The sequence below is a fragment of the Stegostoma tigrinum genome, chromosome 27 (genome assembly GCF_030684315.1).
Source record: "Stegostoma tigrinum isolate sSteTig4 chromosome 27, sSteTig4.hap1, whole genome shotgun sequence".
Classification (NCBI taxonomy): domain Eukaryota; kingdom Metazoa; phylum Chordata; class Chondrichthyes; order Orectolobiformes; family Stegostomatidae; genus Stegostoma; species Stegostoma tigrinum.
This window is the reverse complement of record NC_081380.1, coordinates 22,089,459-22,143,722: the sequence shown is the minus strand read 5'-3', so window position 1 is coordinate 22,143,722 and position 54,264 is coordinate 22,089,459. Positions and strand designations below refer to the sequence as shown.

Sequence of the window (54,264 nt, the reverse complement as noted above, 5' to 3'; positions counted from 1 at the left end):
ACTGTCTGTGTGGAGTTTGCACATTCTCCCCGTGTCTGCATGGGTTTCCTCCAGGTGCTCCGGTTTCCTCCAACAGTCCAAAGATGTGCAGGTTAGGTGGATTGGCAGTGCTAAATTGCCCATAGCAATCAGGGGTGTGTGGGCTATAGGGGAATGGGTCTGGGTGGGATGCTTCAAGGGGCGGTGTGGACTTGTGGGGCCAAAGGGCCTGTTTACACACTGTAGAGAATCTAATCTAAATCATAACATCAGTCTTCAACCTCCTATGCTCTAGTGAAAATGTCCCAGCCTATCCAGCCCCTCTTTTTAACTCAAACCCTCCATTCCCTGCAACAGCCTGGTAAATCTCTTCTGAACTTTCTCCAGCTTAACAATATCTTTTCTAAAACAGGGTGACCAGAACTGGACACAGCACTATAGAAGAGGCCTCACCAATATCCTGTAGAACTTCAACATAACGTCCCAACTCCTGTACTCAGAGGTCTGAACAATGAAAGTCAGTGTGTGAAATGTTTTCTCAACCACCCTTCAAAGCAAACTTTGAAGAATTATGTACCTGAACCTTTAGGTCTCTGTTCCACAACACTACGCAAGGCCCTACTTTTAATTGTATAAGTCCTACCCTGTTTGTTTTACCAAAGTGGAATACCGTGCATTTATCCAAACTAAACTCCATCTGTCACTCTTCTGCTTTTTGATCCAATTGATCAAGATCCCTTTGTGATCTTAATCTTCTTCACTGTCCACTATACAACTAATCTTGGTGTTATCCACAAACTTATGAACCATTGTTCTCATATTTCTTTAAAATTCACATATAATGCCACCCTGTTCTTATCATTCCAAAATTTGCTCATTTTCCTCTTGAAGAAATTGAAAAATGGCCTCACATGCCAAAACGTTAGACAAACCTGGTCCTGTGCATGGGATTTGATGCAGGGTCGTTCTCATTATTGTGAAAATAAAGTATCTTTATTTTTTAATGTTAAGCAATTAAGTTAGCAAATAAAACAAATTTTGATGTGGCATTTTGAGAATAATATTTCATGATCAAATTAAATATCTTTTTCCAACAAATACAATTTTTTTTGCCTGTTAACTGTTTTGGAGTGCAACCAAGATATCTTACAACTCTGCCTATGTTTGAGAGGTTGCTATTTGCTTTAAACAATTACTAAATATTTTAGTTCCTGTATACCAAAACTCAATTAATGTTTCTAATAATTGAAAACCACACTTAAATCTCTCTTTAGCCTATGTCCTAATGTATGAACACACTGTTTCAATCCCCTAAGTGTTGCTGAGTGCTATAAAACCAGCTCCATAAAATCTACTATGCCATCTGTGAATCTGAAATGCTTAAATTGGAGAGTATTTTCAAATGTGGGATGGTGAATGTAATTGAAAAGCAAACAGTTTTATGATGGCCCTCCTTAGTAACCCTTAATTTAATTATGCACTCAAAATAATTTGCAGTTGTCACGTTATGAAGCATTTGATAATAAGTAATTTCTGAAAAGGTAATGGCATTATGTGGTTTTATCTAAAAATGAAATAAGCTTTTAAATGTGATTTAGCTCTATAATAATGTCTGTATTTTGTTTTGCTGATTTGCCTCACTGTATTTAAGTTGCAAAAGACTATGTATAGTGTCTCTGCCTCCCTAACCTGTTCTTCCTCTCACTCATCCCTTCCTCCCACCCCAAGCCGCACCTCCATCTCCTATCTACTAATCTCATCCACCTCCTTGACCTGTCCGTCTTCCCTGGACTGACCTATCCCCTCCCTACCTCCCCACCTATACTCTCCTCTCCACCTATCTTATTTTCTCTCCATCTTCGGTCCGCCTCCCCCTGTCTCCCTATTTATTCCAGAACCCCATCCCCTTCTCTGATGAAGAATCTAGGCCTGAAACATCAGCTTTTGTGCTCCTGAGCCTGCTGTGTTCATCCAGCCTCACATTTTATTATCTAGTTTAGAATGCAGGGCCTGTTTGTGCTGCACAATCACACAAAAGGTATTTGCTTTTCTACTTTCTTTTGAGTAAAGTTGTCCTAATGTGTACTTAATTAATATTCACAAACAAAATCCACAAAGTGTATATTTATCCTCCTGTTTTCCTGGCCGAAAAGGATTAAAGAATTTTGTGTAAGTAGTGCAACATTCTTGGCTGTTAGTTAGGGACTGCAGTTCTCTTCTCAGATAAAACTCAGTTTGTATTTTGTTCAAGTAAGGACCTTTTCAAGCAAAAAGTTATTTGTCTAAGATAACAAGGTATAGAGCTGGATGAACACAGCAGGCCAAGCAGCATCAAGGGAGCAGGAAGGCTTATGTTTCAGGTCTAGACTTTTCTTCAGAAAATTTTCTGAAGGAGGGTCTAGGCCCAAAAGACTGGCATTTTGGGCCTAGACCCTCCTTCAGAAAATTTTCTGAAGAAAAGTTTAGGCCTGAAACGTAAGCCTTCCTGCTCCCCTGATGCTGCTTGGCCTGCTGTGCTCATCCAGCTCTATACCTTGTTATCTCAGATTCTCCAGCATCTGCAGTTCCTGCTATCTGAGAGTTATTTGTCTACTTTGTAAGTGTGATTATTTTAAACAAATCATTTTAAAATAAAATACCCCTCTTAAGACATTTAATTGAGACAAAATTTGGAATATAACATGGAAATTGTTTGATATATAATGTTTAGAATGAATGTGTCAGCTGTAATCTATCAACTTGTCCAGAGTTAATTAGAAATGGTTTTTGCTCTGCTATGAAAAAAGGAGTTAATTTTTAATGAGTCTCTAAGTGGTTATGCTCATTTCAATTCTTACATTTTAATATTGTATACAAATTGGTGGTAAAGGTAATGAAATATACAAACATCTGTATAATATAATTAATTACAACTTATCAACAATGCAAGACAAGTGATGCATCAAAGCTGCAGCCTCTGAACACTCCTAGATACCATTGTGATACAGTTCAGGCATGTCTGCAGTAATTGTTCAAAGCTTGAGCACCTTCAGCTCAGATGTTATGAACTGGAGGCTGAACTACAGACACTGCAAAGTATCAGGGAGGGGAGAAAGATACTTGAAATCTTTATACTGGGAGGTGCTTACCACTTAGGATACAGTTTTCTGATTTAGTCAGGGACAGAAAAATGTGACTGTGAATTAGCAGGAGTGCAAAAGGGACAGCCTCTGCAATTATCCAACAAGTTTGAGATGCACTCATCCTATTTGGATGAGAGTGAGGGCTGCAGGGTGGATGAACAAAGTATCACTTGTACAGGAAGCTACTTTCAAGTCAATGGAGGACTAAGGAAAGCAGTAGCTGTAGGGTATAATATAGGGAGGGGGGTTGACTCTGTTCTCTACAAACAAACAACCCAAACCATTGGTGTTGTATGCCCAGTGTAAGGGTTTAGGGCATCTGTTCAGGACTGGAAAGAAACTTGGAGGGCCAAGTGGTCTTGAAACATGTTAATACCAATATCATAGGTAGAACTAGGATATAGGTTCTGCATTGCGAATATGAGGAGCTAGGCACCAAGGTAAAACTTCAAAAGGTTAATAATCTCTGCATTATTACCTGAACCACATGCAATTTGCAAATGGTATGTAAAATTGGCAATGAATACATGGCTCAAAGACTAGCATGGGAGTAGCAAATGTAGTACTGGGGAAGGTGCGGGCTGAACTATTTGGGATAGTTGACATTTAAATTATACTGGGGCAAGTGTTTCTGAAAGTTACAAAACTAGGGAAGTAGAGAGAGATTTAAACAAAATGGTGGGGCAAAGGATTAGGTTCGGAAATATGGTATATCAGAGTAGAGACAGAATAATAGAGGCAAATAGTAACATGGTAAATGGGAGTCTGGAAGAGTCAGAGCCCAGGCAAACACCTGGGACTACACCAACAATTAAGACTAGATGCTACAAAGGTAACAAAAGGACAAAACTAAAGGCTGTGTATTGCTAATGGACATATCATTTATAAAAAGTAAGTGATTAGGTAGTACCCATTGATGTAAATAAATATGATCTAATAGGAATTATGAGATGTGGCTACAGGATGAGAAGGATTGGGATCTGAATATTGAGGAGTGTATAATATTCAAGAAGAATAAGAAGCTGAGTTAAGGTGGAAGAATAGCCCTGATAATTAAGAATGGCATTTCTGCAGTAGTCAGAGATGACCTTGGTTCAGGAGATAAGAATGCAGAATCAGTTTAGTTGAGGATGAAGAACAGTCCGTCAATTAAGTCACTTGCACAGACCCTTTGCAGTAACCTCAATGTGCAACAAGTTATACAGGGAAACGATATTGGGTGCTTGTGATAAAAGGACAGAAGGAAATCATGGCTTTTTTCAATCGACAGAAACTAGAAATATCATCTCGGAAATACTAGCCTGCATCTGGAGTTCATAAAATGCTTTTGAGATAGCTTCTTAGAGGAGTACTTTCTCGGACAACCAATAGAGCAGGTTGTATTAGAATTGCTATAATGTAATTAATGAATGAATTATCTTAGATGAAGGCTCCTGTATGTATCAACAACCACAACAGGATTTAATTTCCATCCAGTTTGAAAGGAGTAATGTGGGTCTAACACTTGTATTTTTGTTTTATTCACTTGCGGGAAATGAGTGTCACTGGCAGGGCCGGCATTTATTGCCTGTCTCTAATTGCCCTTGAGAAGGTAGTGTGAGATGCCTTCTTGAACCGCTGCATGACATGTGCTATAGGTTGACTCAATGTTGTTAGGGTGGGAATTTCAGGATCTTGTATCCCATGTATGTGCTGCCTTTATCTGTCTGGATGGAAGTGGTTTTGGGTTTGGAAGGTGCTAAAGTACACCTTGTAAATAGTATGCATTGCTGCTACTGAGCATTTAAACACAACTAAGGACTACAATGTAGGTGTGAAAGCTGAGCTAGTCAAAGTGAACTGCTATACTAGGCTAGAGGCTAGATTAATTGAGAGGTGGTGGCAGGTGGCTAAGGGTATATTTTAAGAATACACACTAAGTATATTCCTACTATGTTGAAAAATTCTAATGGATGGACTTATTGTTTGTAGATAACTGAAGAAGTCAGGGAAAGCATCAAACCTATAAATAAGTGTATAATTCCACAAATGGGAGTAGCAGGTCAGATGATTGGTCAGAATATAAAGAACAGTGGTGGATAAGTTGTTGGAGGAGATCCTGAGAGACAGGATCTACGTGCATTTGGTAAAGCAAGGATTGATTAGGGTAAACAGCACCACTTTGTGCGCGAGAGTCATTTCTCATAAATTTGACTAAGGTTTTTGAAGAGGTGACCAAGAAGATAGATGAAGGCAAAGCAGCAGGCATTGTCTATATGGACTTTAGCAAGACCTTTGACAACCTTTCACATGGTAGACTGGTTAGTAAGGTTAAATCACATGGGAGAGCTAGCCAACTGGATTACTGTAGAAGACAGTGGTGGTAGAGGGTTGTTGTTCAGACTGGAGGCTTGTGACTCATGGTGTGCCACAAGGATTGGTGTTGAGTCCATTGTTGTTCACCATTTGTATAAACAATTTGGTTGAGAATATAGAGGCATGGTTAGTAAGTTTGCAAATGACACAAATTGGTATAGTGGGCAGTGAAGAAAATTATCTAAGAGTACAACGGAATTTCAATCAATGAATCAGTGGACTAAGGAATGGCTGATAAAGTTTAATTCAACTATTGGTGTTGAGGTGAGGTATTGCATTTTGGTGAGATAAACTAGGCAGGTCTTAAGTTAATGGTAGGTTCCTAAGGAATGTTGTCAAACAGATATCTCAGCGTGCAGGCGCATAGTTCCTTGAAAGTATCATCACAGGTAGACAAGCTGGTGAAGAAGGCATTTAGCATGCTTGCATTCTTCTGTTAGAATATTGATTACAGGAGTTGGAAAGTCAAGTTATGGCTCTACAAGACATTGGCCAGGCCACAATTGGTATAATGAGTACAATTCTGGTCGTCCTGCTATAGGAAATGTGTTATTAAACTGGAAAGGGTGCATAAAATGTTTACAAGGATGTTACTTCCATGCTGTATGAGTCAATGACTTTGATATCAGAGAATAGCTGAAAGGGTTAAGTGTGAGGAAGAAATTATGAATGAGAGGAAGATATCTACAAATGTACAAACAGGTAACAAGTGATTCTACAGATACTTTAAAAAGGAAAAGAGTAGGTAAAGTGAATGTTTTCTAAAGAGTCAAGAAGGGGAATTAATAATGGATAATAAGGAAATAGAAGATGAAATGAATCTTATTTCTCTTGTCACTCTAGATGGTACAAATAGCATTCCTGTAATTGCTGTAAGCCAGGAAGGGGAAGAAAGAGAGGAACTTGGTGAAATTACAATCACAATCATATTACTAAGTAAACTGGTACAGCTGTAGGCTGACTAGCCTCTGCATCCAGATGGACATTATCCAAGGGTCTCCAAAGATGTGTGTGATGAGCTACTAGATATATTGATGTTAATTTTACAAACTACACTTGATTCAGGAAAGGTTCTATAATGATCCCTCTATGCAAGAATTAGAGGAGGCAGAAAACTATCGCACAATTAGGGGATATGGTGGCATAGTCATTAGACTGAAGTTATAGATTACGAGTCCAATGTTCTGGGAATATGGGTTCAAATCTCACCTAGGCAGATTGTGAAATTTGAATTCAATAAAAATCTAGCAGAAAGCTACCCTAATTGTGTCCAGATAACCAGTGTTGACTGTTGTAAAAATCCACCTGATTCACTAATATACTTCAGGAATGGGAATCTGTGATTCTTACCTGGCTACATGATCCTCCAGACCCACAGCAATGTGGTTGACTTCATAAAGGCTTGCCTAGGCAGAGGTATGAACATCCCATGAAGGAATAAAGGAAAAAAATCTAACTTGATACCTGTCATGTGGAAGGTATTAGATTTGATTATTAAAGAGACTATAGCTGTGTATTTTGGAAAACACAAAGTAATTAGGAAGAATCAGCAAGGTTTTGTCAAAAACATGTGGAATCTGTGTTTTTGGCCAAGACCAAATTGCATCAAGTTTTTTGGAGTATATCTCATCACAGGGCCTAACGCATTCTCTAACCACATCTTGTCTCATTAATTACTTATTCCACACCTACTCCTATCCCTTTTCCGATTTCTGCCCCATGTTACACTATGCCCTACCTGGAACAACTCATCAGTCTTGTCAACATCTGCTGAAATGTCAGTATGGAGCTGGAAGAACGCAGCAGGCCAGGCAACATCAGAGGTACAGGAAAGCTGATGTTTTAGGTCAGGACCCTTCTTCAGAAATGGGGGAGGGGTAGGGGGGCTCTGAAATAAATAGTGGAGGGGTGGAGCTGGGGAAGGTAAGAAGGGTGGTGATAGGTGAGCGCAGGTAGGCAATGGAGGGGTTGGTCAATGAGGTGGGATAGGTGGGAGAGAAGACAGACAGGTCAAGGAGGTGGGGATGAGAGGGAGGGTTGGTCATGGGATGAGGCCGGCGGGGGTCATTGGCACAGTACAAACCCTAACCACGTATTATGGTTGTTGTTTAACTACCACCCACACGCTGTACCCTGTCCTTAGCCACATCCTGTTTGAACACCTACTAAGTCAGCACTACCCTGTCCCCAATATGATCCTTAATTTCTTATTGTCCAGTATGGAAACATCACATGCAGGCAAATTTGCACAAAAACTGAGACGAGTGCTAGCTTTTCCTTACAGAAGGCAAAATGGCAAACAAAGAAAGCCAACACAGGCTTAATTTTGTTCCACAATCACAACTGTTTTTTGGCATCATGACTAAAGAACATTTTACAGTGAACAATTGTTTACTGTACTCTCATGTATTTGAATTAGATGCAAATCAGGTTCTTTCTAGCTTGTTTCATCTGTCACAGCTGAGCTCTGTCATGTCAGTGATAGTTTCCTCTTCCCCATTGTCTTCATCCTCCTCCTTGGAAGACTGCTTCCATTCCCCAGTTCCTCAGCATCCAGCACATCACCCTCATTGCTTGCTCTAATTGTGCAGACCATAGCTCACCAGAACAGCACACTCTGTCTGGGCTGTACTGGAGGTCCACTCCCAGACCAGTTCAAGCTGAAAAACTGCATCTACAAAATCCCTAAACTCTGCTGCACCACAGCCTCAATCAATGCATACGTGGCATTACATCTGTGCTCCACATCAGTCAGAGGGTTGTGTAAAGATGGCATTAACCATGTTCATTGTCGGTTGCCCTTGTTCCCCAGTAACCAGCCTCATAATGCCCCTGAAATTGAAATAGGGAGACGAGAATGCTGCAGCTGTACAGCTGTGCACAGCTGTTGGCAGCTGCCAGGGTAGTGGGCACACACCTCTAGGAAATAGTAACAGTGATCACATATCACCTCGATATTAATTAAATGAAAGGCCTTCCTGTTGATAAATTCTGCAGTGTTGAGACACTGCTCTCTCAGTGCCACATGTACAGTCAATAGCATCCTGCACTTGAGGGAAACCAACTATGTTTCTGAGCCCTACTGCCCGGACTATGCTACTGACGTCATCATGGGGCAAACCAACCAAACAGGTGGGGTCTTACACAGAGACATCAGTCACTGCCATGAAGCAGCTGTTGTGTGTGACTGAGAGATCCCACATACGTCACCCTTTGTTTCCTGGAGGGAGCTAGTTGCATAAAAGTTTAAAGCAGCTGACACCATCACAGTCACTGAGAGAGAGTGATCTCCCATTCCCACAGCCCTCAGGTTCCTCTCCAGCATCCAGCACAGTTCTGTCACCATGTCCTAGTAGATGTGGAGCCTGCCTTAGTACTGTGCTTCACACATTCCCAGAAGTGACCAGAAAACACTTGACCTCCTGCACACTGCATGCACCCTGAGGGGACCTGCAGCTGGAACGTCTGCTTGAACTGGTTGGTCCTTGTCCTCTACACCAGTTTCTGCTGTTCCTGGGCTTACCATCAGCCCTGTTCCTCTTGCATCCACCTTTGCCATCATGGGTAGGCAGCCACAGTGCCCAACATCCCAGGCCCCATCACCCCGTGAAAGAGTGAAAGATTTCCTTAGAGCTCAGAACAGCCATTGGTGGAGAGCTGAGCTCCATGTGAGAGCTGAGCGCACTTCACCACACTATGAGGCGCCCCACATGCAGATCACACATACACATTCAAGTTCAGCAAGTGCAACATCTTGACCACCCAAGGTCATTGACAAGGGAGCTCCTGCAGCAAGACACCAATGTTCCAACTCTGGATCCACACGAAATGCTAAATCCCATGCGACATTCAGTATTAGCCATGGTTGCCATAAGCCATGATAAGTGAGGATCTGCAGGTGTGTGGTTGACAAAGTACCTTGGAAGTTGGATGAATACTGATTTCCCTTCAGACAGCCGTGGCCTTTTATAAAATGCTTGATGATAAATTCAGTATTATTGAGATGTCCTAGGACAATTTCCAAACACTAATGGCATATAATAACTTTGGCCAGCATCTGAGCCCTAAGCACCCTCATTCTGCATGTAAATGGGCAATGGAATGATTGTATATGTAATGTGTAACTCACTTTGCAAATGGCTGTTTCATGTTTTTGTTGCTACAAAATAGTGGCATTCCACAGACATGCTTTTGTCGGTCAAACTGACACTTACTTTGTGCCCAACGTTGTCATTGTTCCAGCCATTTTCTGGTGGCACTTCACATCTAAAGATTGGAAAGTAATGGCTGAGAATGCAGCTTATGGTGGACAGCGTAAGCAATGAGCCCTGTTTAGTTACCAGGTACACCCCTACAAGCTTTCATTACCCCTAATACCTTGCTCCCGTTTCCACCATTGCTCCAATGTGGAGACCCACCACTTGAATATCTCCAACTGCCCTCTCTTCATCTAAAGCCCCAATATTACATCTTGACTGTTTTGTGTGCACACCCTGCACCTACCCTCTGAAGGTTACGGTGGTGATCACAGTCAACAATCACCTCTCCGTAATATACCGTACCCTCTGACCCTCCATTTACCTTGACCTAATTCCAGCCACTGTTCTTATCTGGATTTTTACAAATAGTCTGCTTTTTCCCCCAGCTTTGACTCCCCCACCCTTTTGTTTTGATCACCACACTACCCCATAGGAGAACCCTTTGAACCTTCTTGAAAGATTAGTGGTTGAACAGCCAGTACTGTAATTGCCCCAGACCTCTGACCAACTCGAAGAAACAGCACTTAGACATAACTGACCAGACTGCTGCCAGTCCCTTTGCAGCTCCCTCGCCGACAGCGCATGGTTTCCCTGACTGCTTGTGCTGGCACTTCAGGACGACTCCCGAACACTCCCAGGTTGGGATAGTTTTCCTGACTGCCAGCATCACATGCAGATGACTGACTGTAGGGAATTCCCTGGACCGAAAATGTCTGCTACCTGCCCCAGACAGATCCCTACTGACAAGTAAGGCAAGCAACCACTCAGCGTGTTGGCCCTAAAAAGCTCTTCAAATGGCAGTAGTGAAAGCCTTTGAATCTGTTTGAAATGCCAATATGCTAACAGGTATGGTATGGCATGACAAGGCAAAGCAAAGAATGACAGGGCAGGATGGTGTGAGCATGCAGGTAAATGCTAAGTGAGAGTGCCAAGAGAGTAAGTAAGCATCTGTGGGATGCACCTTGGCCCAGTCCATGAACTGAGTGCCCGTACCTGTCGCAAGTGTTCCTACAGTGGCCTTATCAACATTATTTGCTGGTGCACTCTGAAATGCAGGTCTGCGGTACCTAAGTGGCCTCCCAATGTATTGGACAAGTGCCATGATGGTCAGGATTGGTTGTCAGATGCTAACGTTGTGGACTAAGTGTGTGTATGGTTGGTGATTGTGGAGCCTGTCCTGAGATGTTGTTGCCCAATGTTCAACGTGGAGTTCATTTAGAACAAGCAGCAAGCTTAATGCACCAGATATCTTCCTTGGTTCCTTCTCAAATTTTTCTAATGTTGACCCTGTCTGATGAGTTTGGTAATTGGGAATTAGAATAATAAAGAAGTGAAGCATGGTGATACAAAGCATTTAACAATCAGTAATGACCATCATTTACAAGTCATTACTGCCTGGCAAGAATCTTACCACGCCACTTGTGAAAAGCATAAAAGATGGAGGAATGACATCAAGATGGGACTTGCTGCTCTTGTTGCCTGATTCTGTGACATGTCTCACCATTGACACATTGTTCAGATCCCAATAAGAATCTACCCCATATTTAACCAATGTCTTGGAGCTCTTTGAGGTAGTAAGGTGTGCTGTGGATAAAGTGGAGTCGGTAGTGGCATTTCTTCTAGAAATTTGTTAAAGTGCTACATCAAAGGTTATTGTGGAAAATAAAAGCTAATGTAATGGGAGTAACTAATGTTTTCCTTGCATGAATGATATGAATGAGGGGAGCAAAGGTATGGTAGGTAAATTCACAAATGACACCAAGATACAGAGAAAAGTATGTTATTGAGAAGACACAAGGATTTTGCAGATATGTTGAGTGGCTAAAATCTGTAAGGTTGAGTACAATGTGGGGAAATGTGAAGTTCTTCACTCTGGCAGAAAGTATGCAGAAGCAGAGTATTACTTAAACAGAGAGTAATTGCAGAATTCCAAGGTGCAGAGGAACTTAGGTGTTGTAGTACATGAGTCACAAAATGTTAATATTCAGGGACAGCACATATCAAGAAGCGCATGGGATGCTATCCTTGGATATTATGCTTCAGAGCCACAGAATATTGGGGAGACCACAACTTGAATACTGGGAATTTTTCGTCTCTTTATTTAAAGATAAATGAATTGGAGGTAGTGCAGTTCAGAATAGCTTCATAAATTGGTACTTGGAGTGAGTGAGTTGTCTTATGAAGCTAGGTTGGGCAGGCTGGGTTTGTTTGTGCTGGAATTTTGAAGAGTGATGATTGACTTGATTGTTGTGTATAAGATCCTGAGTAGTCTTAACAAGGTGGATATGGAAAGGATATTTATTTTTGTTGGTCAGTCCAGAACTAGGGGGCACTATTTTAAAATTAAGGGTCACTCTTTTTGGACAATGATGAGGAACTTATCTTTCCTCTCAGAAGCTTGTGTCACTTTGGATGTCTGCTTCTGAATGTGGTGGAGGTTGGGTAGATGTAGGTGAAGGCAGATTCTTGTTAGGCAAAGAAATGAAAAGTCATTGATTGTACATGGAATAGTAGAAACACCCTAAGAACTGCAGCAATTTAAGAAAGAAGTACACCGTCACCTTCTCCAGAGCACTTAGGGATAAAGCAATAAATGTTGGTCTAGCCAGCAGCACCTACATCCCCATTTATTCATGGAATGTGGGTGGCTTCTGCACAAAGGAAGTATCCTGTCATTATTAGACAACAACTCTTGGCTTCACAGAAAAGGACTTACATTGCAGGGGTGTCCAGGCTCTCAAACTACTGCTGATCCTCAAATAAATAGTATTTCTGCCCTCTAAATTTAAGTTGGTTTGTGTAAGCCTGTCACTCAAAGTTGACTTGTAACTCTTTAAACCACATTATATTTACTTTTCTGAGACTATTTTATGCATTATTTATTTCTTTCTCCTTGTAATGCTGAGCCACATCAGTTGAAAGCTCACTCAATGAAATCTCTGCCACTCAAATTTTAGATTAAGTCTGTAGTATTCAACATTTACTATTCATTCTCTTTTGATTTTGCACTGGTTAGTAGGAAGTGTGGGTTCTGGTATTTATCACAGCTCCACTACAACCTAAGAATGACTTCACCAATACAGCCATTTTATTGAAGCAGGATATCAAATGGCTGACGTAAATGATGTTACAAGGAAGCAAGAAATGGTGTTGAAGGATAAGACATAGAGGTTTATGTTTATTTAGATTTCAAACAACAAAGTAAAAAACCAGAAGAACTGTAGATGCTGGAAATCAGAAACAAAACGGAAATTGCTAGAAAAGCTCAGTAGGTCTGTGGATGTGGAAAGAAATCAGAGTTAACATTTTGGGTCATGTGACCATTCCTCAGAACTGTTTTTTGTTTGCTGCAGCTTGAACAAGGAAGCAGGGAAGGAAGTGAAGGTAAGAAAGGAGTAGGAACATCATGATAGGAGGTAAATTTTAAAAAAACCCTCTGGTCTTCCTGTATTCAATTAGAGAAAGTTTTAGCCCATCCACAATTCATAGTTTTAAATCAGGCAACCAGTCTGACAGCATGGAGCTGAGGGTGGAAGTGCAGACCTGTAACTGGATATTGTTAGCATTAATTGAAAATGCCACATTTACAAGTTATATATTTATTCAATATTAACTGTTCTTTCCAGAATGATATGTTTTTTACTTGTTTAATTACTTTATTTCTCAGATTATTGTATGCGCTAGCCTGTAAGACGAAGGAAAACTAGCTGAAAATAACATAACAAGATAGTTCATTGTGACTGAAATATCAACTACCTGACCAAAATCAAAGACAGAAACTGATGCAAAAACTCAGCATGTTTGGCAGGACCTGTGGAGAGAAATCAGAGTTAACGTTTCAGATTCCAGACTCTAAGGGTTTGAAGAAGGATCACTGGACCTGAAATGTCAACTCTGATTTCTCTCCACTGATGCTGCCAGACCTGCTGAGCTTTCCCAGCAATTTCTGTTTTTGGGTTTGTTTCTGATTTCCAACATCCGCAGTTGTTTCAATTTGCTGATATTTCAGTCAGTTGAACTGTACACAAACACCATTGTATCTCTTTGCCCCAAGTATTCCCAATGCACAAATATACTGTAGCCACACTGGTGTCTTTGCAACATTATTTTTGCCACGTTAGGTGTTTTACTTTGATTAGGGAAGCTATACAATGGAGTTTTGGAAATAAGCCGGGAAACTGCAGCTTGTTACAAAACGGCGTGGAACGAGAACTATTGGAAAGAGAGCAACATCAGGCAAACGTGAACATTTATTTGTATTTCATCACCACACTTCCTGTGAAAGTTATGGGAAGTTAAGAGATAACAAGGTGTAGAGCCGGATGAACACATCAGGCCAAGCAGCATCAGAGGAGCAGGAAAGCTGACGTTTCAGGCCTAGACCCTTCTTCAGAAATGAAGAAGGGCCGAGGCCCGGGTCATCAGCTTTCCTGCACCTCTGATGTTGCTTGGCCTGCTGTGTTCATCCAGCTCTACACCTTATTATCTCAGATTCTCCAGCATCTGCAGTTCCTGCTATCAAGGAAAGTTAAGGACTGGAAATTCTGGTCATCAGCTGTCCATGGGAGCAGTGCAGATTGGAATTATACATCGGGAATCCCAGATGCAGCAAACCCTGTGAGAATTGCTTGGGAAATGGAAGATACCGGTGAGAGTTCCCCTGTATCAGAGACTCTCCTCAAAACTAAACATTTAACATGGGAGAGTTCTGAGCGTTCCACTTTAGTTACACTGATAAGAACTTGAGGCTAACTCCTGGGTAACTACTTAACTGAACCCCCAATTTATCACCTACTGGCCCAACTATAGTAACCCAATTCCCTTGTACCCCTAAAAAAACTACCACCCCTGACCAGACTCATTCACAACAACACGCTTGCACCCCACCAGTACCCCCAGGATCCAATACTGCACCGGCCCCACACCACGCGAACCCCTCCCTGATATCCCGGATCCCACTGTTAACTCCAACATAACCACCTCCAATCTTACCCCAGCACTCCATTACCCACCTGGAGCCCTATTTGCCTGGCACCTTACTCACTTCACACCCTACTTAACTGACACACTATCCACGTGAAACCCTACTTATGTGTCACCTTACCCAGCTTACAACTGGCACCATGGCCACCTGGCACCCTAAACCTACACTGACCTTACACACTGATCTTTGATGTCAGTTGTCCAAGTGCCTGGTTGTGCTATTGAACATTTAAATCTGAAACTACACTGGTTACCGCACCAGCGGGCGCGGTTTGATGTCCCGACTGTCCTGCTTCAGAAATTCCCAGGGACAAATATAGAACTCGGTGAGAATGGAAAAGAGCATTACCACCCTTTCAACGTTTTTAAGCTAATGCAAATTCCCAAAGCAAGCGATAACTTTCTCATTCGCTGAAGTTAAAGGTTATTCATTCTCCACTTAATCTGAAGAGAGGTCACCCCGTAGCAATGCGCTGCTGTCCACGCCTCCCCCATAAACGCAGGAAGAGTTTGTAATGAAGCACCAGGCAGTAATTCGAGGCGCGGGGGTCGTGTTCTGAACCATTCTCACGAGGAACAGCGTGGGGTTTTCAGGAGACCCGGGTTTCAGTGAGTGAGGAGACGCGGATTGCGGGACTGGGATGTAAGTATTTAGTGCGCACATCTACCGCTTTATAACAGTTTGTTTTTACAAGTAGAATAGTCATTCCAAGTCTTGGAACACACAAAGGAAAATGAAATACTTTTCGAAATTAATATCGACAATGGCTTCATTTAACCTCTAACAGAATACAATGACACCAGAAAATTGATATGCTGTCGGAGACTGGGTATGAAACTGGAGGCTAGGAATTTGACAGTATCGCAGAAAAACAGTAGGATTGTCGTGTTGTCAAGCTTTGAATATCAAATATTTGATGGAGGGTGCAAAATATGATAACTTTACTGAAAAAGAACTCAGCAGCTCTGTGAAAGCGGTTAGCACCAGCAGGAGATGTAACAACCAATGAATATTACTTTCAACTACAGTCTGTTATTTGTGTTGCGACAGACTTTTCCCTAGGAGCCTTGACGCTTGTGAAACGTCCCTGGTTTAAGCTGCATTTAAGACTCAACGATGAAACATGACTTTCCACAATTCCCATAAACAGTCGTGAACAAAAACAAGATAACACTGCCCGAGAAAGGATTGTCGCCGATTCTGATATGATAGCTGCTTTAAACTTCAGTGACTTGAATTTCTCAACCCCGCGTGTCGCTGTCCTTGGTGCTGAAACTGAGTGACAGATTCTCAGAGTTAGTAGGAACTGCAAATACTGGAAAATCTGAGATAGCAAGGTGGAGAGCGGATGAACACAGCAGGCCAGGCAGCAACAGATTCTCAGTGATAATGGGAACTGCAGATGCTGGAGAATCCAAGATAACAAAGTGTGGAGCTGGATGAACACAGCAGGCCAAGCAGCATCTCAGGAGCACAAAAGCTGACGTTTTGGGCCTAGACCCTTCATCAGAGATCTCTGATGAAGGGTCTAGGCCCGAAGCGTCAGCTTTTGTGCTCCTGAGATGCTGCTTGGCCTGCTGTGTTCATCCAGCTCCACACTTTGTTATCTTAGCAACAGATTCTCAATTCGCTTTCGATGGGAGAATTTCTCTCCGGAGAGTCTTTCCATCTCTGAGGTCAGATAAGGAAATCCGGCTAAATGCGATAAATTCAGGAATTCCTTATTGCCTGTAGGTGGATGTCGTTATTAACCGGGAATCTGAAGGAAACGCCGTTTTTTCCCAACCTGTGTGTATAGACGATGGGATTAACTAAAGAGTTCAGCGTTATCATGATAGCGGCGAGGTTTCTGAAAACATAAACGTGGATATGAAGGTCCGCGAGGGTGGAGTGATCCAGAGCATCCCAGAGGACGCCTGAAAAGAACGGGCTGTAGGAGACCACAGTCATAATCCAAATGATCACACTCTTCCTCGCTACACGGGCTTCAGCCACTCTGTACCTGGGGCTAACGTGTCCTTGGGCTGCAATAATGCACTTCTGTCTCTTTAAAATGACAATGATGGCAACGTAGGTGATCAGTAAACAAGCGAAAGTGAGCAGGCAGTTGGGGATGGTGACAGAAACCAAGTAATCGATACAGAGGGGCCGGTACAGAGCCGACGAGGCTTCGTCTCTGTCCAAACAATTCCAGCCCATCAGAGGCAGTCCGCCAAAGAGGCCAGCGAGCAGCCAGCTGCCTGTGGCTGCCAGGCCGGTTTGCCAATGGCAGATGGAACACCTAGCTCTGAGACAGTCCGCCACTGTCAGGTATCGCTCAACACCAATAGCCATAAGGTTGTAGACAGTGGACAGGATGGAGATGCCGAGGATAGAGTAGCCATAGAGCAGCTCTTCCGAGCCGAAAATCGTCTCCTCCGGCTCCTGGATGAAGAGCAGCGCGATCCAAAAGGAAGATGAGCTTGTCAGAAGGTCGGAGAAGGCCAAGCTTCCGAACAGGGTGGAGATGGGCTTGTGCTGCTGTCTTGCAGAGATAATGGTGAGGATGACTGAACAGTTACAAGCCACAGAAACTAGATTGATGGCTAACTGCGGGATTCCTAGCGACAGGACTAACCAGTAGCTCCAAGTCACAGACGTATTGCCGTGTCCCGCCGAACTATTGAACCACCGGTTCATGTTGCTGAGTGTCCAGGGGCTGAGCCAGATATAACCAGGATCACTAAAACCCACTTGAACTTGCTTCAGTGAATGAATTGATATTTCATTGTCGAACTCGCTCTGAGGCCGTCGGAAGGAAGAGGGCAAAGAATATAATTTCCTTTCCTCGTCTCGTCCGTGGTGTGGCTAACTAAATCCTCATTACCGTTTGTCTGATCTTCATATGGACAGGGGAGTCTTCACTGTGCAACAGCTGAACATAACACCTTGAGATGAACAGCACCTGATCAGGGTCGCTCTAGGATTAGGACCAGATGATATGCTGCAGGGCAGGAAGGATATTTCAAAAACTATCCCCTCCTCCCGAGATGGTCCGTAGCATTAATGATTAACAGAAATTCGAAAACGTACTTCCTGAAAGTGCACTTTCCTCATAGGAATAAATGACGCATCTTTAAAAGAAGCTTTGAATTTGATTTATACAAATACGCATGCAAAAACAGAAATCTAAACTTAAACGTAGCCTTAGATTTTGCATCCTTCCTCTAGTTTTCAGCAGTCGCATTCCTACAGCGACAGACATACACAAACCTTCCACTACAATTTATCGACTGCGTACAAATGTAAACATATCCTATACAAACAAGCTCAGAAAATGCATTAACGTGACCAGTGCTAGCATGCCCGATTCCAAACCTCAAATTAGTTTTAAATTATAAAACAGGACACAAAGGGAACAAAAATACACTTCTTAGGGTCAGCCCTTCCCTTATTGATTAGAAGCATTCCCCTGTTTTAAGGTGTACAAAGACTTCCCACACTGTTATGAGACAATGCCATTTCTTGAAAATAATAAAAGTCAGTTCCAGATTTGCTCGCTGAGCTGGTAAATTTGTTTGCAGATGTTTTGATACATTTTGGGTAACATCATTTGTGCGCCTCTAGTGAAGCGCGGGTGTTCTGTCCTGCTTGCTATTTTTGACTCAGTTTGTTGGTATGGGTGGCATCACTTCCAGATTTGTTTCTTAGTGGTTGGTAAATAGGGTCCAGCTCTACATGTTTGTTAATGGAGTTCCAGTTTCAGTGCCAGGCTTCCTCAAATTCTTGTGCACATCTTTGCTTGAGTTGTCCTGGGATGGCTACATTGTCCCAGTCCAATTGGTGTCCCTCTTTGTCCATGTGTATTGAAATGAGTGATAGTTAGCTATGTCTCTTAGTAGTTAGTTCATGTTCGTGAATCCTGATGGCTAGTTTCCTTCCGGTTTGCCCAATGTAATTTTTTTGGCAGTCTTTGCATGGTATCTTGTAAGTAATGTTGGTTCTGTTAGTTGTGGTTGTTGGATCTTTTATTCTCATCAGTCGCTGTCATAGTATAGCTGTTGGTTTGTGGGCTACCATGATTCCTAGGGGGTGGAGTAATCTGGTGGTCATTTCAGATACATCCATAATGTATGATAGGGTGACGAGTTTCTCTGGTCGTGTTGAGTGCTGTTGTTGTGTAGGTATCGCCGGATTATGCTTTTTGGGTAACCGTTGTTTCCAAAGATGCTATGTGGGTGTTCTCCCTCGGCTTTGCGCAACTCTGGGGTGCTGCAGTGTGTTGCAGTTTGCTGGAACAATGTTTTGATGCAGCTCATTGTGGGTATTGGATGATTGCTATTGTAGTTGAGTACCTTATCCATTTGGTTGGCTTTCCTGTATATGCTAGTTTGGAGCTCACTGTTGGCCATACTTTTGAACATTACATCCAGGGAGAGAAGTCTTTTTGTTCTTCTCTTCCCTTGTGAATTTTATGCCACTGAGGATGTTGTTTATGAGTAGATGGGTTTCTTTCAGTTTAGAGCATTTGATAATCACAAAAGGTGTCATCCTCAGAGTGGATCCATAGTTTTGGTTGGATGGTGGGAAGGGCTGTGCACTCCAGTCTTTGCATTACGGCTTCCACTATTAATCCTGATATCAGTGATCCCATGAGTGTTCCATTGATTTGTCTGTATACCTAGCCATTGGAAGTGAAGTGGGTTGTGAGACACAGATCCAATAGTTTGAGGTGCAGTCTTTGCTCATGGTGTTGGTGTTGTTGGGTGTCTGTGTCCTTGGTCTGTCTAGTAGTGAGGTTAGTGTTTCCTTAGCTAAGGCAACATATACCAACCACTAAGAAACAAATCCAGAAGTGATACCACCCACCCCAGCAAACAGAGACACATAAATAGCAAGCAGGATAAAACACTGACACTTCACCAGGGGCATGAGGTGATGATAATGAAATGTTTGCAAACAAACTTACCAGCTCGGCGAGCAAGTCAACAACTGAATCAACAACCCAAACTGCAAATCCTCTCAAAAACTTTGAACATTCAAAATTGTATGTTAGATTGAGTGGGTAATTCTAAAACAATTATCTTAAATCATCAGAGTGTTAGCTCACAATTTAGGAATATGTAAAGAACAAGAACACTCCAGCTTATTTGGAAAGAAAATTTTGAAGTAAGGAAAAGTCATTTGAGGTAGCGTCATTGTCTTTATATGTTTAAAAGAACAGTTAAATGCTGTTTATTGGCAGTTCTACCAAACCCATTGAGCATATCACTCTAGCCAGTCTTTCAGCCATACTTAGAAGCAGGTTGCAAGAAAGCAGGTGGCTACCTGTGAGTCAATCTCACAAGAATTTGACTACAAGCAATCTCACAACATGCTGTAAATGCGTCACTTTACAAAATCTCCACTTTATTGCATCAGAACCTACAGGTCTGCCATGTGAGAGACTGGAAATAATAAATCAGAGACTAAAATAATTATAATCTGTACAAATGCAATACCATCACTTGTATTTACGTTTAGCGTGTGATAATGTGTGAAAAGGAATTTGTGATATACGTTACACAGAGATCTATACATCCCAAGCAAAATACATCTATGTTCATATACTTAAATAAATGTTTTAAGATTTTTAAAATGCCTCAGTCCCTGAGAAAATCTTTGTTAAAAGTACTTCATAATCCTACCTCTATCCTTACTTTTAAAAGCCTCCTAATACCTGCAACTGAGTACTTTATGTCAATCTTCTCCTCATCTCAATTTCCTTTGTGTATGTTGTGTACATTCCTCTCTTTAAAGGCCCCGAGAAAATAATTGTGATGAATGTCATACAAGTATAAACTATTGATATAAAGAAGAATTTTGAGGATTATTGTCCTGCTTTTTGTCCCTCTCCCATTCCAAGATGTTCTCCTTCCTTCTGATCATGCTTCATTTGTGGACCTTGGCATTGAGTATGCCACTGTTAAATTGCTGTCCACATTTTAGTGCGGATAAAATGGAAGACCATGAATCAGAATGCAATTTATGCTTGTGGTACAGAAGTTTTGTTTCTGGTTCAGACAGCCCAGGTGTAACATTATAAGTATTTCTCAGTTTGAAGTCAAATGGATTTATGGGCAAAGTAGAAGTAGTTACAAATGGATGAACATGTCACTGGCAAATTTAGGAAGAGGTTAACTTTTTATTAATTTTTAAAATATTCATTTACACGTAAACAGAAGTAAATTACTGCAGAAAATCTGTAAATAAAATATTTATGGAAAGGCAAAAGAGATGTCTGAAGTAAGATTTGAAGTATATTTCTGTTTCCCTCTCCATAGATGTTGTCTGACTTGCTGAGGATCTCCGGCATTTTCTGTTTGTTCACATGAAGTTTGATAAGTAATTGCTTGGTGGTACAGAATTTACATATTGCTAAAAGAAGACAAGATATCAAGATACTTTGCTCACATACATCAGGACTAAAACTCAAGAAACATTTTTGAATAAAGGGTCACCAATTTATAAAACACAGAAGAGGAAGCTGATTGGTTTGGCCATTGTTGGCTTGAAGCTGCAGCAAGAACAATTAGCTGTCAATCTTAGTTTTCAGACCATGCAGATAGATTCTGATTGGTTGTGGTGCTGCAATAGGAATGCAATTGAGACTGGCAGTCTCCACGATCCCCTTTGTTCAATGAAAAATATGCTTTGAACGTACAAATCTTTTTGCCTGCATAAAACAGTGTTCTGTGTATTACTAGCACACTGGGAGCCTGCCTGATACTTCTAAATTGGTTTCTACTGTAATTCTTAGTACAGGATTGCAAGCATGGGATGGTTGAACTTGATCAACCTGCAAAGGTTCAATGGGATGTGTTCTTTGATAGGGGCTGTCAGTCACTAGGACACACAGCTTACATATTTGTCATCACATTAACACTGAAGCTTTTACTCACATTACTCATTTCTCTATAGGTAAAACATCTTTTTGGCTTGAGGACAGCATTTTGTTAGCATCATGAAAAATACTGAGTTAACTACCATGTGAAATAGGTATAACCAGATTTTTAAAAGTTTGATGCTATCTTTCTAATGTCCCTTGAGATTGTGGGTGTTAAGTAGAAAATGTAAATTACTCTATTCTTAAACTATTCATGATTTCTTTTATATCTATGAATTAAATTTGAACCTTGATCTGATTCTATTTCATGGAGTAACCTTATCTTCAATATTGAACTAACTTTTCCACGACCATTTTTACAATGTTTTTTTTCCAAAAAGCACAAATTCAGGAATTTTTTAATGAAACATTCATTATTGTTAAAATATACGGATGCTCATTATCCACTTTTAAATGAAATCAGATGAAAGAGCCTGAGGTACAGGGGGATCTGGGGTGTTCTTGTACATAAATGTCAGTCCAAAGATGTGCAGGCTAGGCGCATTGGCCATGCTAAATTGCAAGTAGTGTTCAGGGGTATGTGGGTTACAGGGGGATGGGTCTGGGTGGGATGCTCCAAAGGGCGTTGTGGGCTTGTTGGGCCGAAGGTCCTGTTTCCACACTGTAGGGAATCTAATCCAACTTTGGGTAGGAGATGCATGCAATCTGTTAAGGCCCAATTGAATTGTTTTTCAGAAGCTGGTATTGAGATTGAGGGTGCAATTTTAATTGATTGTTTGGCGTTCTTTACTACCTGCCATGTATGGCCTGTCTGGCAAAAAAATGACATGTTTAAGTAATCCTGGCTCATAGCAATGTCATATTTTATGTTTTCTAATACTTAAGTGCCTTGCCACTAGGATATTATGAGGAGAGCAAAAATTTACTACACAAATGATAAATAAAATAACAAGCTATTTAAATATGTAACACAGTGAGAAAGCCATTAAAACATGCAGCAATTTAAGTTTACAGCCTATTCCCGATAGAATCCATTTATAGAGATTCAAAGCTGTCTTGCAAATCCTTATGGTTCTACTTCAGTGATCCCAACAGTTTCTTTGCTATGGATTATGAAGATGATTTGATAAATCATTACCAAATCTGTCAATATGTACTCTTCCACAACTCTGTCAGCCACTCTTCCTCAGTTCTAATGAACAGCAGATTTTAACTCAAACTCTCCTGGTTTGATAGTAAAACAATCTAAACTTTTTGACTGAGATAACCCATTCCCTAAACAGTCTTGAGACCCTGTAAAGAAAGCAAACTTAACTTGGTTCTAACGCCAGTAAGATCTTCTCTTGAAAATATTCAATCCTGTGGGTTTTCTAAACTGACACCAATTCTCAATTATTTTGAACCAAAAACATGCTGATAGCATTTAACAACCTGTGGTAAACCAGGAAGGGTCACTCGACCCGAAATGTTAACTCTGATTTCTCTCTACAAATGAAGCCAAACCTACTGAGCTTTTCCAGCAATTTCGATAGCCAGAAACTTTTCCCCAGGGCAGGATTGACTGCCATGAGGGGGCCATACTTTTAAGGTGTTAGGAGTAAGGTATAGAGGAGACGTCAGAGGGAGGTTCTTCACCCAGAGAGTTGTGAGCGCATGGAATAGTTTGCCAGTGGTAGTTGTGGAAGCAGAGTCATTAGTGACATTTAAGTGACTGCTGAACATGCACATGGACAGCAGTGAATTGAGGGGAATGTAGGTTACGTTATTTTACCTTTGGATTAGGATAATTCCACGGCACAATATCGTGGGCCAAAGGCCCTGTACTGTGCTGTACTTTTCTATGTTCTATGTTCTATTTTTGTTTTTGTTCCTGATTTACAGTGTCTGCCATTTTTTTTAACTGAATAAACATATTTCATTAACATCATAGGGGACCACTGTACAATACAGAATGGAGACTTTTGGAAGGACTTTTTTTTTAAAGGAAACCCCTTTGCAAATGTAATCAACACCTATATGTCACTATTTTGAATTCTAAACCTCAAATTTGAAAAAAAAAGACAAAAAACACCTTTTATCCATTATTACATGAACTCTTAATGCAGTCAGATCACATACACCCGATTCTACAAACAAATTTATCCCATTATTACAAATCAGAGCAGATAATAACGACACTAGACGAATTTGAGGTGAATAAGTTAGTGTCATGTGACAATGTCACAACAGGTAATGAGGAAGATCGCAACTCACTGCTAATTTGCATAGTATTATCTCAGACACATGATTAAATATTCAGCAGCCCTGCTTCCTGGACTGTTTGTCACAAGCTGTGCCCTAGCAATTGTCATAGAATTGGAAATTTCTAAAATATAAATAGACGCAACCATTTGGATTACAAAGGTGAAATTCTGACATGTTCTTTTAGATTTGAACACTGAACTCAGGTCTCGGGTCTACCTCCGACCACCCTCTGTTAATATCCTCTCCTCTCCCCAGTCCCAGCCCACTGGTTTGCACTTGGCAGTAAATGGCAATTTGGTACAGCGGTTACAACACAAAAGTGAGATCATTGTTTTGTTTTGGCTACGCGTTTTCATAGGTCATGGCAGTCAAGTCACTTTTAACTTTTTGTCGTTATTAAAGTTTTCTTAGCTTTAAAAAAACGACATTGCTCTTAACTGACAAGTGTTTTAGTTTAAGGAGCGCCGTTTGCAACCTCGCCACTCGAGCTCAGTCGCACTCTTGGAAACTGACGAAGGGATCGTCCTGCGGGCGGAGCTGAATCTGAAAAGCCATCAATATAACCCCAGCGCCCGGAACTCAGATCGCTAGCCCCTCCCGCACTGCGCCCTGGTGCCGGCTCCATTCTGAGGGAATTTTCTGAGAGGTGGATCCAGGGGGAGGAGCTCGGCATCTTGTGGCTGTCCCGGCCAGACATTAAAAAGCCCCCAGGCGGGAGTCAGCTCTCAGTTCCTGCAAATCCATTGCATCCCTCACTTTTGATACAGGAGGAGCTGACAAAGGAGAGTAAGGACGAGAGAATGCACTCTCTATCCTTGTTGCTTTTGAGCTTTTGTTTGCCCTTGCCGACTTTGGAAGCAAGTAAGTCTCCTGTTCGTGGTAATGTTTCAATTGGAGACAGTTTTCGTCAGAATCAGCTAGGCTTCGGATTTGGTAAGTCACCTGGTCAGAATGGTTTGCATCCCTGGTCACTGATGGATGTTAGAGTGGGGATAGATCTTCAAATCCTTAGTAAATATTGGGAGAGGTACCAAAAGTTTGGGAAGCACCAAACCTGACCCCTTGTTCATGAAAGGCTGTAAGGACATCCCTATTATAGCTGCAGGTTGGCCCGTTTATACTGTTGAGTTAAATCAAGCCAAGCCAGCGGATTTGTATTGTTGTCGACCAGTCGAATTGATATGTTTTGGTGAAGTGGTAGTACAGATGGGTGAGATTGGAGCGGATATTGTGTGAACTTTGACAAAGCTTTTCACAAAATATAACAAAAATAAGAATTGCTGGGGAAAACTGAGCAGGTTTCGTAGCATCTCTGGAGAGAAAGCAGAGTGAAAGTTTCATCAACAGTGATCCTTCTTCAGAACATTGGACCCAAAACGTTAAATCTGCTTTCTCGCCACATTTGCTGCTGGACCTGCTGAGATTCTACAACAATTTATACTTTTGTTTTAGATTTCCAGCATCACAGTTCTTTGTTTTATCACATAAAGAGGCTGGTTAATAAAATTGAGGACCATAGATTAGGATGGTCAATGTGAGTTTAGACAAAGAAAAATTTGTTTAATGGATGGAAAATAGCAGTTGTCTTACTTACTGGACGATAGTCAGTCGTGGTATTACATCTGTAGTCTGGACAGTTGGTTTGTTCATATCAACAGCATAGGTTCAATCGTCACACCAGCAGAGGATATAATGAAAGAACATCCTTCTCATCCTCTCCCCTCACCTAAGGTCTGGTGACCCTCAGATTAAACGACCATCAGTTGTCTCTTTCTAATGAGAGAGCAACTCTGTGGTCCAGAAAGTCTATGATGACTTTACCCTTGGACTATTCTTGATGTATGGCATAATAAGAACAATTCTGTATGTCATGTTTCCATTAACCACTCAAAATGATGAGCCCAGTGCATTGTGTTTTAATTATATGGGAAGGTTACATCAATATGTATCTCTGGCTCAAGAATTTGTTTGAGAATTTTTGTAAATTTGTTCAGGTTTCCAAAGTATGTCACAGTGATGGGGGAGGCGGTGCTTAGTTGAAGGTAGCTTTAAGTAAAATTAAAAAGAAATTAAGATTGTAATGTAGTAGCTTTCAGAAGTAGTACATTGCAGAATTTATTGGAGGCAATTTAACAAGGAAACTGACTTTGTTTTATTTTGTCCAGCAGATTGGTGCTATGATGTCCAGAACACCAGCTGTGGTAAGGATTAAAGTCACCGTATTTGGTGGCAGTTTGTAGAACTGATAATTCTATGTCATAAACATGTTAAAAATGTATGCACTAACACACCTATAATTTTTAAATTATCCATGTTGTTATTCATATTAAAAATGGAAAACATAGAGAAACTTCACAAAGTCAAAAAGAACAGCATTAGAACTAAAATGCTCATAATGCTAGTTAAATAACAATAATTACTCTTTAGCCTGCTATTGTTTAATTAGTAATCTAATTATTTTCAGTATCATCTAAGCTGATTAAAACTTTATGAATGAAGAAAAAGAAGTGGGTATTCTATTCATAGCAAGAATGAGGGAAGGGGTGGTATGGTGATAATGTTGCTGGATTAGTAATTGAGTCCTGGGCTAGTGTTTCAGGGGCATGGGTTGTATCTCTCAATTGCAGATGATGAATTGTGAATTCAGTAAAAATCTGAAATTAAATGCTAGCCCAAACATGACCAAGTAACCAATGCCATAAAGGTCCAACTGATTCACTAATGATTTTTACAGAAGAAAAACTGCCACCTTTACCTGGCGTGGCCTTCATGTAACTCCAGAACCACAGCAATGGAATTGACTGCTAATTGTTCTCTGACGGAGTAAGCCAATCAGTTGTATCACACAACTATGGAGTTTAAGGGAACATGATCCTAGTTGACAAGTTGGTGGAAAGTAGGATGGCTCTTTTTCTTTGGGATCACTGATGGGACCGTGGCACCAGAGCCCACCAGGCTGTTCTGATGTTGCCACTGGCTCAGTGTGGTGTCCATCGTCCGTAAGTTGTTCCCAACCTCTTCCCATCAAACTACTAACCTTTCCTGCCATCTGTGTTTCCCTGTCATTTATTTGGGACACTTCACCACCACTTCCCTCATCAGCACCAATGTGCCAGCCTAACTTTTCTCACTCAATTCCTGCCCTTGTTTCATTCCAAGATAAAATAGCCCACAGTAAGGCAGAGGATCAGGGTGGGCATTGAGATGCCTGACATTAGTTTGCTTACCTGCTATGAGAAGAGAGTGCTCACCTTTGCAGGAGAAGACAATGATCACACGTTTGATGATGTTGAGACCTCCATGTCCTGGCAACAAAATAAGATTCAATATCAAGTGCTGTGGTTTTCACTACAACTGTGAATGTATTCTTATCATGGCTAAACTCAGTCCCTATTTTGCAAATCACTCTCTCTTTTGCCTTTTGGGGCATGTGTTTCATCCACACAGTCTCTACCATGAATTCCCACCTCCAGCCAAAACCACTGCCTCCACCTCCTGAGGAAGAAATCACATGTTCTTTAGAGGATGCACTGGCAAGGCTGTCTCCAGCACCCTCCACCTGCTCTCATAGTGACACTCCACTGGGCACTTCAGCTAGATTAGAGATGAGAGGTGATGGCCTCGTGGTGCTATCACTGGACTGTTAATCCAGAGGCCCCAATCACATTCTGGGGACCTGGGTTTGAATCTTGCCATGGCAGATGGTGGAATTTGAACTCAATAAATATCTGGAATAAAGAATCTAATGATGACTGTGAATCCATTGTCGGTTGTTGGGAAAAACCCACAGCAATGTTGTTGACTCTTAACTGCCCTACGGGCAATTAGGGATGGGCAATAAATACTGCGTAGCCAGCAATGCCCTCATCCGTGAATGAATAAAGAAAAGAAAACAAAAACATTCTGGTGAACACATCTCCAGAGCTGGCTGAAGAAGAAATGCCCTGGCTCTCTGGTTGATGGAGGGCTGTCAGAGATCAGGCACTGGCATAGCCCTGTATAGAAGACCCTGTGACCTTGGCCTAGAAATGCACGGGAGCAGTAGCAAACAGGTTTGTCAGATGCTCTCAATAAACTGAATCGAAGTAAACTGGTTGGGAGAATCCATCAATGCTATTCATACCATGCTGCCTCTGGCATGTGTATATCTGGCTGTCACAATGGACGGGTTGGCAACTGCCATGGAGAGCCAGCAGAATGCTCAATTTTCTAACCCTGTCTGAAGTATAGCTTTTTTTTTCATCAAATGAGAGAGTATGGGATATTGCAAAGGCTTCCACTATTTTGTAATACTAATTTGTATCAAACAACAGGAAAAGTGATTAAAGGACAAACCATTGTGGCACATTTTCAGGATTAAACTGGGATGCCATCATCAATACATTTAAATTTAATAAGTAATTACTTCACCCAACTCCACTCCATTAAAAGTGGCTGCCAAAGGTCTCCTGTCTTGTGTTGTGACTGACACTGTCATGGTGTAGGATGTTTCTTCTGATGAACATCATTTTCCTACTCTGTAGCATGCTGTGCTCTTACAGATCATCATCATTCATCCCATACCCTTGTCATGTGTTCCAATTGACTGCAACAGTGTGCTGGGATATATGTCACACTCTCAAAGCAGCATTGTATAAAAGATAATGATGTGGACATATTGCAATCCACTAGGTACGATGAGCAGCTCCTGGACCTTCTACAGGCCATGAGATGTGTTGGAATGTGTTTGTGAATAGTGGAATGTTGGTGAAACTTTATACTGGCTGGACATAACTTCTGCTTCATAGCTATGTCTTCGACCGTTTCAAATTGATCCATAGCATGGTCAAGATTGTTGGTAGCCGTGACTTTTAGTTGATGTAGTTGGTTGCTGCATGAGGTTCATGCGCAGAATTTCGTGATTACAGGCATCTTTTTAACCTGTACTGTGTAAGTGCTTGACTAATGCATTAGCCCTTTGGAGGGCCTCACATTGCTCACACGTAGAGCCCACACCCTCAGACAAAAGCCACACTTACTCTATTTTTACCAGTGTCAGCTGTTTTTCATTTCTGTCATATATTTGCAATTGACATGGCAGGTGGATGAAGATGAAAGTTAACATGGGTAGGTTTTCATGGATTAAGTTGCGGACTTTGCTTGTCAATTCAGATGAACTTCCAAACCATCATGCTCCTTTCTGCCTTGCACTCCCTGTCAACTCCAATAAGGATTAAGGCTCCCATCTTCCCACCAAATTCTTTTATTCAACTTTATTTCCCTGCTTTGGTCTTTGAGCCCCAGCCTACAAATGAGTTCTGCCAAACATCATTATGTAATGTGCCCCCATCAAAGCCATGGTGGTGTTGACTGTCAGTTGCCCTGCACCCCTCCTGTGGTAACCTACGCTCTCCCACACTTATCTCCCATCCTCATATGTTAATATGTTAGTTGCTTCCCTTCACAATGATCATGCCCACCGCATCCCAACATGCTGCCTCCAATCCCCAACTTTCCCACTACAACAGTGCCTTCTGATAATCTGTCTTGACTTTCAAAGAACGAAGTACCAGTGGCCCACTGATTATGGTCCAACTGACCAATTTGGAAGGACAACCTTGACAGATGACTGATAGCTGTACAGCTCACTGACTGACTTTATGCTAATCCCCAGATTTGTTTGACGTAGCCTGCAGAACTAGTCATGGCCCAATTAGTGGGGGCTGTAGCTAATTCCCCAAGAAGCCAAATGACCATGTCTGAGAATGTGGACAGATATCATTCAATATCCTTCACTGTGTTATTCTCCCTTCATCGACTGCAAACTCCCTTGACAGGAACGCCTACTCCCTTTTGAGACATGGCCATTTGAATGAGGCACATTTAGTGTGTTTGCTACACGCTGCATATACATCATGTTAGTGCATAGCACCAGGCTATATCATGTCCACTCCTTTGACTGATCATTGCTGGCAAACATGACAGGCTGCTATGCTTTGTGTCTGTGCTAAAAGGCAAAGCAAGACGGAACTATTTTGAGCCTGTAAATTCTGAATGAAGTGACAATGTGTCGAAAAAGCAAGGCAGAAATGCTGTGAGCATCCAAGTAGGGCCAGTGTCAGTGCACTAAAAAAGCAAGTTAAAAGCCCTGAGCTACACCCTGTTCTGATGTATGAGATGGGTGCCTATCCCTGCATGCAAAACAACCTGGCAACAGCATTGCAAACAAATCATGTCAATGAACTTTAAAGTTCAACATTGAAGTGAACTGTATTACGAATTATTCCTCTGATGCTGCCTAACCTGCTGTGTTCATCCAGCTCCACATCTTGTTATTTCAAACTCCAGCATCAGCAGTTCCTACTGTCTCTATATTATGAATGAGTTGGAGATGTGCCATGATGATGTGGTGAGGCTGGTGCTTGGGAGATTCCAACCTTCATGGAAGTAGGGGCCATGTGGCCACTACCAAATGCTGGCCAAGATAAGTACCTGGAGAAGATCCCAGTGAGCTGAAGTCACCAAATAAGTGCTCTGAATTTCAAGTGACGAGATGTGTTGTCTAATTTCTCTCTCCTGCTTACTAGCAGGATTCTCATCTTATGGTTGAAACCTTGTGGAAATTTGAACATTTCTTGCCATCTTGAATCTCAAATTTCAATGTTTGCTGTATTTCCCTATCTGTCTCACCATTACCCACATTGTTCAGGGAAAAACTCCACCCAAAGTCTGTACACAGCCTGACCGACTGCCTCCTTCTTTGTGTCAAAATGTTAAATGGTGCACCTTCCTTTCAATAAACCTTGATGTGAGTTTCTGTTGCAATTAGAAGCAGGTCACTTGTGTTTATCTTGGATTAAATCTATAAAGATGGTAATCACTCCCAAACTTTGAATTAAAGGAGACTGTTTAAAATATAACTGTCTTTGAAAGGTAAGCATTAATAGCAAGTAGTACCTCAGTCATTTTGAAACTAAAGTCGTTCCAAGTAAAATGTAAGATCTGGTGATGCGTTAGAAGTGATGAATAAAAAGAAAATCTCCTTCGAGTACAAAGTCATGTTAAAGCAGCTGTCATAAATTTTAATGTGCTATTGAACATTTTTTTCCTATTTTGTTAAAGTGAAAACTATGGCCAGGGTCTTCTGTATGGCTGCAGTCATGGTCTGATTGCCCTTCCCCCTACTTTGTCCTCCAAGGACAAGCTTTGCATTTCTGGCTGGAAGTTTCAAACTGGCTTCTTGAGAAATGCATCAAATATCTATTGTTGGAATCTTTCTTTGTAACATTGAATTGTCAGGAGGAGCAAAACAGGACCTCATTTTTATGGCATAGTATGGTAAATGCACTCACCAACATAGCTGAAAAGCTTTGAGATGTTTAAACACCTTTTTGGTGTGTTAGTGAATCAATGAACAGATGATTGAGTGAAAGGGTTGGGTGGGTGAAGTGATGGGGTGGCAGCTGGATGGGTAGTCACTTGGTTGGGTTGTTATCGGGTCAGGTTCGGAGCCAGTTGGGGGTTGATATGAGTGGTGGGGTCTAGTCAGATTACGAGAAAGACAGTGGTTGGGGAAGTTGGCGGGGGGGGGGCATCAAAGGTGGGGTCAGGTGCTGAACTCTAGCCCAGGGAGAGAGGATGAGAGTTGGGGACAAGGGGGTTAGATGGGCCTCAAAGGGAGATTTTGAGGTGATTCAATTAAATTGTTATCCAGAAGTTAGATATGGTGATAGTCCGTTAAATATTTTTGTGGCTGAATATAATTAGGTATGAACTATCTGAATCCTCTGACTCCTGCTTGGATTCAGAAGGTCCAGGTAGCAGAGAAGTAGGTAACTGAAAGTTCAACCTTTGGCTATTCCAACCGAGAGCTGGAAAGTCCCAGTGTGCATCTCTGTTTGTTTATGTCTTCACCAACTTCTTGTAAATCAAAAGATCTTAATTGGGATATAAATTCTCCAACACTATGACTGCTGGGATGAGCAGTCCTTTTTGTACTGAACAATGGAATTACAAATAAGATGAAGACCAATTTGCCTTTTACATATGCGGAATCACTAATTCAATTGTTAGCTTCAGCTTTACAGTCAAGTCTTTTTTTGTTCTTTCCCTCAAATCCTTTTAAATTTGTTTTTAAATTTTAACACTTCTATGTTCAGCCCCATGTGAGGCTGGTCAGATATCGTCTTTGTTTTGAGGAACAACAATGACAGTCAATGTTCAAGAATTGTGTAATTTTGTGTCATTAAATTTATTTTGTTTTTGAATTTTTAATAAACAATTATTATGTGTACTGAAGCACTTTCCAGCAATTTTAAATATTTATTTGAAGGGCAATTACTGATATTCTTTTCTCTGAAGGCTGCATCGAAATTGAACAAACATCACGATAAATGACCCAAATAATTTCTCTTGGTTGAGAGATAAATGTTAACTCAGACTCCATACTCTTCCTCAAGTATTATTATGGAACCTTTAAAATCATCTGAACAGACAATAGGGACCTTTTTATTTACCTCAACAAATTGCATCACTGTGGCTATACAGAGCTAACACAGTATGGAGCTGGAGAAGCATAACAGGCCAGGCAGCATCAGAGGAGCAGGAAAGTTGACTCTTTGAGTCAAGACCCTTCTTCAGAAATGGGGAGAGGGAAGGGAGCTCAGAAATAGAGAAGAGGATGGGGGCTGGAGAAGGTAGGTGGGATGGTGAGGGCAGGTAGGGAGTGGTGGGGATTAGCCAGTGAAATGGAAAGGATCGATAGGTAGGAGAGAAGATGGACAGGTTACGTCAGGTCAAGGATGCAGGGATGAGAGGAAGAATTGGATGTGAGATGAGGCCAGGGGTGGGGAGATTTTAAACCTGCTGAAATCCATGTTTAGGCTGTTGGGCTGTAGGCTTTCGAGGCAGAATATGAGGTGCTGCTCATCCAGTTTGTGGTTGGTGTCATTGTGACACTGGAGGAGGCCCGGGATGGACATGTCACCTAGGGAGTGGGAAGGGAAGTTAAAGTGTTTTGCGACCAGAAGGTTTTGTCATTTGTCATGTTCAGAGCGCAGATGCTCTACAGAATGGTTTTTGAGTCTACACTTGGTCTCACCAATAGAAGAGGCTACGTCGGGAGCAGTGGATACAGTAGACCAAGTTGACGGATGTGCAGGTGAACCCCTGTCTAATGTGGAAGGTTTGTTTTGTGCCTTGATTGGAAGTGAGAGGGTAGGTGTAGGGACAGGGGTAGCACTTCCTGCGGTGGCAGGGAAAGTTGCCAGGGTTGGTGGAGTTAATGGGGAGTGCAGAGCAGATGAGGGAGTCCTGGAGAGAGCAGTTCCACTGAAAGGCAGATAGGGTTAGGGAGGGAAATATCTCTCTCTCTCACTATGACCATACAGCAGTCTTTCTGAACTGAGCTGCACTGTCAATCTTAGTTAGATGGTCCAATCCTGATCCAGGTCCTGCCCTGTAACTCCTTGACGGAGAGCTGATAGTGATACCCTATGTCAAATGAACATTGAATGCTATTATGTACAAATACACTGTGTACTCTGCTAACTGATTTGTAACATCCTTTCTAGGACCTAACACCTGGAGAATTGGTTATCCAACGTGTGGAATGCTGAAGCAGTCTCCCATCAATATTGTAACCGCTGATGCTAAACTTGATACAAGATTAGTTCCCATTGTATTTGAGGGCTATGATAAACCCAATACAACTGAAATGTGGATTGTTGAAAATGACGGCCACACACGTAAGTTCTAGGCATTCAACCCAAAAACTGAAATTGCTGGGAAAACTCAGGAGCTCTGGCAGCATCTGTAGTGAAGAAGCAGAGTGATGTTTCAGGTCCAGTGACCCTTCTTCAAAACTACTTGTAACTAGGAAAGGATGGTATTTATGCTGAGACCAAGGATGGGGCGGAAGGGGGAGGGGAATGGAGTGAATGATAGGTAGAGGTAGAGTCTAGAGAGACAGAACAGCAGTTGAGCAGCCAAAGAAATGGATAGTGGTAAGCCTGGAGAAAGAAAAGCTGCCCCTGGGGGCCATCAGTAGTTGAAAATGGGTTGGCTGTGCTGAAAGCAGCTATGTGATGACAGGGCCTGGGCTGTAGACCTGTATAAACAACATAGAGGAACGTGTTCAGGTTCTAAAATTATTGAATTTGATACTGAGTCCTGAAGGCTACAGAGTTCTCAAGCAGAAAATGAAATACTGTTTTTTCAGCTTGTGCTTCAGCTCGCAGTAGCACTGCAGCAAGTTCGAGGCAGAGATGTTATATTTGAGAAAGGAACAAGAAAATAAGACTCGACCATAAAGCTGAAGCTAGCAATGGAACTTGCAATTTGTTGTGTTGAGGTGGTAGGCAACTGCAAGCTCAGAGTCACCTTTTTGGAGAGAATTGAAGTGTTCCGCAAAGCAGTCGCCCTGTTAGTGTCTTGTTTCTCCAGTGCAGGGCAGACCACATTTTGGGGAGTAAATACAGGAGACTGGATTGACTGAAGTGCGGGTAAATTGCTGCTTCTTCTTGGAGGTGTGTCAGGGGCCTTGGATGGCAAAGAGGGAGTTAGTAAATGTTACACCTTTTGCAATTGCATGGGAAGATGCTGTATGAGCACAGGGAGATGTTGATAATGGAAGAGCAGTGGACCAGGGTGTCCTGGAGGTAATGGATACTACAGAAGGCTGATAAGGGAGTGGAGGAGAATATGTGTGTGGTAGTGTCATCCCTCTAGAGGTAGTTTAAATGACAGCTAATGATCCTTTGGATGTTGGTGCTGGTGGAACGGTAAGTGAAGGTTGGGGAACCCTATCACTGTTGTAAAACGAATGAGGGCAAAAGTGTGGGAAATGGGCCAGACAGCGCTGAGAACCCTGTTAACTACAGTAGTGGTGAATCCTCTATTGAAGAAATAGGTGGACATTTGAGGCCAGCCCGTAACTGCAGGCGGTAGTACCATCAGAATGGGTGTGATGGAGACAGATAAACTGCCAGAAGTTCAGATCTTTTGCTATAAGGATTTACTAGACAGTGTGGAGGATGAATTATATGACAATTAAATAAAGTGGAGATTTAAAGCTGGTTGTGCTCAAAGTGGAAAAGGCATCCAGTTCAGATGAACCCTTAGCTTTATAAATAGTGTCATTGAGTACAAAGATTGTAGGAACTGCAGATGCTGGAGAATCTGAGATAACAGGGTGCAGAACTGGATGACCCCAACAAGCCAAGCAGCATCAGAGGAGCAGGGAAGCTGACGTTTAGGGCCTAGACCCTTCTTCAGAAATGAAGATTTCTGAAGAAGGGTCGAGGCCCGAAAGGTCAACTTCCCTGATCCTCTGATGCTGCTTGGCCTGCTGCGTTCATCCTTGTTATCTATCTCGCTGAGTACAAAAACAGGTTATGTAAAATCTTTTGTGAAGGACCCGGCTGGAGTATTGTAACTATTCTGGACAACCTATCTTATGAAGGGTTTTGTGTGCTGAGGAGAGTTGTAGGGCGGTTGGGGATAAGATTAATTGGTACTGTACCAGTGATGAGGGTCTTCAGTCATGTGGTAAAACTAGAGAAAAAGTTAAAGGGAGATTTATTAGAGACTTCAAAATATTAAGGGCTTTTATGTTCATTGTGTTTTGAGAATTTTCAGCCCATGCGTACACAAAAGAACCTGAGGTCACCTTCAGAAACACATTTTATGCAATGACATACTTTGGTCTAAAATGCCCCCTCTCAAGGAGTGGTAGCAGCAAATTACAATAAAGACTGGATAAAATGAATAGAATAAAATGAAGGGTTGAAGGATAGAGCAGCTGAAGGGTATAATGGGTCAGCTATAGCTCAGTTGATTGCATTCTTGCCACTCACTATCTAGAAATGATGGAAAGTTTTGCTTTACCTTGGTAAAATCTGTTATCATTTCAGATTAATTCTATCAAGTAGGATCAAAAAGAAGAAATATCGCAAAGCCCTGTCCCGATTGGAGCCCTACTTGCAGTTTGATGGAGTTACAAACCCAGACTGTGTGGAAATCATTACCAGAGAGCACAGTCATACACAAGTTACATTATGTTTGAGGAAAAGATCAAAAGTTAGAAAATCGAAAAGCATTTCCATTCGTTTCTTGCCTTGTCATTGGTGTGGAAATTTGATCTTATTTTTATCCTAGCCTGTTTCTGTATTCTGCATTCTATTTTGCACAATAGGTCTGATACCATATAAGCCACGTGTTCATCTAATCTTTATTATGACCAAGAAAGGAGTGAGTATTGGCTTCCTTTTTCTAAGCTCCTTTTGGTCAGTCCCAATAAATATTTTTTATTTCTCTTAGCATGTCACGTGTCAATTAAAGGTGAAGTCAATTGCATTAAAATGAAGGAGCCACTTATAGGGTTTTCTTGAGTGAGGGGACATTTTATTTACTAACTCCATTAAATTATATTAAAATTGTGACGAGAACAAATACATGAGAACACAAGTAATAAATTTAAAAATTACGGTGATACCTTAAAAGATCTTAAGGTGTTAGAATGTTTAACCTGAGAGCACAGTTGTTTATTTTATTTGACTGGTATGTTTCGCAATGATAAACTTTTGTAGACATCGTTTAGTTTTCAACTCAATGGGTGAAGAGTTTATCTTGAATTCTTTATTGACTTCAATTGTAATGATCATACTTAGTGTCTAAACTCAAAAAAATGAGAACATTACACAATGTCAAAACATTTTCTGTCAATTGGGATATTGAAACAAATTGTGTGTTCTTTTGTTTTCTTTAAGTACTTTAATTTGTTAGTGACGTAAGGTTTGAAAAATGAAAAAGAAGCCCTTTGGCTGGAGCTGTTAGAGATGAGTGGCTATGTGATGGAATGTGTGCAATCAGAGTTAGAAACCCTATCGTAAAGGGAAACTTCAAAACATAGACATGCTTAGCAAAGTTAGAGGCTTATCACTTGTGAACTTTTGTTGACTTATTTTTATTGCTTTTCACTGCTGTTGTTTCTTGCTTATAGTTCGGATGGCATTAAAAGGAAACATCAGAATTAAAGGTGGAAATCTTCCTAATACATTCAAGGCAGTTGAGTTCCACTTTCATTGGGGATCAGAGTCTTCTGCTGGGTCAGAGCATTTGATAAATGGGCATCAGTATCCTATGGAGGTAAGACACATATACCTTCAACTTAACTGAATGCCATTAAATAAAACAGATCAGAATTCAGTTCAGAAAAGCTAGAATGTAGCTCTTTTATCTTTAAGGATAATATTCCCTCTCCCATTGTATATTCCGTCACATTTCCTAAAAATTTCTGATGATGTTTAGGATAAAATGATTTGCTGCTCATGTGGAAATGTTTACAATCATGATATTTAGTCAGCCATTAATATTTACTGTCTGGAATATTCCCAGTGAGAATAGCTTTGGAGACTTGATGTCAACCTGTTACCCTGAATATTTGCTTCCTATTCAGATTTTTTAAACTTGTAAAGTCATTGAAATTGTATCATCAAAAGCTGTGTTTGAGACAGAACCTCGTTTTGTGTTCTAATACATTCCTCAAGTGAAATTCATTCTAAGTGAGCCAAAATGAACTCAAATAGTATTTGCATGGGCCAAAATCCTTCCCTGATTCTGGAAGATTGAAATAATCTCTCAAATACCTATGTCTTCTATGTTAATTGCTGAATGCAAACTGTAATTCAACCTTTTTCCCATTATTTTTGCAGCATGTGATATCCCCAAATATTAGTGTTCAATTACAGCGACATGGCCCCATTCTGTTAAGTAGCATAAATATAAATACTCTTATCTTGGTGCTACCCTTGTTGTATGTTGATTAAAATTATAGTTACTAAAGAACATTCAGTGATTTGTGATCATCCTGAATCTGTCTTCTGCAGATGCATATAGTCCACCAAAATGAAAAATACAGTTCCTTGACAAATGCTCTAAAACATTCTGACGGTGTGGCAGTGCTGGGATTCCTGTTCAGTGTGAGTACTGTTCCTCAGTTCTTAGACTGCTACTACTAGGTGTTGCTTCAGCAAGTTGTAACGGAGACCACAGCTCGAACATTTTCACTGTAGAATTAGATTTAACATTCCAAGAATTGGTTCAAATACAACACTATGGATCTCTGATACTTTACTCCATCTGGTAGAACTGCATACATTAAGATGATAAGAAATAGGAACAGGGAAAGGCCATTCAGCCCCTTGGGACTGCTGTGCCATTCAGGAGGATTATGGCTGCTCTGACATTCCTTACATTCACTTTCCTGCCCTTTCCTATAACTTTTGATTCCCTAACGGATCAAGAATATATCTCAACCTTAAGTTGTGCAAGGACTCTGTCCCCACAGCCTTCTGAAGTAAAGAGTCCCAGAGACCGTCAGTCCTCTGAGAGAAGAAATTCATCCTCATCTCGGTCTAAACTGGTGCCCCTTTATTCTGAGTCTATGCTGTCTGGCCTTAGACTCTCCCACGAGGGAGACATTCTCTCAGCATTTATCCATAAAATTCCAAATGTTTCAGAGAGATCACCTCTCATCATTTAAATTCCAGTGAGTTCCATCTCAACCCGTTTAATCATAAGACAATTCCTCCATACTGAGGATCATGCTAGTGAATCTTCTCTTAACTGCCTCCAATGAAATAATATCTTTACTTATATAATGGGACCAAAACTACTGACAGTACTCCAGATGTGGTCTCACCAGCACCTTGTACAGTTGCAGTAAGACAGGTGCTATAATATTCTAACCTCCTTGAAATTAAGGCCAACGTTCCATTAGCCTTCTTGAATACTTGCTGCACCTGTGTTTTGTTCACATGTCATTTTGTGTTGCAACTTTCTGCAGTTTTTCTCCATTTAAATATCCTTTCCACAATGAACAACTTCACATTTTCCTGTATAAAACTCCATCTACCAACTTTTTGCCTACTATTTAACCTGTCACTATCTCTTAACTTTATATATCTCTCTTGTAACATGTCTTTTTATATGTTTGTGTCATCTGCAAAATAAACTACAGTACATTTGTTTCCTTCCTCTAAACCTTTAATGTATATTGTAAACAGTTGCAGTCCCACAGCTGATCCCTGCAGAACCCCACTTGTTATAGGTCTCCAATATAAAAAGAACCTCTTATCCCCGCTCACTGTTTCCTGCCTCTTAATGAATTCTCTATCCATGCAAATATGTCACCTTCAACACCGTGGACTGTTATCTCTTAATCTTTTGGCAGGTACACCTTCTGGAAGTCTAAATACAATACATCTACTGACCACCCTCTATTTGGCCTGGTTGAAACTTCGTCAAAACTTTAAGTTAGTCAGACACCATTTTCCTTTCATGAAGCCATGCTGACACTCCATGATTAGATTGTGTTTTTCCAAATGTGCCAGATTATTTCCTTAAAATTAATTGAAATACTTTTCCAAACATCAATAAGAAGGTAATTGTCCTATAATTACCCTATTTTTGTTTCCCTCACATTTTAACTAGGGATATTACCTTAGCAGTTCTCCAGTCCTCTGGTACTTCTCCAAGATCCAAGGAAGTTACAACCAGAGCATCCATAAGCTCTGAAGCTACTTTTTTAAGAATCCTAGGATGTAAGTCATCAGGGCCAGGGGATTTATCAACCTTTAATCCCCGTTAGTTTATCTAATACTAATTCTTTAGTAATGGTAATGGCACTTAATTCCTCCCTTTTGTTTTGACTTAATGGGATCTTTGAAGTATCATCCACTGTAAAGACTGATGTAAACCATCTGTTTAGCTCCCTGCCGTTTCCTTCTTCCCCATAATTATCTCCACAGATTCATTTTCTAAGAGGCCTATGTTCACTTAGACATCTTTTCCTTTTTATATATTTAAAGAAGCTCTTATTGTTAGTTTTTGTGTTCTTTTTGGTGTGCCCTTGTAGTTTATCTTTTCTCTCTTTATTATCTTTTAAATCCTGTTTTGCCAGATTCTGAATTCATCCTGGTTTTTGTCACTTCCACTATCTTCCACTTCCTTTATATGTTTTTGTTTCAACTTAGTACTCTCCTTAACTTCATTGGTTAGTCATAGCTGATTTATCACTCTTGGAATCTTTCTTCTTTACTGGGACGTATTTTGGCTGAGAGTCATGAGTTACCTGCTTAAATGTTTGTCACTGCTTGCTTCCTGTTTTACTTGCTAATCTATCCACTTTAATTAACTGTATCCATTTTCATTATAAATCCCTTCATTTAAGTTAAACAGAGTAGTTTTGACCCAGATTTTTCATTTCAAACTGATTGATCTCATAGCATGATACAATGTTTGAACAGTTGTAGTTTAGCAATGATGAGAAGTCTGCTCTCCATAATTCTGCCGTAAAAACTTTGTAACATGCCACTTAAGACATTTGCCTCTGACTTTGTGTCAGTGTAAATTGAATCTACTTTCAAGTTACAGTCTTTTCAATTGTTTGTATGAGAGATTGTTAGTTATGTCTTAACTGTCAGAAAAGAGTATCGTTACTTTCCACTTCTTATACTGCATGCAAGTGCACTTTGGCCATTTTTATTTTCGATTAAGATAATCTTAGAAATATATTTTATAGAGTCATGGCGTTATACAGCATGGAAAAAGGACCTTCAATCCAACCAGTCTGTGCCGAACATAGTCCTGAACTAAACTAGTCCTGCCTGCCTGCTCATGGCCCATATCCCTTCAAACTTTTCCTATTTGTGTATTTTCACAAATGTCTTTTAAACATTGTAATTGTGCCCACATCCATCACTTCCTCAGGAATTTCATTCCACAAGCAAAGCAGCCTCTAAAAAAATTTACCGCTCATGCTTTTTTTAAAAATTTCTTTCCTCACACCTTGAAAGTGAGCTCTCTAGTCTTGAGATCCCCCACCCTAGGGGAACGACAACTACCAGCAACCCTATCTATACCCCTCCATGATTTTATAAACTTCTATAAGGCCCCTTTCAACCTTCAATGGTCCAGTGATCTTGAAATAGCTCACATTCTCATCAAAAATAAATTAGCTGTTTTCTCTTTAGTGCCCTATCTGCAGATCATAACTGTCAGTACTCTCAAAATCTGATGCTGCTTTAAGGTGAGAAATTCTCCCTTTGTTCAAATTCTCTGCTTCCTAGCCTACTGTTTGGTTGGTCTTCAGTTAGTTTCCCACCTCCATTCCGGGCTTGGCTCCCACTCATTTTTTTCTTTTTCCTTTTATGTCCAGTAATGCTCTCACACACAACTTAACTTTATTTTCCCGACACCGAATCACCCATGGTACTTTTCTCCATCCATTAACCACCACCAGTAAATTACTCATGTTTCCAGTTGAATGGTTTAGGTGCAAAGCCTGTTAAGGGCAATGGGAACCATGAAAGGTGGGGGGCAGGGGAGGGGGCTAAATCAGGAATGGCTTAGTCATCTCTTTATATTTTTATAGGAAACACCTGCAGAGAATGTTAACATTAGGCACCTGATCAATTTTCTGAAAATGATCAAAAGTAGCGGTAAGTGCTAGTAACAGTTTATTAAAATTCCTTCCAATTATATCTTATTATTATACCTGCTATTCCCTTCAGTTATCATTTTCCTTTCTCTTCTAAATCTCTACAAAATTCCAATTATTTCTCAGTGTTTATTGCCAACTCCAATAATCGTTTTATTGCCCATTATTTTAATTTCCATTTATCTGTCCAGTCCATTTTTCTCTATTCGCTTTGAAAATCTTCTGCTTGCATTTTAGTGCAATTGTTGCTTACAGTGTTAAGATGAGGAACTTGCTCTGAAGTGATTTGGTTATAGTGCCCACTGCAATTAGCCCGGGGAGAAGAACTAATTTAAATATCATTAACCGATGATCAAACTTGTAATCTTCTGGTGCTTATCAGTTTATCAGAAACTCAATTCAGTCCTTTTTTGGGGTTTATTCAAAATTCCACATGATTTTTCATTTTATCCACATTCCAAAGCAAATGTAAAATGGTGTGATGCTTTAAATCTGAAATAAAAGTAGAAAGTGCTGGGAATAAGGATGAGAAACCTGTGGGATTCAGACAAACTGAAGTCATATGCAATTAGGCATAGAAAAACTGATTTGACTGGCATCATTTTATGGCTCTTCATTCTGATGCTGTGATCCAGTAATTCAGGAAGCTGTTGTGGAGAGAGAAACAGTAAATATTTCAAGATTTTGGACCCATAACTCGTTTTCCCTTCACATGCTGCCTGACTTGTGGAATGTTTCCACCATTCCCTCTTTTTTTTTTTTATTTTTGTTTTAGTATCTTCTAGCCTGCTTTGTTACACTGAAGACACTTTTTTCATTTATTCACATTTAATTTACATTGTTTCATTTCTTTTGTTGTCTTTTTGACTGCAAGTCCTTTATGCTCTCATTTTTCAGGGTTACTCAGCCTCTGCTGATGCTGATTGCCCATAGCACCCCCTAGAGGCCCAGTCTTGAGTTATTAGATTTGTTTGTATCCTATCTCATTTAGTACAGTGATAATATTACACAGCCCAATGGATAGGAAAAGTGGAGATATTGTCTCCACAGGGATAGTGTGATGGTCACTTTTAGTAATGTTGCTATGGACAGATGCATCTGTGTCAGGCAGATTGGTAAACATAAGGTCAAATCTGGGTTTTTCTCCCCCTTAATAGTTCCTTCACAACTTGCTGCAGCCTTGATCTAGCAACCATATCCTTTAAGACCCAAGCAACCCATTTAGTAGCGGTGCTGTCAAGCCAATCTTAGTGGTAGACATTGAAGCCCCCTCCCAGAATACATTCTGCACCCTTGTCACCCTCAGTGCTTCCTCCACATGAAGTAGTACTTGTTCATCATCCAAAAGTGATTATTGCATGGTAATCAACAAGTGACTTTCTAACCATGTTTGATGTGTGCCATGAGACTTCATGGGTGTGGAGTCAATGTTGAGGATTCGCAGGAATCCGAATCGTGTACCACTGTGCCACCAGCTCTGCGGGGTCTGCCCAGCTTATGCGTCAGGACATACCCAGGAATGACAATACTGTTATCTGGGAAGTTGTGTAAGGTATGATTTTTCAAGTTTGACTGTCAAACTATTACTTGATTAGGGTTATCATTAAAATTACTGTCCGTGTTTACATGATACTGCAATTCAAAAGTCTTACTGACATTGAAAATATGGCATTCAAAGACATTAATCAAACTCATTGTGTTTTCTTGTTCCTCTGTTGTAACGTAACAGTCAATTATAATAAGCTGTTAGTACATTTGTTAAATTAGTAATATAAATAATTGTGAGTGTTCATGCCCCGATATTTATTTGTACATTGTTATTTCAAGGATGTAGTTTGCAGAAGATATTTATCTGTTCCCTTCAGGTAATGTTGAAGCACTTTGTATTTTCTAATTACAGGTAGCAATGCATCGGTAACACCTTTCGCACTGAGTAAAATTATTCCAGACAAGACAAAGCTTACAAAATACTACCGCTATGAAGGTTCATTAACTAATCCTGGGTGCAATGAAGCAGTAATTTGGACTGTCTTTTCAGAATCCATTCCTTTCAACAAAAAACAGGTAAGGTGTTTGTGCTGAATAAACTATCTAGTAGGACCTATTCAAATAATTGATTCAACATGAGTAATAAAAATACATTCTGTTTAAAAAGAAAGGGGAACTGAAGGATAACATTAGATTAAAAACATATAAGTGACTAAAATCTTTTACAGAGTATTTTGAGGATGTAACTCGTAGGTTAGATAAAGAGATGGTAGGAGATGCATTGTGTCTGAATTTCCAAAAGGCAATTGTAATGGTACCACAGAAAAGATAAAATAGAAAATAAGATGTCTTAGGTTTAGAAGTAATAGATCAGAATAGAATTGTCATATCATAAAATAGTAACAGCACAAAGAAAGCCATTCAGCAGACAATACCATTCACTGTACAAAAGATGGCAACTTTGGTGAGACTACACCGACATTATATATATATACACTATTTGTTTTATTCTGTTGTAGGACATGGGTACCACTGGCTGGCTAGCATTTATTCCTTAGTATATTAATGTAAAATGTATATTATTAAATAATGTGTAACATTAATATATTAATAAATCCATCATTTATTCCCCAATATTTAAGGAGTTATTTACTTGTATTTGGGACATGTTAAGGTAGCAGAACAAACTACCAACTTGAATTTACAATCAGGCTAGGAACCAGTAACCTGTTCTATTAAAGTTGACAAAGTGTGAGGTCCCAGGTGTTTACTAAGTGAATATTTTGAGCAATCAAGATAAATACAGAATCTTCTCAACTGTCTGAAGCTTTTAGATCTACAGTGCAAGATTACTTGCATGCCAAGTAGTCTAAGCAGCAAGTGATATGCAGGACAATATGATTCACCAACCAGTATTGATGCAAATGAAAAGACTGAAACATTTGCAAACATCTTCAGCCAGAAGTGTCAAACGGCTGATCTATCCCAGCCTCTGTCAGAGGTTCCCAGAATCACAGAGGCCAGTGTTCACTCAATTTGATTCACTGCACATGATTTCAAGAAAACACTGCAGATGGCAAAGGCTGTGGGGCTAATGATGTTCCAGCAGTAGTATTGAAGAAGATTTATGCTCCAGAACTTGCTTCACCACTAGCCAAGCTATGCCAGCACAGCTGCAAGATTGGCATCTTCTCTGCAATGTGGATAGTTGTCCAGGTAAGCCCTGTGCAAAAACAGGGCAACTCAGCCAATGGCAACCTCATCAGTTCACTCTCGATATCAATAAAATGATGGAAGGGACCCCACCAGTGTTATCAAGCAAGATTTGTTCTGTAAATTAACCTGCTAACTGACGCTCAGTTTGGGTTCAAACAGGGCTATTTAGCCCTTAACCTCATTACAGCCTAGATTCAAACATGGGCAAAAGAGCTGAATTCTAGAAATGAAATGAGAGTGACAGCCTTGACATCAAGGCCACATTCAACTTAGTCTGGCATCAAGGAGCCCTAGCAAAACTGGAGCCAATAGGAATTGGGGAAAAGGGTTGGAGTCATCCTTTAAAGCAAAGGACGATTGTAGTTGTTGAAGGTCAATCCAGCTCCAAGACGCCTGTGCAGGAATTCCTCAGGAACTTAACCAACTTCATCTGCTTTATCAATGATTTTTCCATCCTCATAAGATCAAAAATGGGTATCGCTAATGATTGCACAATGTTCAGCTCCATTTGTGATTCCTCAGATACTGAAGCAGTCGATATCCCAATGCAGCAAGATCTGGACAATATCCAGGCTTGGACTGAAAAGTGGCAATTAACAGTTGCGCCACACAAATGCCAGTCATTGATCGTCTTCATCCAATAAGAGGCAATCTAATCGTCATCTCTTAATATTCAATGGTATTGTCAGATTTGAATTTGCCACTATCAATATTCTGGATATTACCATTAACCAGAAAATGAACTGGAATATATTCTCTGTGGCTGCAAGAGCAGGCTGGAGTCTAGGAGCCCTATGAGGAGTAACCCACTGCCTGTCTCCCCAAAGCCTGTCCACAGTCTCCAAGAATGATTCAGGAGTGTGATAGATCACTTACTACTTGCCTGGATGAGTACAGCTCCAACAACACTCTCTAGAAGCTTGACATCACCCAGACCAAAGAAGACTGCTTGATTAGCCACGAACACCCATTCCCTCCCCCATTGATGCTCGCAAGCAGCAGTGTGTACCATCTACAAGATGCGCTGCAGAAATTCTCTGAGGCGGTGCCTTCTAAACACATGACCCAGTTGTGTGTAGTCTGTTTTCCTGTTGCTAAATACTTGCATTGTTAGGGGTGGGGGCTGACAGTCCAACTAGTCTGCTCTAGCAAGACAGCCACACTGGCTGATTCCAGCAATCCTGACCAGGGTAGGCAAATAAGATTTATGGTAAAAGGGAAGTCAGTTTAAAATGGGATAGAAAGGTAGGGAATGGAACTAAAGAGTGTAGCTTTCTTGGGTATTGGAAAGATCCCAGGGAATGGAGAGAGCAAACTGGGATGTGAGAGGAGAGTGACAGTGATAGATACAAGGGAGACAATGAAGGATGGGTACTGCATGTTAAGGCTGGGGAGTACATTGGAGTACTCGGGAGGGTGAATGAGCAGTAGAACTACATTGGGGGGTAAGTGGCAGAGTAGGTTGTAAGAATGAGGCATGGAAATCTGAAAGGGAGGGAAACTTAGGAAGGGCAGCAAATGGACAATAGTCACAAGAGGAGATTGAAGAAGGAAAGAAGAGATAGCAGATGGAAGCCATTCACAGTTAAATGGGAGGACGTGTATTCTAAAGGGATAAGAATAGAAGTTGAAAGTGTTGAAGGACAGCTTAACCACCATGATCTTTATCAACTGCTTTCTGAAAAGATGGCCTTTAAGAGAATGCATGGCACGTGTGGAATGGTCTTGCATTTGCATACATTACCTCACAGTATAAAACATGCCCAACTGAACTGATAAAAACAGAACTTAAGAAAAACTTATTGTGTGAGTACTCAGTTAAGGCGTTTGCACTGAGCAGCAACATTTACTACAGAACAAAAACAAATAACGGCAGTTAACCAGGGAAACTAAGGATAGCATCACATCATTATGTTTTTTGTTCAATGTGGCCAATCAGCCAGAACTTTTGGGAAAGTTTTAAAGTCCAACAAAGGACAATCAGGAAAAAGTGAGGAGGGAGAAAATAAACTTTGAGGGCAATCTTGCATGTGATATTAAGATTGACAGCAAGACGTTTAAATATTTAAGAAGGAAGACAGATATCAAAGTGAACATAAACTCCTCAGAGAATGAAGCTGGGGAACCAGGAAATGGCAGAGGAGGTGAATAAATACACCCATCTTCACTGTAGAAGGCATTAATTGCATCTTATAATTAATATGTATTCAAGGGGAAAAGAAAGAGAGAAAATGAATATAGTACGATTCCTGATAGAAAAGGTTCTGGGGAAACTAATGGATTTAAAGACCAATAAGTCCTCTGGACCCGATGGGATCCATCCTTGGATATTAGAGCTAGTAGATGCATTTGTAGTAATCTTCCAGGAGTCCTTAGATACTAGAAAAGCCCCAGAGGTCTAGAAATCTGCCAGTATAACATGTCTATTGAAGAAAAGGAGACAAAAAGAGGGCAACTTTAGGCTAGTTAGCTTAACATCTGTTATTGGGAAAATGTTCAAGTCTATTATAAAGGATGTAATAGTAGAGCATTCAGAAACATATAGTATGTTCAAGCAGAGTCAGCGTGGCTTCATGAAAGGGAAATTATGTCTGACAAATTTAAAAGGATTCTCTGAGGAATGAACAAGCCAGATATGGGGGAATCAGTAGATGTAATATGTTTGGATTTTGAGAGGATTTGACAGGGTAGGTACAGAAAGGGTGTTTCTCCTTGTGGGAAAGTTTATGAATAAGGGTGTGTATATTTAAGACAGAGATGAGGGGGAATTTCTTCTTTCGGAGGTCATGAATCTGTGGAATTCTTCACCATGGGTGCTGTTGAGCCTGGGTCATTAAGTATATTGAAGGCTGAAAGTTATGGGAAAAGACAGGAAAGTGGATTTGAGCATTATTGGAACAGCCATGATCAAATTGAGTGGCGGAGTTGACAGGATGAGCTAAATGATCTACTTCCGCTCATACGTGTGGTCTTAAGATCTTGATGCTGCATCTAATAAACCTATCCTGTTATTCATTAACATTTGACAAGAGGCGAATCTAACAATCACCTGCACTGCTGATATTACTAAGGGTGGTTATTGAACCTTCAACCATGGAGGACTATTTGCAGCCTGTACACATGAAAGTTATGACATGGACATTAAAATGGTTATGCAGGGTATACGTTCTAAGGTTGAAGGGCTACCTTCCAGGCATTAATGCAAGGCAACAAGAATCACATTGTGGTAATTGCTACATGAATGAAAAACAATGCAAAAATAAAGGACACAAATATCATACACAGGGCAGCATCCAGAAAGAGATAACAAGGTGTAGAGTTGGATGTTTGCTGCAGGCCAAGCAGCATCAGAGGGGCAGGAAGGCTGACGTTTTGTGTTTAGACCCTTCAAAAAACCTTAGCATCCAGAAGAGGATCGCTAATCATAGGCTCGGGAGGATGCACCTTGCCATATAGAGCTGCTTGTAGAACAGGCTTTTACTCAACACCTGCGCAGCCTAATACAGGCCTCAAGGTTAAACTGAATGGATTACTTGTCAAATGGAAGGCTTACATCTCGTGCCTGATCTTTCTTAATAGATCAGCACTTCCAACGCCACATGGCTGATCAACTTTAACACAGCGGCTGTCTTTGCTCTTCTAAGTTTGAAAATGACAAGAAGGGGAGAGCAGCAGCCACTGAATCAGACCAGAAGCTCAGGGTTTGCAGTTGTGGATGAGCATGCAGTGCACAAAAAGGGAAAACAACATTGGCAGCATCATTCAATAGTCTATTGAGAGAGAGTGTGCAGGAGATATCACAGCTACCTGCAGGAGTGAAAAGCAATGCTGAGGCTTTGATCTGTGACATGTGCCTCAACCCACGTGCATGCACGAGTTCACCTGTATTGGAAAGCAGCACAGATTTTCCAGTTTACCATTGACCCAGATAGCTGAGGTCCCTGGGCCATCTGATTTGCAACCTAACTGGGTCCTCTCAGATACAAAAGGCCATAGATGCACATATCTGGTGCTCAGAGCTCCCTGACATCATCCAGCAGTATTCCTGAACAGGAAGGAACTTCACTCCCTCAATGCCCAGCTCAGTTGTGAGCTCAGGCAGTAATTCCTGCAGGTGTGATTCCAGATTCTTGAATGCTTGTCTGAATCATTATACGCGGAGGTAGTGGCATACTGGAGATTTGACTAGACCAGTAATCCAGAGGCCTAAACTAATCTTTTTTGAATTGAAATCCCACCATTGAAGCTGTGGGGATTTAAATGTAGTTAATATATCATAGAATCATACTGTACAGAAGCGGCCCCTCAGCCCATTGAGTCTGTATGACCAAAACTATGCTAAATCTATACAAATCCCACTTTCTAACACTAGGCCCATAGACTTGAATGTTATGATATTTCAAGGTTGAGATTTCCCACCTCAACTGCCCTCCCCAGGTAGCGCATTCCAGATTCCCACCTTCTTCTGGGTAAAACAGGTTTTCCTCAACTCCCCTTCAACCCTCCCGCTTTTCAGCTTAAAAGTGTGCCCTTTCTTACTGACCCTTCAATTAAGGGGGATCACTGTTTTCTATCCACCATATCTGTGCCCCTCAAAATCTTGTGCACTGCTATCAGGTCCCCCTTCAACCTTCTGTGCTGTAAAGAAAACAACCTGCGCTAATCCTGCCCCATTTCATTGGTGAAATGCTCTATCCTAGGCAACATCCTGTTCTCTACACCCTCTCCACTGCAGCCAAACCCTTTCTATACAGCAGAGATCAGAAATGCACACAGTGCTCCAGCTGTAGCCTAACCACAGTTCTGTGCAGCTCTAACATCTATGTCTCTACTAATAAGGGCAAGTGTGCTGTGTGCCTTAAGCCAATCTCATTAATGATGCCATGAAACTACCATCATTGTTGTAAAAATGCATGTAATTCTCTAAAATCCTATAGGGATCAAAATCTGCAATCCTTGCTTACTCTAGTCTCTACATGACTCTACACCTAGAGCAATGTAGTTCACTCTTAGCTGCCTCTGAAATAGCTTAGTCATCTATTCAATGCAAGAGCAAAAAGATATGGGCATTGAATGCTGGCCTTCCCAGTGATGCCTGTATCCCATGAAAGAATAATAAGTATCTCCAGGACTTGCTTATGGGTGACTAAGGATACCCCCAAAAGGTCCTGATTCGTGGGGGCAGGAAGGGCGAGGGAGTGTGCAGGACATGTTGCCTACCAGCTTCCAATATAATGTGACATTATACCTATGCGTGAATATGTAATAAGCCGAGAAGAAAATTATCAACTGGGAAAACCAGTTCTTCCCCTGAGCAACTTGTTCCTTGCACATTTATGCTCATTTCCATGCTTAGTCTCGAAGAAAGAAAATTCTGCCCACACTTTCAAACACTCCAAAGGGTGCACCAAATAACAATTAAATATAGTCAAGACTGATCCAGTAGATTCCTCAGCGGCTCCTCCAGATATTATTGAAACAGTAAGTCCTCAAATCTCATAAAAGGTTTCTAATTTATACCCTTTTGAGGATCTAGCTTCTAAAACCCCTGAAAAGCCACTCTGTCACAGACTACTAAATGACTGCTCATGTTCTGGTACATTGCCCTTCTTTTTGGGATTATACTTGCTCAGATTCTTCAAACTGCATGCCAGCACTTTACTTACAGGCAAAAACCTACTTTTTCACCAGCAGCTGGCTTTCCTAACCTGATACTTACTTCAAACTATAACCTTTCTCAGCTGCACAAAGCAAATTCTGCCTATGGCCTCCTTACATCCTGTCTTTCTGCTGCATGGAACTATTAATGATACACTGCATTTTCTGAAGTCCTTTGGCATCGAGGGCTTTTCTAAGCCCTAACCCCTGACTCTCTTTACACAGAGGGTGGTGGGCACCTGGAACGCGTTGCCAGCGGAAGTGGTAGACGCAGACACGTTAGAGTCTTTTAAGATATATTTGGACAGGTACATGGATGGGCAGGGAGCAAATGGACACAGATCGTTAGAAAATAGATGACAGGTTAGACAGAGGATCTTGATCGACACAGGCTTGGAGGGCTGAAGGGCCTGTTCCTGTGCTGTAGGTTTCTTTGTTCTTTGTTCTTTGTTCTCCAGATTTCTCCTGCACCCTATTGGCTTGAACACTTCTATAGAAGCACCTTTTGGAGATAGGGCCTCTTGTACCTGATCCTACATACTTTACGTAACTGACAATGAGCCAAGCATAGCAACTTTCTCTGTCTCCTTCTAATTGACTATTTAATAGGGCGGCACAGTGGCTGAGTGGTTAGCACTGCAGCCTCACAGCGCCAGGGACCCGGGTTCAATTCCAACCTCGGGCGACTGTCTGTGTGGAGTTTGCACATTCTCCCCGTGTCTGCGTGGGTTTCCTCCGGGTGCTCCGGTTTCCTCCCACAGTCCAAAGATGTGCAGGTTAGGTGGATTGGCCATGCTAAATTGCCCATAGTGTTCAGGGGTGTGTAGGTTATAGGGGGATGCTTCAAGGGGCAGTGTGGACTTGTTGGGCCGAAGGGCCTGTTTCCACGCTGTAGGGAATCTAATCTAATCAACTCTTGAACTGTTCTGGGTAAGCAATTGAAAACCCTGCAACAAGCTCCATCTTTGTCCCATGGCAGTGTTGGATATAACTGATGTCTTGGAGCAGTTAAATGTAACAACCTACTCCTTGAATTTTACCATAATCAAAAATTGCTGACAGTTTTCATCAAAGGCAGTGCAACAAAGTATCATTCAATTAATTCGTATGGTGAGAGAGTTGTGCTGTATTGAGAGGCTTAGTAAATTAGTTTGTGGTTTTGAAGAGAGAAAGCCAGCCAGGAGTGTCCGAGATAACAAAATGTGGAGCTGGATGAACACAGCAGGCCAAGCAGCATCTTAGGAGCACAGCCAGGAGTGTGTTAAGACCATTTGCTCTGCTTAGGACTATAGCAGCAGAGCTACCAGCTCTTGTGCAATAGATCAAGGAACACTTCAGCATCAAAACAATAATTGAAGATGATGGGCCACTGGAATTTACAGAATGGAGTGTGTGTGTGGAGGTGGAAGCTGGAGATGCTACTGGAGCTATCAGAGCTGGAAAGACAACATGTGTGTGAAGATGGATGGTCGACACACAAAACTCTAAAACAATAATAAGGGGCAAGAAGTATCCCAGCAGGAGTCTGCCTCAGCCACATAATAGAGTCCTCAATTAAGAGACAATCACAAAAAATCCAGGGTATTTGGACACCCGGATGAGTAAAGCCATAGTGGTAACCATGACCTGTACACACTACTATAGCATTAAATTGATAACAATTCTTCACTTTTCTGTGTTTAGAATTTTTAAAGTATTCTCAATCCACATGTCGTTTTCATGAATCAGCGGAAAGAAAGCAGCATTTTTGGACTGTGCTATCCTTAACTTCATAAACTACACAGATTTCATGTTAGTCAAGAATAGGTGGTGCAAATTTTGCAGCTTTGTATATTTTTTTCCAAGTGAACGTCTCAACGTCTTTGCTAATATATTCATGTGAGGCCATATGGCACCTGAGTATTCTGTCCCAGCATAATATAAAAAATTAATGAAAGTAAATCTGTTCAAAGTTGATAAAACACTTTACAGCAGTTTTAAATGCCTATTTTGTTAGGTGGATAGATTTTACTGTCATGTTATAACGTTGCCTGAGAGCCACAACTGGCCGATATTTAAAATTTGGTATGGCTTCTTTGCAACAAGGTTGTCTTGTGTCTCAAGGCAGGAGGGAAAACAAATCCCTGAACTAATGTATCCAGTGTGTGTTTTTTTAGGTTTTCATAGAGAAATAAATGATTTTCTGGTTCATAACTGCTCGCACCTTTTAGTGAAAGTCAGGATAATAATCACGTGAACAAGTAATTGGCAGAAAAATGCCAATTTGAATTGGATATTCAGCCATCTGAGGTTTCAACTTCAACAGCAATGTGAAGTGAACAACGTCAAATTGGTGCCCCTTATACACACTGCCTGATTGTTCACTAGCATTGCAATATATAATGCCAAGCCAATCCAATATTGTTCATTTTTCACCATTACTGAAAGCAGTGTTAGCCAATCTCTCCCTCTCTCCACATTTGTAAGTTGATAAATTGTGCTTTAGGCACATTTTTTGAATGTGGTCAGGACTGTTTTGTAGGTTGTATTGTACATTACTTATCCATATTTTATTGCCTTTACATTTGTAAGTTTGTATTGCTGCATGGTTCAGTTTCATTGTTTGCTGTATCATTTATGTTTATTGAAATATTCTGCAGAAATGATACATTGGATAAAAAATATTGTCATCTGGAAACTTAATATGTTTTATTTTTATTGTTTCAGCGCAATGAATTTTCTACCAGTCTCCTCTTCGGTGATTTAAAATCTATGAATTTAAATTTCAGACCAGTTCAAAAACTAAATGATCGGGCAGTCTATGTTTCATCTGTTAGGCTTTTCAATGCAGCATGGTTGTCAGTTACACTTCCAGTCTTGACATCTATATATTTCAGAAATATGTAGTAACCTACAGATCCATTATCACAAGTGAAACAGATTTTCTTCTCCTACCCAATGGTTTTAAATGGAAACTCCAATGGTATAAATACCTCAATTTGTACCGATAGATTAAAAATGACACTATTATGCTTCTCATTGGGGAGGTCAAAAAGGAAAGAAAATAAAATCTGTCCTATTATCACTTTATTGTATGAGAGGTTAGCAAATCTGTTACACCTGCAAAAGCTTGTTATTTGTAGCGTGAATGTATGCAGGTAGTAGCACTGTCACTGCATCTCAAGACCGGCTGAGTGAATTACAAATCATAATAGATTAAGATGGTACAAATGAAAGCAAAATGAAGCACTTGAACTTGCAACCATGCCATGCTAAAAAAAACACAGCAGATCCAGTGATTACAAGGTGTAGAGCTGGATGAACACAGCAGGCCAGGCAGCATCAGAGGAGCAAGAAAGCTGACGTTTTGTGTCTGGACCCTTCTTTAGAGAAAATAACAAAACAAGACACTTAGGAGAATGGAAATTTATTGGGCAACACTGGCTTAAAGCCATTGAAATAAAAGGCAGAAATTTCTTTAAATTTGCAATTAACGTTAAAGTTCGTACTTTTCCTACAAGTCCAACGTTGCTACTTGATAGTTGACAGTGTAAGCGATTACAATTTTTTTCTTAAATGAAAATGGATTTTGGATTGCTATACATTGCCAAAATACTGAGGCAGGGGAGGGGAAGTTTGAATTTGAAGATGAGTTGCTATGTATTTTTGGCTGTGTTAGACAAAGTAGTTTTTTTGAAACAGTGAAGGAGAGCATTTGACATTGACTGTTACCACATCTTTTTAGTTAAGGAAATGTCCAGCAATAACCATCTGATTGGTTGAGCTGCGGGTGGTTTTAGAAAAGCTGTACATGCCACGACAGAAAAGAAGCCTTCCAGAATTTGTAAACTAAAAGCGTCACTGTATTATTTTCACTCTTCATGCGAGGAAAATGACAGGAAACTTTAAAGGAAAAATTTTAAAAAGAAATGACCCAGGTCCACTGGATCAATCATCAAAGCAAAGAATAACCATCACTTTACAGTTAACAGCCTATCAGACTATATGAGACAATTTAATCTATCCTTGAAATCTGGAGTTTTGATCTTTGGAATTTTGTTCATCCTGTTTGTTTCTTTTTGAAACCATAATATCTATCAAGTCATTTTTCTTAGTCTTAATCATCAATGTGTGTG

At 40.8% G+C, this 54,264-nt stretch overlaps 1 protein-coding gene across 1 annotated transcript; it reads left to right on the top strand.

The window, feature by feature from the left end:
- Positions 1 to 24,385: 24,385 nt before the first annotated feature.
- On the top strand, positions 24,386 to 53,035 carry LOC132211021 (carbonic anhydrase 4-like). The gene is made up of 8 exons (XM_059655329.1): positions 24,386 to 24,669; positions 25,974 to 26,009; positions 33,360 to 33,533; positions 36,788 to 36,933; positions 37,674 to 37,766; positions 41,222 to 41,292; positions 43,192 to 43,351; positions 52,856 to 53,035. Exons 1-8 carry the CDS (start codon positions 24,609 to 24,611, stop codon positions 53,033 to 53,035), a joined length of 921 nt encoding a protein of 306 aa, XP_059511312.1. The 5' UTR covers positions 24,386 to 24,608.
- Positions 53,036 to 54,264: the final 1,229 nt, after the last annotated feature.

What these genes read in the sequence shown, in the direction of transcription:
- LOC132211021 (XM_059655329.1), top strand. Translation starts at nt 24,609, where the DNA reads ATGCACTCTCTATCCTTGTTGCTTTTGAGCTTTTGTTTGCCCTTGCCG. An exon ending in ATGATCAAAAGTAGCGGTAA is followed by an intron (nt 41,293 to 43,191) that starts GTGCTAGTAACA and finishes AATTACAGGTAG; the next exon opens with CAATGCATCGGTAACACCTT. An exon ending in TTCCTTTCAACAAAAAACAG is followed by an intron (nt 43,352 to 52,855) that starts GTAAGGTGTTTG and finishes TTATTGTTTCAG; the next exon opens with CGCAATGAATTTTCTACCAG.